Source organism: Sturnira hondurensis, unplaced genomic scaffold, assembly GCF_014824575.4.
Source record: "Sturnira hondurensis isolate 20B ecotype Veracruz unplaced genomic scaffold, ASM1482457v3 Scaffold0004089, whole genome shotgun sequence".
Taxonomy (NCBI): Eukaryota; Metazoa; Chordata; class Mammalia; order Chiroptera; family Phyllostomidae; genus Sturnira; species Sturnira hondurensis.
Genome location: NW_028076720.1, coordinates 394975 through 463407, shown reverse-complemented (window position 1 = coordinate 463407; position 68433 = coordinate 394975). Strand labels below are relative to the sequence as shown.

The 68433-nt window shown below is 51.2% G+C and overlaps 4 protein-coding genes, 1 long non-coding RNA gene and 1 pseudogene across 6 annotated transcripts; 3 read left to right on the top strand and 3 right to left on the bottom strand.

Annotated features, from left to right (window-relative positions):
- Positions 1-855: 855 nt before the first annotated feature.
- Positions 856-6216, top strand: PRSS22 (serine protease 22). The gene is made up of 6 exons (XM_037043446.1): positions 856-1176; positions 1929-1955; positions 2436-2607; positions 2860-3137; positions 4236-4393; positions 5012-6216. Exons 1-6 carry the CDS (start codon positions 1095-1097, stop codon positions 5255-5257), a joined length of 963 nt encoding a protein of 320 aa, XP_036899341.1. The 5' UTR covers positions 856-1094; the 3' UTR covers positions 5258-6216.
- A 16307-nt stretch (positions 6217-22523) lies between these two features.
- On the top strand, positions 22524-24485 carry LOC118985106 (uncharacterized). The gene is made up of 2 exons (XR_005066056.1): positions 22524-23986; positions 24241-24485. It is a non-coding gene; the product is annotated as an uncharacterized LOC118985106 (long non-coding RNA).
- ZG16B (zymogen granule protein 16B) lies at positions 24307-26581 on the bottom strand. Of its 2 annotated transcripts, XM_037043444.1 has the most exons (4): positions 26475-26581; positions 26301-26383; positions 25974-26079; positions 24307-24773 (listed from the first exon to the last, which is right to left on the bottom strand). In XM_037043444.1, the coding sequence occupies exons 2-4, from the start codon at positions 26353-26355 to the stop codon at positions 24431-24433; spliced, it is 504 nt and encodes a 167-aa protein (XP_036899339.1). In that variant the 5' UTR covers positions 26356-26383; positions 26475-26581; the 3' UTR covers positions 24307-24430. The 2 variants fall into 2 exon arrangements, with proteins under 2 accessions (XP_036899339.1, XP_036899340.1); XM_037043445.1 differs by lacking the exon at positions 26475-26581 and having other exon boundaries at positions 26301-26460.
- An 8484-nt stretch (positions 26582-35065) lies between these two features.
- Positions 35066-39600, bottom strand: LOC118985120 (testisin-like). Its single transcript, XM_037043453.1, has 6 exons — positions 39549-39600; positions 39421-39450; positions 38912-39077; positions 37973-38256; positions 35673-35827; positions 35066-35394 (listed from the first exon to the last, which is right to left on the bottom strand). The coding sequence occupies exons 1-6, from the start codon at positions 39598-39600 to the stop codon at positions 35140-35142; spliced, it is 942 nt and encodes a 313-aa protein (XP_036899348.1). The 3' UTR covers positions 35066-35139.
- Positions 39601-46805: 7205 nt separating this feature from the next.
- Positions 46806-67505, top strand: LOC118985119 (serine protease 41-like). Its single transcript, XM_037043452.1, has 6 exons — positions 46806-46851; positions 50460-50497; positions 55274-55437; positions 58666-58949; positions 66723-66877; positions 67251-67505. The coding sequence occupies exons 1-6, from the start codon at positions 46806-46808 to the stop codon at positions 67503-67505; spliced, it is 942 nt and encodes a 313-aa protein (XP_036899347.1).
- On the bottom strand, positions 62751-63522 carry LOC118985126 (14-3-3 protein zeta/delta-like; annotated as a pseudogene).
- Positions 67506-68433: the final 928 nt, after the last annotated feature.

The following is a 68433-nucleotide window of genomic DNA, read 5'->3' as shown; positions in this document are numbered from 1 at the left end:
ATTGAATGAAAGGAAAAAAAAGATACAGATCTGTTTCAGGGGAGAAAGAAGCCTGCTCCTCCTGCTTGGAGCGGGTCTGTCAAGAGTGTGGGACTGCGTCAGGGAAGACCTGGCCTCAGGGTGGGGTTCTCAGAATCAGGAGGGCAGATTCTGCAGGGGAAGTGGGGAGCAGGTGGGGCCCAACACCTGACGAGGCCTCCTCCAACAACTGCAGCTCAGAGGCCCTTTGACCCCATTGGGGTGGGGTGGGGGGGCTTCCAGGAACTCAGGAGTGAGATAGGGTGAGGGAGACCCGGTCGCCCAGCCCTTCCCAGGCAGCCTCATAAGTCATAGCCACGAGAGCACCTGGCTGGCCCCACCCACATGGGCTTCCTGGGAGTGAAGGTAAAGGGTGAGTAGGGTGAGTCCTTGGGCTCCTGAGTGGCAGGGCCCACAGGAAGGCGGCCCAGGACTGGCAGCCACTGGGGGGCCTGATTAATGGATCCCAGACTCCTGGGCTTGTCCAGGTCTCCCAGCTGAGTCAGGGCAGCTGGTCCCAGGGGGCAGTACCCTATGGAATCTCTGGGCAGCGCCCTTGCCAGCCCCCATCTCCCCAAAGCCCTGGGGCCTCTCCGATACTTCATACCTGAGCCTCCTGCTACTGAGGACTTAGGCCCTGGGTCTGAGTGCCTGCCCTTCCCCACCTGGACCCCCTTCCTTCAAGTTGTGAGGACCTTTCTCTGCACGCCCCCAACTCCTTAGTCAATGCCAAGGCCATAGTCCAGTTCCTCTTGACTGCCCTCCTAAGGCCAGATCCTGGGCCCGCAGCTGGAGCTTCAGATCAGAGCCTGAGTCCATTAGTCCTGTACCGAGGCAGGGGTCTCAGCTAGAGCCCCCCAGTTCCCGTTAAGGCTCATTTCCTCCTAGCAGCCCCACCCCCTCTGGTGACCTACAGCCCCGGGTGGCAGGGACTGAGCCACTCACTGGGGGGACTGGTCTGACGGCATTCCACCTCCCAGGATAAAAACTGGGGTGACCTGCAGGGAACCCTTCACACTCCTGCTGGCCAGCACAGAACAGCTCACTAGGCTGTGACCCTGCCCCTTCTTTCCGACATGCTTCTTTCCAGAACCCCCCGAGTCCTGGGTGGGGGCTGTCTTGGGATCTTAACCTCCCTGCTGCTTCTGGCTTCCACAGGTGAGTCCTCAGGACCTTGTGCCCCTCCCCGTCTCCTTCCCTTGCTCTCTGCCCCTCCAGGACCACTTCCTCCTCCCTCTCAACTCAGCTGCCTTCCTACCTGAATCCAGTCTCCTCCCTGGTGCTCTCTCCCCGCCAACCCCCTGTTGCCCCCTCCATGCCCGTCTCCCTCTCTCTCCTGCGATCTGACTGTGCCATGCCTCACTTTTCTCCACGGTCATGAGGATTAAATGAAACACTGGAGGTCCTAGGAGAGCTTGTATGCTTCCCATTTGGTGGTTCTTACTGATCAAACTCATCATTGTCTTCATCTTCCTCCCTCCTGTTTCTTCTGTCTTTTGGGGTAGCAGCTTCCAGGCCTTCGGCTTGGGGTGAGGGGTAAAGGGAGTCTTGGGTCACTGCTCGGGTTTGATGGAGGAAGCTCGAGAGGGTCAGGCGTGTGTCCACTCTCTGTGAAAGGCGTCCCAGGAGTTGGTTCCTTACCCCCCAAAAGGTGGGATGGATCCTGGGCACAAACTGGAGAAAGACAGGTAAGCCTCAGCTTATAACAACAGCATGAGGATTATGTCTGCCCTACCCAGGCTCCAGGAAATGCCCTACCCGGGCGCCCAGAGGGGCCTGGAATGAGACTGGAGAGGGGCACTGGGCATGGGGGGAGGGGTATCCTCTCCGCTGGACACTGGGGGACTTCTCTCCACTGGACACGGAAGGGCCTCTCCACTGGCCTGACCTTTTCCTTCTCTTGTCCTTAGCCATCCTTGGTGCTGCCAAGACACCTGGTGAGTAGAAGCTGTCCAGAGGGGAGGGGAATGGAGGAAACCCGAGGGGGAGGGCAGTGTCTGTGTGTCTGTCTGTGGGGCCAGGTCGGGAGGAGGCAGTGAGGCAAGAGTGGGGTTGAGCTAGAGAGCAGACAGGAAAGGAGGCCCAGAGGGCAGAACGGAGACTGGGACGTGGAGGAGAGAGAACCAAGTGCAGCCAGAGCCAAGAACGGCAAGTGGCCAAGAAGGGAAAAGGAGCAGTTGTGGGCAGTGTTAAACCGAGCGGGGCAGGGGGAGGCGAGGGGAGGCCAGCCAAAAGGGAGGGCAAAGAAAGGGCAGGCCAGAGAAGAAATGGCCAAGGACGGGGTACAGGCAGGATAGAAAGGCAGAGTGAGAGGCAATAGTGCACAGGCCTAAGTACTGGAGGTGGGTAAAGGGCAGGCAGAAGGGGAGGAGGACTATGCTGAGGGGATGAGAGAAAACTGGACCCCCTTCCGCCAGGGACCCCAGCCTGTGGGAAGCCCCAGCAGCTGAACCGGATTGTGGGCGGTGAAGACAGCGCAGATGCCCAGTGGCCCTGGGTTGTGAGCATCCAGAAGAATGGGACTCACCACTGTGCAGGCTCCCTGCTCACCAGCCGCTGGGTGGTCACCGCCGCCCACTGCTTCAAAGGGTATGACAGCCCATCTCTTCCACTTGAGTCCCCAGCTTTCTGCCCCACACCTGGGCTCCTCACACAGCTTTGGCTGCCAGGCCCTGGTCCATCTGGGGTCCCTCAGCAGTGACCCTACTCCTTCCCTCTTTTACCTTTCTTTTTGTTTCTTTTGCTTTTGTGGGGACTCGTCGTGTGTACTCTTCCCCTTTTAGCTCCTTTCTGGCCACCCGTGGTTCCTGGCTAACTCCCTCCCCTCCGCTCTCCTTCCAGCACTCTGAACAAGCCATCCCTGTACTCTGTGCTGCTGGGTGCCTGGCAGCTGGGGAATCCTGGCCCAAGGTCCCAGGAGGTGGGTATTGCCTGGGTGCATCCCCACCCTGTGTACTCCTGGAAGGAGGGTTCCCGTGCGGACATTGCGTTGGTGCGCCTCGAGCACTCCATCCAGTTTTCTGAGCGAATCCTTCCCATCTGCCTGCCTGATTTCTCTGTCCATCTCCATCCGAACACGGACTGCTGGATTGCAGGCTGGGGGACTGTCCATGATGGAGGTGAGCTTCTTCCCCACCAGGTGGTTGGGGATGGATAAGGACAGAGGATGGTGGGCACTCAGAAACAGAGGTGTCTTTGCAGCAAAGTGTAGAGGCCAAAGGCATAGCATGATAGAAACAGACAAAAAGATGGATTGCATCCAAAGATGTGATATCACAGAAGCCTAAGTGGATGATTTCAGGTCATTTCTAATTGAAAGTTACCTTTGGCTGTGTTCTGAGGCAGTAGGAGCCAAATCAAACGAAGCTATTAAGTGATCTATGAATGTCTGAAAGGAGGCATACGTGGGGGCAAGCTGAGTAAGATACTAAACCCTAAGATACCAAAGTGGGAACAGGTACCCCTGGTGGCAGCATGCTGTAATTGCAGGCAAAATGCCCAGGAGGTAATACAATCTCCCTAACTGCAAAATATAATTACAAACCAAGTTTGGAAGTTTGGAAAAAATCATCTAGAAACACAAAACACAGAGCAGACTAGATAAATTAAGAGGCAGTGAAGCAAAAAAAAAAAAAATGAGGGAGAGACTAAGAAAGGACAAAGTGTCAGAAAAATGGGACTGTATCCAGATTCCGAAAAATTTAAGAGAAATGACATCGTTTTGGGTATCTGGAGATCCCACTGACTGAGACTGCAGCCAGTCTCCCCAGGGCTCTTCTTAGGGGGTTCCGTGAGAACTGGCACTGGGGACTGGAGGATCGACAATGCCCTGCCTCCCAGGCTGTCAGCGAATTCTTCAAGTCCTCATGACATTCAACACTGAGTGCTCGTTTATTGATACCTCATCTGCAGCAGTGCCCATGCTAGATGAAGTAGTGCCTGGGACAGGACAAACTCGGAGCCTTGGTTCTAACCACTTGTGGGCATCAGAGATCTGGTTAACAATGCCAAGCTTCAAGCTGCGTGTTCATGCTCTGATTCAGCAGGCCCAGAGGTGGGGCCCGGAATATGGGTTTTCTGCAGCCTTCTTGGGAGAGCCTAACAGAGGTGATCCATTAGCCTTTGAGAAGCACTGCTGAAGGGAATGAACGGAAGAGGGAATTGAGGAGGCAACCAGGAGAGCTTCCGGCGCCTGACTCTCTCCTCCCTGCTCCCAGTGCCCCTGCCCCACCCTCAGACACTACAGAAGCTGAAGGTTCCCATCATCGACTCAGAAATCTGTGGTCGCCTGTACTGGCGGGGAGCTGGGCAAGGAGCCATCACCGAGGATATGTTGTGTGCTGGCTACCTAGAGGGGGAACGGGATGCCTGTCTGGTGAGCACCCCACCTCATTCCCAGCCCTGCCCCCCCTGAGCTTCCCGATGGTTGGTTGGGCCTCCCCCAGAATCAGCGGTGACCTGCAGTGCCCCTAGATGCCTGCAGAACAGGCCTCCACTGGGTTCAGTCATTCATCCATCTGTTCATACACCCAACATAACACTGAGCACCTCAGGTGTCCAGGTCCCATTCTCAGGAGGCTTGCACTGTCCTGAGGCGGGGATCCTACACCCTCCACCACAGCTCTGTTGCTGTGGTGGATGGCAGGAGAGTGTGCAGTCAATGCCTGGGCTCGGGTATTGGAAGACCTGCTTGCAATTCCTACTTGGCTGCCTCTGGTTGCCCGCTTGGGCAAGTCATTTCTTCTTTCCGAGCCTCAATTTTCCCATCTGTGAAACAAGTAACAGAACTCTCTGTCTCACCTGTGAGGAAGGAGGTCTCACACTGAGTGTTTGTCACCGGAAGTGAGTCCTGAAGGCATCCTACCTGGCCCTCCCTGCCTGGTTGTAGTTCGGGCGCTGCCTCCAGGATGGAGAAATGTCTCCCCCTTAACAAAGGCAACCGTTTACCACCCGCTGCGTTGCATGGATCCCTAACCTGCCCTCTTCTCCGTAGGGCGACTCTGGAGGCCCCCTGATGTGCCAGGTCGAGGGCACCTGGCTGCTGGAGGGCATCATCAGCTGGGGCGAGGGCTGCGCGGAGCGCAACCGACCGGGCGTCTACATCAGCCTGGCTTCCCACCGTTCCTGGGTGCAGAGGATCGTGCAAGGGGTTCAGTTCCGCGGACACTCTCAGGGGAGCGGGCCGTCGGGGTTAAGAATCCAGAGACACAGGGCGGCCCGGGGCGCCCCAGCAGCCTAAACACAGGCAGTTTCCTCAGTTGTAAATAAGCCATCTACCTCTGGAGGGCGCCCGCGTGCTGGCTCACGTCTTCCTCTGAGAGACCCCGCCCTCACTCTGCCACCCCGACCCCCGACTCAGGTTCCCCCACCCTGGGGCCGGGAGCGCCTCTGTGTATATACGTTCGTGATTTTTACAGTTATTTGTAAGCCTGACTGCACATTTTATTTATTCTCCCAAATTTCAATAAATTATTATCCAGGTCCTGTTTTTTCCCCTTGAACGGAGACATTGGGAAGCAGGGGTGCAGTTGGGGTTAAAATGGGGGCATCTAGGGTCCTGCCCACCTGAGATTCAACATCCTAACTCCAGACCTCTGTTTTGTCCTTCCCTGCAGAAGAGGACAAAATGTAGCTCTGCTACATAAAAGGCCCCCAAGGGCGTGGGGGCTGCAGGACCCTGCCTTTTGGGCTTTCAAACAGGGCTGGGTGGGAGAAACCACTCCCATGAGAGTGGGCTATCCCCGCCCCCCACCCCCGCCCCGTGCTCAGTGGCCCATCTGGATTTGAGCTGAGGCAGCTTTGCCTCCGAAGCCCCAGAAGCTGACTCACCAGTGACTCACAGCTGATTCTGTGAATCTTCCGGTGGATGAGGGAGCACAACAGTGAGACGGTAGGGTTCCAGGCCCTGCCTCATCTTGGATTTGAGTCACCTGCCTGCACCCACAGGGGTGGGGTGAGGGCAGTGTCCTAGGCCATAAGGAGATCCTGGCTTCCTGCCCTGCAGGGGACCTAGGTAGCACTCCTGTTCCCTTGGGATGGCCTTTCCCTCCCTTCGTTCTTCTGCAGCTAGGCCACTGGCCTCCGGAACCTGCCCCTCCTTTCCGCACAGCCCCCACATTCGGAACCAGTCCTAGTCCTCCTGGGCTTCGCTGAAATAGTTTACGCAAAAGAGATTCATTCTAAAGCAAAGTCAAGAAAACAACTAGNAGTGAGACCGTAGGGTTCCAGGCCCTGCCTCATCTTGGATTTGAGTCACCTGCCTGCACCCACAGGGGTGGGGTGAGGGCAATGTCCTAGGCCATAAGGAGATCCTGGCTTCCTGCCCTGCAGGGGACCTAGGTAGCACTCCTGTTCCCTTGGGATGGCCTTTCCCTCCCTTCGTTCTTCTGCAGCTAGGCCACTGGCCTCCGGAACCTGCCCCTCCTTTCCGCACAGCCCCCACATTCGGAACCAGTCCTAGTCCTCCTGGGCTTCGCTGAAATAGTTTACGCAAAAGAGATTCATTCTAAAGCAAAGTCAAGAAAACAACTAGACCCAGTCGCGCCCAAAGTGGGGTGTCTCCAACCAGAACCAGTCAGTGAAGTGAGCTTTTGACAGGGGGGTGTAGGTTTTTGTTTGTTGTTTAGTACCCTTTATTGGGGGTACTCTTCTAAAATATCTGTTCATGTTGTTTTGATTACCTTTAGGTTATTACCAGATCACAGTAAATGCTGTGGGGTTGGTTTTATGAAAATAAACAAATAAATGCTAAACTGGTCTCCTGCTCACCTGGAACCAGCCTAGGGAGTGAGTGGGTGGCTCAGCTGGGAGCTGAATCCCAGGGCCTCCCCTTTGTGACTCAGTCCCCTCTTTACCAGTCACTGTACCTCTACGGTCTCCTTGCCTTCCGTCGCCCTTTCTTCGGTTTCCCCTCCTGTCATGCAGGTTCTGCCTCTGCTCTTCGCTCCCCCACCTTCTATCACTAGGCACCCCTTCCTCCATTCCTTTTCCTTCTCCTGGGCTCCCTCCTCATCCTCTCTCTCCCTCGGTTCTTTCTTGCCTGTTTGTCTCCAACTCTCCTTCCCTCCCCTTCACAACACACATGAGCCCTTTTAAGTGGCATCCTGAGAGAAGCCCTTGAGAAAGGAATGCCTAGACACACCTGCCGGGGTAGAGAAGTTGCCCCATAAGTGGCCACAATGGTGGGCTTTCTCTGAGTTGGGCGAGCAGCCTCCAGGAAGCCCTGGAGCCCGAGGGCACCCTTCTGACCGTCTCAAAGAACTTGAGGGTCCGGGTGGGCCTGGGGAGGGCAGCCGGAACCTGGCTCCTCAGTTTGACAGGATTTCCAATGATTTCCCCTTCCCAATCAGGGTGAGGGGGTCCTGGAGGTGGAAATGGAGTCAGCCCAGCCCTGGCAGGGTCCACGCCAGGACCACAGAGGAGCCATTTGCTCCCTGGTTGGAGGTGGGCCCAGGAGCACACCCCAAATCTAGACCGCTCCCTGGGGAAGGCCTTGCTGCTTTGGTCCCACAAACACCACCTGCAGCTGGAGCTGCAGATGAGCCCTCGGGCCTGCCCAGCTGTCGTCTCCGGGGAAGTCTCCAGTGGGAACCGGGCCAATACGCCCATTCAGGCAGACGCCTCCGCTCACTGAACAGCCCTTTGTAGAGTCCTAACCTCCCCAAGGGCAGGGGTGGAGATGACAGCAGTGAAGGATGTCATTACACCAGGAACTGCCTTAGCTTCAGGCCTGGAGGCCTGGCTGTTGCTCCGTCACACAGTCTGCTCCTCCCTCAAACCTTGAACTGTTGGGGGGACTTTCCCTCCAAGGCCAGAACCTCTCAACTCTGTTCCACTCTGCATTCAGAACAAATGTGAAAAAGCACACATTTAACCCCGCAACATCCCTGTAGTGGGCAGGCTTCTCTGGTTGGCTAGGCAACACCCTTTCGCCTCCCTGTCCTTTGCTTCCTCCACCTCAGAGCCTGGAAAAGCTGAACACGGTTCCAGGATCTCCGGCTTGGTCCCAAGTGCCTATGGGGGTGTGTTGTCCAACACAATGGAAACAGTTGTCTGATGGTTTCTCGGGAAGACTGTTTTTCCTGATAAAAGGGGCATTATCCTTTCCCACCTTCTTCCTTCTTCTAGTCATGAATGCAAAGGAAGAAGCCAAACTCAAGTGGCTACGTGCTGTATGACTCCATTTATACGACATTGTGGGAAAGGCAAACCGTAGGAACAGAGGGCAGGTGGGTGGTTGCCAGGGGCTGGGATGAGGGGAAGGATTGACCACAAAGGGGCATGTGGGATATTTTTCTAGTGATGATTTTTCTAGTGAACTGTCTCTTTAACTTGATTTAGGTGTGGTTACATACTGAATTCATTTATCAAAACCTATAGGACCATTCACTAAAAATGGTGAATTTTACTGTATGTAAACTGCTTCTCCAAAAACCTGATTTTTACAAAAACCAACAATACAGAAATGTGGAGTCCTCCTTGACTCCTCTCTTTCTCTCATTCTCTAAATTCAAACCATCTGCAAACCCTATTCGTTCTACTCTACCTTCAAATTATGTCCCACTCTGGCCCTGGCTGGTGTAGCTCAGTGGATTGAGCGCGGGCCTCCGAACCACATCATTGCGGTTCGATTCCCAGTCAGGACACATGCCTGGGTTAGAGGCCTGGTTCCGGTTCCCAGCAGGGGACACACAACAGGCAACCATACATTGATGTTGCTCTCCCTCTCTCTTTCCCTTCCCCTCTAAAGATAAATAAAAATTATGTCCCACTCTGGCCACTTTGTCCCTTGCTGGCCCAAGCCACTCTCCTCTTTACCCTGGATTTCTAGAACAGCCCCTACCTGGTCCTCCTGCTTCTGCTGTCGCTCCCGCCAGTCCATTCTCAGCACAGCAGGCAGAGCGGTTCTCTTAAATCCTAAGTCGTAGCCTGTCATTCTTCTATTCAACACCCTCTGATGGCTGCTCATTTTACTCACAGGAAATGACATCACCTTTCTGGCCTCGCTTCTCACCTCTGCCCTCCTCGCTCCCTGAGCTCCAGCTGCGTTGGCTCCAGCTGTATTCTGGAACACAACAAGCATGCTCCTGCCTCAGGGCCTTTGCACTTGCAGTTTCCCCTTCCTCCATGCGACTGCGTGGCTCACTCCCTCACTTCCTACAGGCCTCACTCAAATATCACCATGTCACTCACCATCCTGTTTACAAGAGCAGTGTTCTCCTCCCCGCTTGCTTCTTTCCTTGCTTTCTCTTTTTCCAGGACAATGATTACTGTGTAACATATATTTTATTTGTTCTGTGTTTATTGCTTCCTCCCAAACACACATAGCTAGAAGATAAGCCTCTGTCCCTGTATTTGTCATATTCTGTTTTTACTGTTTACTAGACTCTCTCGCCCAAGAAATATTTTGAGTTTATTAGAGGTTAGATCTTTATCTCACCAACACTGGTGTAGTCAGTGTGCAGAAAAATGGCCTGGCCAAATAGCAAATGTTATATTTCATGAGTCAATGGTAAGAAGGATGACCCATTTCGTCTGTGCGGTGGACGATGCAGACAGATCTCGTTTGTTTCTCTAATGAATCACGCGAGCACCGCGCTCTCTCATTAGCAGGACTTCATTCTCTCTTCAGACTGCCCCGCTCCGTCCACGAATTGTCCGAGTCCTAGGTTTACTCGGTCCGAATAGACTAGTCCCGTGAGAACCGGAAAGTCCAATTTGGTTCTGTGGCTTGGGTCAAGATCGAGTGGCGATGCTGATGATCAGGGGCCCCCGCAGTCTGACAGACCCACCCCCAGCTCCTCTCCCGTGACCTGCTGATGCTGTTGCTCATCTAGGTCACTGCCAGCCCTGCCCTGGTGTCCTACATGTGGGACCTAAGGTCGGAGGTCTTAAAGGTCCCATTCACGGCCCAGTGATCATTTTCCAGAGCAGAGTGCCCGAGCGTCACGTCCAAAGGGCTTCTAGCTTCGGCCACAGGCTGTGCTGGATGCCTCAGATGCTTGTGTGCGCCCTGGCTCACGTGGGGCTTACTTCCTGTTAGTGGGCCCAGCGAACCATCCCGATTTACCAGGGAAGGACTAAGACCATCAAACCTCACTAAATTCGGATTTCATGACCGGTCTCTTAACTGTATTCGATTCAGCTATTTTATGCTCTTTTTTAATCTTCACCCAAGGACATGCTTATTGAGCAAGGGGAAGGGAGGGGAGAGAGGTGGGGAGAGAAACATAGATTCGAGGGAGAAATATCAATTTGTTGTCTCGAGCACACACCCTGCCTGGGGACCAAATCCACAGCCTAGGCGTGTGCCCGGACCAGAAATCGAACCCGCGACTTTTCAGTTTCCAGGATGATGTTCCAACCCTCTGAGCCACACTGGCTAGGGCTATTTTATACTTTATTTCCCGTTGGGTTTTACTCCCGTTTCTTGTGTTTTCCTCCTGTTGGTAGGTTTTGCACTCAGTCCTTTTAGTTGCTTTAAATTTCCCATGTGTGAGTAAGGTCTTTTAAATTTCCTGTTCGATGATAGGGGTTCCAGGAAATGCTACTGAGACTCACCTGGGCTGGCACTGTTTGTCACCAGGCCTATGTATGGTGGTACGTAGCCAAAAGGTACTGCATTGAGCCCTGGCTGGCGTAGCTCAGTGGATTGAGCGTGGGCTTGCGAACCAGACGATCGCGGTTCGATTCCCAGTTAGGGCACATGCCTGGGTTGCAGGCTGGTTCCTTGCAGGCTAACTCCCAGCAGGGGATGCACGAAAGGCAACCATACATTGATGTTTCTCTTCTTCTCTCCTTCCCCTCTAAAGATAAATAAATAAATAAAATCTTTAAAAAAAAAAAAAAGGTACTGCATTGAATCTGCATACCAGGAAGTAGTGGCCCTTTCACTGGGGACCCCCCACAAGGGTAAAGACAGAATTCCTTTTAGACTTGCTCCTTGGCCCTATTATAACTTACTTACACCGTCACTCAGATTTGCATGTCAGTGGGTCTCAGGTCAGCTCAGACCTTAACAGTCCACACACAAAAAAGGTCCTATCACCTCTTTTTTCTACCACAGTGGTGCTCACTAGTCTAATATTAGCACAACTGGGAGGGTCCTTACATGATTCAAATTAAGGTAAAATGAGGTCGTATGGATGGGCCCTAATCCAATATACCTGGTATCCTTTTAAAAAAACACAGTTTATTTATTTATTTTTAGACAGAGGGGAAGGGAGGGAGAAAGAGGAGGAGAGAAACATCAGTGTGTGGTTGCCTCTCGTGCGCCCCCCACTGGAGACCTGGCCCACAACCTAGGCATGTGCCCTGACTGGGAATCGAACTGGCGAGCCTTTGGTTCACAGGCAGGCACTCAGTCCATCAAACCACACCAGCCAGGGCTACCTGGTGTCCTTTTAAGAAGAAGAAATTTGGACACAGACGCGTGCTGGGCACCCAGGGAAGGTCCTGCAAGGACGCCACAGATGGTGGCCGTCTGCAAACCGAGGAGGGCAGCCTCGGAGAATCCAACCCACTGACACCTTGATCTCAGACTTCCAGCTGCCAGAACTATAAGAAAATAAATTCCTGTTGTTTAAACTTCCAGCCTCTGGTGTGTGTTATCATAGCCTGACTCTTCCTGAGCAGATCGACTGTAGTTTATTGAGAAAAATAGCTCTTCACCAGAGAAAGTGTACGAAGCACCGCCCCGGGCAGATTGACCTGGCGCGCCTCCTGCACACGTTCACCATTATGGTCCCTGCCTGTCTTCACGTGCTTGAGACGGTCTTGGGTGGTTCCTGCCCTGGTGTAGCTGCTAATGTTCTCATAAATGTCCAAAAAGCTGGACCCTATATTAGTCACCTCAGTAATGACCTAGCTAATCCAAGAGCCCCAGTTTCTGAAGCCCCATGATTTTTCATCTCTCGCCCCCTTGTATGGTCACCATGGCTACCATCTGGCCATTTTAGGCCTTCATCTCCCAGCTCTGGCCAGCGGTGACTCTACCACCTCCTACCCTCCATTCTGGTGACACAAGGCCAGTCCACAGGGACTCTGGGAACTGTTACCCACTTGGTGGCCAGCACCCCCTGGCAGAGTCTTAGAAGCAGGGACAGAGCCATGCCTGTGAGAGCCCGTTCAGCATTTTCATGAGGAGAGACGCACTGGGAATTCCTTGCAATAAACTCCCACAGCCTTACGAGATAAGGTGGTCCTGCTTTTAGTCCCGTTAGCCAATGAGGGCTGTTGGGGATGACCTGTGTCTCCCGTGTTTCTCTCCCTCCTTGGAGGCAACTGAAACATTTTACCGACTCTCCAGGTTCAAAGTCAAGAGCTGAGGACTGACGGGCATCGTCAGCCCCAGAGAGAGGGAGAGGATGGCTCATGGTCAGTGAACTTGTCAACTATGCAGCCTCTGCTGTTCCAGGGGCCAGACAAGCCTGGGCAGCTTCTGGGTTAAGCTTGAGAGGACTGAGACCAGACTGCTGCCCCAAAAGGCTTGTTGTCTCTTAAACACACCGAGGATGTCCTGGAATGGTTGTTCCTTTTCTCCATGGAGTTGTCTTCAGAGCTCTGCCCCCTGCTCCCCCTCCCATTCCCCTTCACCCTGCCTCATCCATGCCCCTCTGCCTTCACAGGGAGGGCCACTTCCTGGTTGGGCCTCGCTGGACCCAAAGGAACTCCGCATCCAGGTCCAGGTCCAGGTCCAGGTCCAGGTCGGGAGGTTTCCAAACTCTCTGCTTCCTTGTATTGTCCAATAACTTCTGCTCACTAATAACTTTCCTGTGTTATTTTGCTAATGAATTCTCTGGCTCTTTCTTCATAGTAACCCCATTCCAGAAAGCAGTGAGAAGGGGATGGTGATGGATTAAAACAAAAAGAAAACCCTCAATTTTTTTCTATTTGTGCCTAACCTTTTATTTGGCAAGTCTCCCTTGCATGAGCCCAAGACATCTCAGAAATCTCAATTCCTCCATCTCCCCAAATGACAACTGACCAGGGCCTCCACACCACGTAGCCCTGTGCCAGGACCCACTCTTGCCCAGATGCCGGTGCCTAGGCTGTGTGTCTCTCTGTGCGTATATTTGTGTGTGTGTGTGTGTCTTCCCTCAGATCCCATCCACATTTTCTGGCTGTAGACAGCCCAAACCACACCACCTCCCCCAGTGACGCTGCCTCAGCTCCCTCGCCTCCTCCCCAATGTCCCTCACTGCTGCCAACAGTGAGTTAGAAGGAAGGAGCCTGAACCAAGAGAAACTCACAGAAAGCGTTTTTCAGCCTGACCTTCACTGCAATACAAGCACAAGCCCCCTTTGTCTTCCCTTTCCCTGGCTCTGCCCACAGGTGGTATTTGTAGAGGATTTAGAAGATGGACAGTTGTGCTTATAAAACTCTACCCGAATCCAGCTGACTGCAACAAAGAGGTCCTCTTGGTGCCTGGGCGGGGGGAGTAGTGTGGGTCCTGGCACCTGGGAAAAGGCGTGGGGGTGGGGGTTGCTATACCACCTCCAGCAGCTCCTCTCAGCACCTGGCTTCCTGGCTCATCCTGACTGCCAGTGGAGTGTCTTTTAGGGGAACCCCCAGCAGCTGGCAGTCCATGCAGCCTGGTGAGCCTCTGTCAGGCCCTGGGATTAGTGACACAGCTCAAGGACAAGTCAGCAGCCGGGAGCCGCAGTCAGGAGGTGCACGCTCTAGTGTTGTGTAAGAAGAAGAAACAATTCATGGCCAACACACAGACGTCCCTTGTCGGGCCAAGCAGGTATCTGGATAAGGAAGTGATCATAATTTACTCAGTTGTTCCGGAAGGCTGATGGGCTGACTTCTGTCCAAAAGCCAGATGGTTTAGGAGCAAGAACTAAGGGCAGGATGAACGTTCCTTCCTCAGCTTGGACGGGGGCCTCCAGTCAGGCCCAGGCCTTATCTTGGAACTTGTAGTTAAATCATTGGGAAGGAATTCACAGGGGCGTGGCTGTTCTGCCAGAGGCACTGCGTGGCCCTGGGCCCTAGTTCCCCAGTCCCAAGCAGTGGAAAGAAACCTCTGGGAAACCCCTGTGTTATGTGAGCGCTAAAGTGATCGGGCACCTGGGGTGCAGGGACACTCAGGAAAGGATGATGGTGGGCACTGGGCTGACTCTTGAGCAGGAGGATGGTGGGATTTGGGTTTAAATTCTACAACTCCCTGGGTAAATTACTTAAACTCTCTCATCCTGGGTTTCCTCCTCTGTAAAAACAGAAGAGTAATACCCATCCCACAGGTGCTTATGAGGATTTGAAACCAGAAAAGATGCTGGTGTTTGTGCTGCCTGTCACTACCAAACCCAATAAGCAGAGACAGGGATTGAATCTCTATGGTGCTTTATTCAGATGGCTGGCAATCTGAGAAGATGGCGCATTCGCAGCCTAACAGGCTGTCTTCCCCTCTCTTTCCAGGACAAGGTTTTTATAGCAGGGAATAAACAAGGTATGGTGAGGGGTTTTGAGATTCAGGGAGGGTCAGGTAGAAAAAACTGCAATATTCCTGTCCTGGGCGGTTAGCCATTCCCAGGGGTGGGTGGTCGTCTGCTCTCCCTGGAACACAGTGGCCTGGTTGCCTCCACTTGTCCCCAGGTGGTGGTCTCCAGCAGTGCCCCAGGAGGTTGGCTGTTTTCTCAGGAGCCAGGGTGGGCCTTTGCTGTAGGATCTGAAACAAAAGCTTTAACATATGCATTACTTGCTAGACTTATAACTTTTTACCTGAAACTAAAAGTTTCCAAGTCTTGAGTCCCCTGTCAGGTTAAGTGAGGTAACAATTGTGAAACTATTGGGCATCAAGAGAGGCTGATGCAGGTGTAGGGTGAACAATGGAGTTCTGTCCATCCGTCCATGCATCCATTTCCTCATTCCAGGAAAAAGATCCAAATCACTGACTTCGTGGCACACATCACAAAACACTTCAGCAGAAACCAGTTTCCAAAAGCAGCACTCCGGAACCAGTCCCTTTTACTGCAGAATTTCTCATTATTGTCTCAACTGGTCCCCTCCTCCCCTCCCTCAGGTGTCTCAATCCTCAGCTTCAGCGGCCGCCAGAACACACCAGTCCGACCTCTCCGGCAGCTTCTCTCAGGTTCCAAGTCTCCTTCCGAAACGTTTCGTCCTGGACACCTCCTCTCATGCTCGGAGGAATTCTTCCATCCCTGAAGCCCACTTCAACCGCTGGGTGTTCTGTTTATCAAACTGAAACCCTTTTTTTATGTCTAAGTGCATTTTAAAAATTCTGGAATGAGAAACATTAAAATGTCAACAGCGAGTACCTCTGGGTAGGGACACTTCTTTTCAGTGTTGATCAATTTGCTAATTTCTTCGATATACATGAATGATTTGTTTTTAATTCTCACCCCAAGGATATGTTTATTGATTAAGAGAGAGAGAGAGAGAGAGAGAGAGAACATCGATGTGAGAGAGAAACCTTTATCAGTTGCCTTCTGCATGTGCCCCGACAAGGGACTGAACTACCACCGGGAACCCTTCAGTGTATGGGACAGCGCGCCAACCGACTGAGCCACCTGGCCAGGGCTAAATACATAACTTATTAATAGGAAAAGGAATATTTAAAAAGTATATTTCATAGAAGAGTTGATTTCAATTTCTATTTTCTCTTTCCCTGCTGCCAAAATGTTTTTTTCTATTTTGCCAACTTTGGAACTTGGAAATGTTTTTAAGTCATTAATCTAATGACTTTTACGTCAAGGTAGCAAGGACATTTTATACTTCAAGCAAGAAAATTAAGCCCTGGCTGGTGGCTCAGTTGGTTGGAGTGTTGTCCCTTACACCAAAAGTTGCGGGTTCGATTCCCAGTAAGGGCATATACCTAGGTTATGGGTTCAATCCCTGGTTGCAGCACTTACGAGAGGCAACCTGTCAATGTTTTTCTCTCTCTCTACCTTCCTTTCTCTCTAAAATTAATAAACATATCCTTAGGTGAGGATTTTTAAAAAATGTTTTCAAAAGAGAAAATGAAGGCCTCAGAGAAACTCCATCTTCTGCAGCACAAGAGACAATGCCACCCCTGGCCACACTGGTTTGCATTTCTGTGACTGGTGAGGCCGGTGGGTGAGTCCAGGCAGAAGTAAACAGTCGAAGTGGGAAGAGCCCACTGCTGGGCTGCCGGCCACTCACTAGGTCCTCTCTTCGACTGATGTTCCAACATAACAGCCAGAAGAAAGGAGTTCAGTATATAAAAAAAATCAAACAGCTAGACAAAATTTTGGGATGAGACTTCAGGAAGGAAGCTGTGTGAGTGGGCAGTATACACCTCATTATTTGAGAAAGATGAGAAAGACACTCATCATTAGTTCACGGGTGGCCCAAATGTAACTGACTGACAATGCCAAGTGTGGGCAAGGATGTGGAGCCACTGGGACACTCCCACGTTGCTGGTGGGAATACAACTGGTGCTTTGGAAGCGACTTGGCAGTTTCTTACCAACTTGAACAGATACTTACCCTGTGAGTCATCACCAGGTGCTCCCCTCAATATTTACCAAAGGGGAATGAAAACTTACATCTATACAAAAATTCGTGTACAAATGTTCATAGAAGCTTTATTCATAGTGGCCCGAAATAAACAAACCAAATATTCATCAGCCGGTAAGCGGGTGCATTAAATGAAGTATAAATTAAATGAAATGCTACTTAGCAATACAAAAGGAACACATTACTGAGCCCTGGCTGGTGTAGCTCAGTGGATTGAGCGCGGGCCTGCGAACCAGACGATCGCGGTTCGATTCCCAGTCAGGGCACATGCTTAGGTTGTAGGCCAGTTTCCGGCAGGGGCCAGTTCCCTGCAGGGGATGCACGAGAAGCAACCATACATTGATGTTTCTTTCCTCTCTCCTTCCCTTCCCCTCTAAAAAGATAAATAAATAAAATATTTTAAAAAAAAGGAACACATTACTGAAATACAAGTAACAGGTAATCTCAAAATCATAATATTGAATGAAAAAACCTAACACAAAAGACTATAGAGCGTATAATTTTCTTTTTATGAAATTTTCAAAAAGGCAAAACTAATTCATAGCGACAAGAAGCAGACAGATTACCTGGAACTGAATTTGAGAGGGAACTGAGTGCCAAGGGACACCAAGGGACCTTAGTGGGGTGACAGTCACTTTCTGCATTTTGAGTGTGTTGTTACATAGGTGTACACATTTGTCAAAAGTCATAAAACTGTACTATTATCATAGATGCATTTTATTATATGTAAATTATGCTTCAATAAAGCTGATTAAAAATATAGAAAAAAATCAGAAAGAATACAGTTGAATAACAAAATTCTCCATAGGATCACTTCAGGAGAAGTAGGCAAAACCATAAGGTTGGGAGGCCTGGTCCAAGTGGGTGCTCCATCAGTGGGCATTACTGGGAGTTCTTGGACCCAGCAATGGAAGAGATCTTTTAAGCAGGGAATCTAAAAAGAGCTTAAGCAAATTCACCCAAATGCAGGAAGGACAGGGGGCTTGTCTCAAGCATTCTGTGCGGCCGGCCTTCTGCCCTGGGCAGTTGCTTCTCTGTCTCTGATCTCGTGGACGTCATCTCAAGCAAGTCCTGTCCACTTTTTTCCTCCTCTGCAGGCCCAGGACTCTGCACGCTTCCCTTGGTTTTGGACCATCCTTCACCTCCGTTGGTCAGTTCTCCTTAACCCTCATTGGCTCTTCCGGTATTCCATGGGCTTGATCTGTGCTGTGGGACTCACTTTTCTGAGAGCCTGTGGACAGGAATACAAATACTGAGCAACAAGGACACCCCGAATGGACTCCCTGCCAAGAGCGGGCAGTCTGAGGCCCCGCTGGTGGTGGATGTGGCTGCCGGCTGGAAGGGAAAGGGAAGTGGAATTTGACCCACCTGGAGACCGAGTGGGGGAGCAGGGATGAGCTTGGGAAACAGTTTCTTCCAGGGCGGGCTGCAGACTTTGGGGGGCCCAGTGTAAAATGAAAATGTGAGGCCCCCACCCCGGCCAGGTAGCTAAGTTGGCTGGAGCATCATCCTGGTGCCCTGGGGTTGCGGGTTTGATCCCTGGTTGGGGCAGGCACAAGAGTCAACCAATGGGTGCGTAAATGGGTAGACAGCAGGTCGATGTTTCTCTTTGTCTCTAAAAAATCAATTAATACAAATTTTTTTAAAAGAAAGAAAACGTGAGTCCCACTGATCAAAATGTATGATGAATTTCAGGATAGTGACGCACAGCACCTGACTAGGCGGGGCCTGTCTGAGCAGCCACACAGGTCGCCCAGGGTGACACAGCCCTGGACTCCGTCTTCTCATTAAGCCCTGAAATCTGTAGAAAAGAAGGTTCCCCTCAGTTCCCTTCACACCACCTCCAGGGGTTGCAGGACCCCTCACTGCCATGTCCAATGCTAACCATGTCGGCTGACAAAGTCATGGCATGGGGACTATGACTTCACAGAAGCGTGTTCCGGCCTGGCGGACGTGGTGTGAATGGATACGTGGTGTCCATTTTAAGCTTGCTGTCTCTTGGTATTCTAACCTTTACCTTTCTGCAAATTTGGAATCTCCTAGAAATGCTGACCATTCTCAGAGCTGAACAGCAGCTAAGTCAGGCTGAGAACAATATCACCTTGGCCTTTCTCCAAAATAACACCTCCTCTGACGCCCCAAAGGAGGAAGGGCCCACAGTGTCCAGTGAATTCAGGGGAAATAACACCTCCTTCTCTGACCTGATTAAGCAACTGCAGGATAAGATGATATCAGCTAGTAGGGGGCCTGGAATACCCAAGGCAGCCCCCCTTAAGTAAGTCCTGAGGCAAATCCCCTTTAATGAAATAGCCCCTGAATGTCTAAAGTTGTTAGAATAACAGCCCCTCCTTTACCTTGAATAAGAATATATATCAATTAGAATTAGACAGGTAAAGAAACAGGAGAAGCTGGTTAGCTACTACAAACTAAGCATGTAGAAACAGTTACCAAGGAGTTAGAGTCCATAGTACATAAAAAAATATTTTAGACAGAAAGATAGATAGCTAAGTCAGACATCACATAGGCTTATGAGTTTCCTAACCTCTGCTCGGTCTAGCGTACCTTGTGCCCCATGACAAACTCTGAGAACTTCAATAAACAATAAGACATTCAAACTCTATACACAGAGCTATTTCAAATTGTCTGATTAATGGTTTTCCTGGTCAAAACAACTTTTGTTTAACATAACTGAAACTATGGAAATTATTGTACTTTCCCTGGGTACCTTTGTATTGATTTTTTCTGCTTAACTGTCATGCTAGGCACCTGTAAATGTTCATCACTACCAAAAATGAAAATATAAAAACCTGCTTGTACTTGCAATAAACGGAACAGAGCTTCACTGTCCTTTGAGGCATGTCGTCGTCTGTTACCCATCGCCGACGCCTTACCCACCTTTCAGGAATCCCTGGACCCTGCTGCGGCCGGACCATGGCACCTCACACCTGACCTCTCTTCCCCAGAGCCTCCCCTGAAGTTATCTCAAAGTCTGTCACTCCTGACCCCAAGGCCCAAGTCCTGGGGCACCGCCTCAAAGCCACGCTGTTGTTCCTGACCCTCGGTCTTCTCCAGTCCTACCTGCAGCGCCCAGGGGAAGACTCTGCCCCTCCCTTTCCTTAACTACCCAGCACAAAACCCTGGCCTCCACGCCTGCTGAAGGCAGAGCTGGACCAGACATTTGCAGATGTGGTCCCTGGCCCCGGGACTGTCCTGCCCCTCACTTCCTGCCCCACTCCCCCTGATATGCATCTGCCTTCAGAGATGCAAGGCTCCCACTTCTACGTAAGGGGAGAATAGCAGAGGGAGACCCAGGGGGTCAGGATCTTCATGCGGATGAGGGATCCATAAAGGGCTGAGTAAGACTTGGGTCATCGGGCTGACGAGTGTCAGGATGGGAATGTCTGAAGGATCCCTTTTCTGGGGTGTTCCTGGTCCCTTAACACCCCTGGTTGTGTGCAACAGAGGCTTCATCACGTGCGGTTCTGTTTCCCCGGTCTGTCCCTTGCTCTGTCCTAGAGCCACAGTCGCCCCTGACTGGCTCTGTCCTGACTGTTCCCACCAGTAGCCTCTCCTCTCACAGCGCCCAAAGTGTCTTCGGTTAGAGTTGCCAAATTCAGCAAATCAAAATACAGTAGGCCCCATTAAATATAAGTTTCAGATACACACAATTTTTTAGTATAAATATGCCCTATTGAGAATTTGGGATATGCTTATGCTATAAAAAAGGAATATTTGGGACATAGTTATACTTTTAAAAAATACAATGTCTGATATATACTTATACAAAACATTATTCATTGTGAATCTGAAATTCAAATTTAACTGAGTGTCCTGCATTTTATCTAGCATTCCTATTTGGGATATGTCTTGGAGTGTGAGAGCAGGAAGAGCTGATTTAGAAAGTCTAGGGCCTGGCTGAAAGGTCATTCAGGCCATGGCCCCATCTTTCGCTGTGCTCGGTTCATCAGTTTTCAGCCCCTTGGTGGACAGGCTGTTCCACGGCCCCTCTATCCACATGTGACACCATATGAAAACCTGACTTGCCCATCACTGACTCTGAGAATGGCTGGCTCAACTTGGGTCAAGATCCCCCTGGGAGCCATAGGGCTCAGGTGAAGGTGTGGGTCCAAAGAGCTCAGCGTAGCGGCCTCGGCCTCACTCTGGGTGGGTATGGAGGGGGCCACAGGAGGAAGACCTCACTCAGAAAGCTGCCACACACTCTTAGAGAGTGTCTCGCGCCTGGACTGCAGGAGGCCACTGCTGTCAGTTCCCCCCTTTGGCCTCTACCCCAGCTAGCTTGCAGCTGTCCACTGGACCCACTAAGACACACAGGAATAGACTGGGAGGCAGCTGGGGAACACCTGACCACAGTTGTGGGTCTCATGCCCACACTCTCCGCAAGACTATTTGGGGACTGAGGAGGAGGGGTGTGTTGCAAAAAAAGCTCCGAAATTTTTGGAGTGCCCGTGATCACTGGTCTGGATATCAGGTGAGCAAAAAGCACCTGTCCAGGAGACAGAAGTGCACGTAATGAATCGGAGAAGCCCCGGCGGGAAGCCCTGGAGCTGGAGGGTTGCTGTGAAAGGGAAAGAACTGGCCATTCTCACTAGATAAACCAGGCACCAGTCCAGCTCAGAAACTAGGCAGGTGACAGGAAGACTTCCTAGCTGTGGGGCTGGCCGAGCTGGGAGCAGGTGTGGCGCTGGACCCGGCCAGTGAGTCAGCCTCCTTCCCAGATTCTAGCTGAGGTTTGGGGGCATCAGAGCCGGTGGTACAGAGCCCGGATCGGTCCGGCACAGCAATTTATGCTGTGGGCAGGCGAGCGCATCGCAGTGGTGGCCCGCAGAGCGCGCTTGCGCTTCTGCATCCAGCACCTGCGCTGAAGCACCACCAGGGGGCAACAGGCTGCCTTTGGATATCCACTCTCCCGCCGCCGCCGGGCAGCAACTCCTGTCAGCCAAGGGCCAGCACTCTTGCCTCTCTGGGATCGGCTTCAAGTGGCGTTGCGTCCTGAAGAAGTCGTCCGCTCAGGTGTCCACCACGGTGACCAAGAAGTTGACGACCGCTGCGGGGAAAGTGTGCCAGCCGGGCCTCCCGAGGGTTCTGGGTCCCACCGCAGGCAGCATCCTCGCTGCCAGGTGCGCTGGCTAACCTGGCAGGACTGGGGAGGAGGTGACTCCGACGAGCACCAACCCGCATGGCCAGGGCGACCCCGAGTGTCCGTGTTGAATACAGGGTTCTGCACATGCGTGAGCCCCTGTTGTCCTTGTCACCAAAGAGAGTGGGCTTGGGATCCCCCAAGCTCCCACACCAGGGTTCTGGCCCTGGACTCGGGCACTATGCAAGGACTGCACCCTGAGAACAGGTGGGGCGTCTCAATCAACACCTGACTCCGCAGTGCCAGGCACAGCTTGGCAGGGAGGACGCGCTGGGTTTGCTGCTGGAACTCAGCAAATAAGAATTCCTTATTGGAATTCTTCCCCCAGGAATGGAGGAATTCCTGAGAACCGTTTCACCAATAAGAAGTGGGTGACCGACTGTGCTTCAGAATTAGTCTGAGCCGGTGCCGTTCACTGTCTGCTTCTCACCCCCTCTTCTTCCTCCCCTCCCTCCTCCTTTCCCACTGTCCTCACCCTCCTCCTCTCATCCTATCTGATCCCTATCACAAGGTAAGGGCTGCTATGCAGGCTTTTCAAGTCGACATCGTCCCGTTTCTGACCATCCCTGTTGCCACTCCAGGAGGTGTTAGGGAGCAGCGTCCCCTTCCCCCTCCATTTGCAGTTGTCAGCCCCAAGGAAGGTAAGCCCCTGTGAAAGAGGTCAAGAGTCCCTGTAGTTTCAAAAACAGGTTTCCCTTTTTGCAAGCCAAGGGCAAGGGCAAGCCAAGGGCAAGAAATCAGTTTCTCAGCAGCACTGGCCCCCAAGCATGGCAGAGCAGGACAAAGTGGGGAGGGGCGGGGAGGATTCTCCACGACCTGGGAAGACAGGGGCTCCTGCAGAGCTGCCTCAGATACACTCGCCAAAATTTTCCTATGCATAGTCTATAAATGCCCATGCTTTTATTATTGACACATTAAAAGACAAGCCTGAAAACACCATGATTTTGAAGTAGTGATGAGTGTATAGTTCAAGATATCTGGGACAAACGTAATTAATATGACAAGGTCCCAGGCACTGTTGATGAGGTGAACAAAGTCACTTTCGTTCCTGAAGGGAAAACAAAATTTCAGTGAAACACAGTAAGGAGGTACTGCATTTTTCCCACTATAAGGCACACTTGCCACCCCAAACTTGGGGGGATGGGGGTGCATCTTATAGTCCGGTTGAAGCTTACCTGGCTAGTAAATGTAGTTTACATATATACTGATTGGTGAAATATGATGTTATTTATGTTATTAAATATTTTACCACATTTTTTTCCTTCAAAAATCCCCCCACCCATTTTCTGCCTCTAAAACCTAGGTGCACCTTGTGATCTGGTATGTCTTATAGTCCTAAAGATATGGTCATTTTTTTCATATCCAAGTTCATGGATTCCCTGAATTTTTTCCACAGACTCTAGGTTAAGAGCCACAAAGTCATCTCAACCAGCATTTAAAATTAAAATCAAAGCAGAGAAAAATCACATCAGCTCTATCTCACACCGGGAGATGAGAATTGGTTGGGAAGTCTTTGCCTTGGCCTGTGGTTCTGAGCCCAGACCTTGCAGCCACACTGACACGAGTTGGACCTTTTCCTGCCGTGTACTGCTGGGCGACCTAGATCCAGCCACTGTGTTCTCTGTGCCTCAGTTTTTTCCTTTTGCAAATGGTGGTGGTGGAGGTCTGGCCTTACAGGCTGCTGTGAGCAGGGAGTTCTGGTGAGATGGTGCCTGGCACTTGGCACCATCGCCGTTTGGCTGTCGCAGTGTGATGGATGTGTGTGTACTTTGTGTCGCAACATAAAATGTTTCTTCCTGTGGATCAGGGTCCAAAGTGTTTGGAAGCCTCATCCCTGGAGGATCCTGGGACTCAGACCTTGGCAAGAGCTCACATAGGATCCAAGGCTTGGGAAAGAGAATGCAAAGAACATGCAAGGTCTGGGGTCTGCATTAGTTTCCCATTGCTGTTATAATAATTTACCAAACTTCAAGGAGCACTGTTCTTTTCTACTTCTGCCCGCCCCTCTTTGCCTGTGTTGATCTCTGTGCCTGGAATGACCTCCTCCCCTCTGTTTCCACAGTTCTCACTCAGTCTTTAGGACTTAGCTCAGACATTGCCTCACCCAGGAAGGCTTCCGCGAAGCAGCCTGCCACCACACCTTTGGGAAAGTGCCTGTGCGTGAAACCCTGCATGTTTCCATATCAGCTCAGAAGCCACAACCAACTGCCACCATCTGGTCTGCTTCTGCAATCACCCTGCATGGGGTGCCCTCCAGCAGAACACCTGGATTCTTCCCTACACCCCCAGAGGCCAGGAGAACCTGGCCTGGGTGAGATCTGGGCAAATGTGTGCAGAGCGAGTGAATGAGCGAGTGAGTGACGGATGAGCGGCTTCCCTGAGGCCCCTTGTGCGCTCAGAGAAGCCTGGAACTGAGCCTGGGCCAGCAGAGGCCAGCTAGGTGGGCTGGGGTGAGGGCAGCACCCTTGGAGACCAGAAACCTCCACGATTGTGAAGTCGGCCCCGGGTCAGTCTTGCATCCTCAGGGAATGGAGTGTCAGACCTCACTCTTGTCTCACCCTGCAGCTCCATTCACTGAGTCTCAATCCAGAGGCCAAGTCCCCGACAATCTCACCCAAGAACGATGCACGGTTCCTGCAGAAGCTTTATTTATTGGATTCTGATTCAGTGCCTGATGTGGCTGTTCTGGAGCCACCACCAGTCTGACGGCCTCAGCAGGATGATCCACGCCCCCATCCCTGAGGTTCAGGAGCCCTCAACTTCTTGTTTGGTTTTGTGGTGCTTCCGTGGACACCTGTACTCGAGGATAACCCCAATTAAAACCGATGCCCGTGATGCCAAGGAACTGATACTGGCCGAAGAGTCCTGTGACCACGTTTCCAGGCTGGTCGGGGTAGACGACGAAGCTGCGGCCGTCGTCCTTCCCGAAAGTGGCCCAGCGCCCAAAGTCGGTGTATATGATCAGATGCCGGAGGTAAATCTTATGCGAGCCGTACACCCCTATAATGTGTTCGCCCGGCCACAGGATGAATTCCTGGGAATTTCCACCTGAGACGCCGAACGCTTCACTCCAGGAGGATCCATATCTCACCTGGATACTGAGAAAGTGGGAGATTTGAACACTCCGGATCCAGGCTGACTCGCCATTCTCCAGGTCCTCTACCCCCCACACCACTCCTGCCCTCAGCCCCTGTGGGAGACCGGCCCTGTCACTGAGGCATAGGTCCTTGCACACAGGGCTTGGCGTTCCCGAGCCAGACACGCTGTTCTCAAGGCCCCGTACTGCTGCTTTTGGAAGTGGTCTGGGGCTTGTTACCCAGCCTCTGCTGGCCTCAGTTTCCTCATCTGCAGAGTGGGAGATTATTGGAAGTGGGAGCTGAGCTCATGCGTAGAGAGCTCTGCGCAGTGCCAGGTCCCCATGGTCCTGAAGCGGTGCCAGCTGTCGCCCTTGCTCAGAGCAGGAGAGCTGCTCTCCAGCCAAGCTTGGCTTTTCTGAGCCCAAGTCACGCCAACAGATCAGGTCACAGGCCTGAGACGCAGGTGACTTCTCAAACTCACCTGGAGGAATTCCACTAGCTTTGCTCACCTGAGCTCGCCTGTGTCCTTCCTCCCACCTTGGTGCCTATCTCAGAGCCTCCTGCTCTACCGCCCCTGCCTGTGCTCTGCCCCCTTTGGTACCCGCCGCTTTGCCCTATTTCTCCTCCCCATCCCGGTCCCGGGGCTCCTTTAAGTGCAGATCAAAGACTCGCCCCAGACTTTGGGCAGGGACACTGCCCTACCGTTAGGGAAATGGCCCTGGGCTTTCTGCCTCTACACACTTCTGGCCACGGTCCACTCTGACCCTCGCTTCCTTTCCTCCTTGACCCTAACCTTCTCCCTGGTTTTTCCATAAGGCATTCTCAGACTGAAAGGCTGTTTTTGATTGAGTTGAATCTGGGTTGAAAGGAGAAAGTAGGGAGAAGCATCATCTATTGTCTTCTTTAGACCAACCCAGAACGCAATGTCTGGACTTCCAGGTGGAGACCGGAAGAAGCGGGGCTGGTTTGCAGGAGAGGGGGAGGGGGGAGAGGGGGAGAGGGGGAGAGGGGGAGAGGGGGTAGCTGCAGGAAAGGAGTGGATGGAAGGGTGGTGGCTGGCGGCTCCCTGGCTCCGGGGACTCAATGGGCCTCCGAGAGCCAGCAGGAACCCAGTTAAGATGTTGGAGAAGAGGTGCTAAGCCCCCTTCCCCAAGTCCCCAAGACTGTGTGTGGTGTGAGTTGGGACACAGTGATAGGACTTCACGCCCTGCTCCTACTCACCTCTTAAATATGCCTATAAGGCTTATAGACACCCGAATCCCAGTTATATCATTTTCATAGTCTGGGGCGGTACCGAAATTCCAGCCTCCTCCACTCCCAAACATCTCTAGATGGACGAAAAAATGAGTTAGGGGAGAGAGAAAAAGTAACATGGTAATAAGTTATCTTTGAGCAGAACTGGACAAAGCCCCGTCAGGCAGATGAAACAGTTGTGAAACTAGAGTCAGTCAAGGGCGGGGCCCAGACCCTGGGGTGACTTTGTTGGAGGAGGTGAGGGTAGCCACCGGGGGGATGGGTGGGGGGGGAGGCAGACCCCGCTAGACTTACGTCCTGCCCAGCAGGTGGTGCTCCAGAGGACGGCGAGGGTCAGCCACCGCAGCATGATTTCTGGCTGGTGAGTCCCGAGGCTCCTGGAGAGAGGGGACAGCCCACTGGGCTCTCAGAGAGGGGCCCTGCCTGACCTTGCCAGGCCCCTTCCATGGGAGGGCAGCACTGACCTACCTGGTCAGAAAAGTCTTGTCACTCAATGCTGGCACCCTCTACTCGGCCTTTTATACCCTCCCAGGGCCCTGTGGGCCCCCATCCAGAAGGAAGGAGTGGAAGCCACCATGGGACAGAAAAAGGAGCTGGTCAGTGAGGGCTCTTCCTGGGGGAATCCCCAGAGCCATCCTGGGGGAGGCTCCCGGACATGCTCTTTGTCGTCTTGGCCTCTGGTCCTACACAAACAAAGCAGGACTGTGGCAGAAATTTTGCTGTCGTCTCTGAGTCTCTCTTCTCAGCACCTGGACGAGATCTTGACTTCAAAGGTGGGGAGAGTCTGCCGAGAGCTCTTCCCTGGGATGGCCAGACAGGATGCAACCGCGTGGGGGCTGCAGGTGAAGGCCCACAGAGGGCCCGAGGGGCCCAGGGCTCCTGCCTTGTGCACAGTTGGGCTCAGCACCTCAATCAGGTCTGGACAGAGCCTGGTGTCCCCTGGACCCTCAGGAGCCCAGGTCAAGCTCCCCACAAACCCCCAGAGAGCTGGAGTGGATGACACAGTTCTGTGTGTCTTGCACAAGGCAGAAGAGGTACTCCAGGCACCGGCCCTCTAGGGTCTCTCACTTGGAATCTGTCTGCAATTTTTTGTCTGCGCCAAGTCTGGGAGCAGCTGGGGATGGACCTGCCTTAGTGGGATGTCAGGTGCCCAACAGCACAGGTGCCATGACAGAAGGCACAGAGGCTTGGGGACAGGTGAGCTTCCAGGCCAGTCCTCTGAGGGCGCCTGAGGCTAGGCCAAGGGGTCAGACTGTATCTGGACGGAACAGGGTCTCCTTAAAGTTCTGGGGCCCCTGCTGGTGCCGCAAGTCCAGGCTTTCCGTGAGGCGCTGCAGCTAAGGCTGTCCGCGGGGCCTCCTGACTCTTTTGAAAGAACCACGGGATCACGGTCATCAAGACAGGTAGGGGCTGCTCGTGGGCCTGGGTGCTGGAGCCAGACCAGGTCCAAATCCTGTCTTCCGTTCTTACTTGTCACATGATTTGGGGAGGTCATGTCACCTCTGTGCACCTCGATTGTTTTGTTTGATATATGTGGGTAACAGTGGAAGCTACTCACAGGATATTATGGGAATTCAACAAGATGCTTCTCCAGCTGAGGGCCTGAAAACCGACCACTTGACGCCACATGGGCAGGTGTACAAGGTTTTGCTTTGCGGCTTCCTTCTTCGCAGCACAGATTAGAAATAGCAGACTTCTACTTCTGGAGGTGACCGGTTGAATAAATGACGGTGTTGCCTACACGACAGGATATCTACACCGGTGTGAAGAGGGACCGGAGCACTCCTGCTGCGCTGACACGTTGCCCGAGGACACCGGCCACCAGGTCACACGGGAAAACAGAACGGGCTCGTGTGTGCGCAGAGAGACTTGCTCAGGGAGCGGGGCCTCCCCGGGCTCTGAAAACGCGGGTTTCATTGGGATGACGGTCAGGGAGGGCTGCGGGGCAGGGTGGAGGCCCTGTTCAGCTGGCACCTAATGGATTACCTATGCCAGGGCCCTAGGACAGGGGTCGGCCACTGTGGCTTGTAGCCGAATCCGGCCATCTGCCTGGTTCTGCACAGCCTGTGAGCGAAGAACACTCTTTCCATGTTTAAATGGTTAGCAAAAATTCTCAAGAAGAATAGCATCTTGTGACCCATGGACATTCTGGAACATTTCAGTGCCGTCAACTGTCAAAGGAGTGTCATCAGCACACAGCGCCACCCACCCATTTGCATGTAGCTGGGGCCCTTGGAACAACAGGCACAGATGAGTCCTTGCAACAAAGAGTTTCAGACTTAGAAAACCTAGGCCCGGTCTTTCACCCACACATTCGGGGGACCCTGGGGATCCCTGTGTTTCCTGCTTTGGAACAGTCACAGCCCTGTCCATGGTACTGGCCACATGCGGTTTTGGGGAGAAGTGGGGGGTTCCATTTAACAACCACCCTTTCGGGGAGGCCAGTGCAGAGAGGGGCTCTATCCTGAAAACTGCGCCCTGGCCCTGGACTGGTCCCCCCCAGAGAGGATCCCTGGGGCTCAGGCCCTCACATGCCAGGCCCCAGGCACCTCCTGCGAGGAGGAGGCAGAAGAGGCTCAAGATCTCACAGGCACAGCTCTGGCAGCAGAGGCTGGAAGCCTCACGAAGGGGCTTGTGTCGAAGTCCGAGGGAACTCTTGGGAATTCTGATGCCGACTCAGGTGTCTTCTTCCCAGCAACAGGCGGCAGGGTTTGGTGCCCAGAGAAGGGTCTGTCTGGATCCAGGAAGCACTACCTGGGGGGCAGTTGGAGGAAGAGACAGTTTCTGGCCTGAACAAAGAGGGAATGACAGAAGCTGCTTGAAAGCACGCATGAGGCACATTTTCATAGAGCCATGAGCGTTGTTATGACAGATGAGCCAGCGCACACACAGTCACGCAGATGCACCCTACACACACAGTCTTGCCCACTACTCCTATGTGTAGGAGCTTGCACACTCCTCACATATGCATGCCTACACTCATGCACACCTGTGTAGGTGGCCCTGATCCTGGAGGAGACCCACCCTCTTCTCCCCCCTGGCCCAGTGCTGGCCCTGAGTCTGAGAAAGACTCAACACAGGCCCTTTGTCCCTCAGGATCAGGGCTCCTGATCCCATGAGAGGATTTACTGGGCATTCACAAGGCCATAATCCCCTGTGTGGGTGTGTCCCAGAGCTCACTCTGCCAGGAGCCCAGAACAATGGGGCCTTCTCTTAACAGGGCTGGCTTCCCTCGTCTCCTGCCTTCTGAGTGTGGGGGCTTAAACAACAGGCAATATCCCACCTGAGGTCTCCATCCCCCACCCCCAGCCCCACCGAGGTCCAACCCCCACCTGCCTCCTTGCTTCAAGAGGCTGTACCACATCATCCCCTTGTTGTTTTCTAGAGTTTGGAGGTGTCTTGGAGAAACGGCCCCTGCCCTGCCCCACACCCCAGCCGCCTTTCCGTCTGCCTGTCCTCGAATCTGCCTTTCCAAACAGATTTCTGGAACAACATTCAAACAAAACGATGTTTACTTCCAGACCATGGGGTTTAGGACATTTTTCTACTTTTTTTCTCCATTCTTTTTCATATTGCTTCCATTTTTTTTACAAGACTGTATCGATTTTACCAAGACTGTAATTACCTTTTTAAAAACTGAAATGTCCCCTGGCTGGACGGCTCAGTTGGTTGGAGTGCCATCCCACACCTCGAAAGTTTGCGGGTTTGATTCCTGGTCAAGGCGCATACCTAGGTTTCAGGTTTGACCCCAGTCGGGGTGTGTATGAGAGCCAACCATTTGGTTTCTCTCTCACATCGACATCTCTCTCTCTCTCTCATCAATAAAGGTATCCTTGGGTGGGGATTTAAAAAACCTGAAATGCACTTTTTAACCTACAAGTTCACAAAGGGTACAGAAGTGGAAGTCCTCAGTGCCGGGAACACTTTGGGAAATGGGTCTCTCTTATTTGCTAGGGGAGTGTGCTGGGAACCTTCTCGTGGCTTAAAAACCTTAAAAACATGCAGTCTATTTTACTTAAGCATTACCCCCATAGGAGAGTTATCCTGAGGACTAGTTAGAAAGATGCACCAAGATTTATAAGCAAAGATTTGCATGGAGTTATTGTTTTTAATGACATTTTCAACAACCCAAATGTCTAACACCAAGAGATGGCTCAAAAGTTTGATTCCACACTGGCTGGTGTAGCTCAGTGGATTGAGCACGGGCTGTGAACCAGAGGGTCACAGTTTGATTCCCAGTCAGGGCACACGCCTGGGTTGTGGGCCCTGTCCCCTTTCCCTGTCTCTAAAAAAATAAATAAATAATATAAAATATATTTTTTAAGTTTGGTTCTGGTGATTTTCAAATATACTTTTGATGCTCCTTTCTAACCAGAATGCAGCACTTTTACAATTACCAGATGATAAAAGTACTGCAGATTTATAACTTTTATAAAGTTATTTTTACTTTACAAAAAAGTCTGATTCTAAAGTGACAGAACTGTTTCTCCCACTCTGTCTCTCTCTCTCTCTCAATTGATTCTAGAAAGAGGGGAAGGGAGGGGGACAGAGAAGGAGAGAAGCACTGATGTGAGAAAGAAACATCAATCAGTTGCCTCTTGCATGTGCCCCGACTGGGGGCTGAACCCACAACCCAGGCATGTGCCCTGACTGGGAATCGAACCTGCAACCTTTTGGTTTTTAGGCCGTCACCCAACCAACTGAGACACACCAGCCAGGGCTCTCCCCTTATCTTAAACAGTTGTCCAGGGCAGCTGCATGATCAGACTAAGAAAGACAAGGTGTGTGCAAACTCTATTTCAAGTCAAATACAATCCACTTCTCACATTAAAACAAAAACGAGCTTCTTTTTCAGGTAGATGGTCTGGGTACGAGGCTTTGGGCCTAGTCGTAGACCTCTCCAGGAGGTGGAGAAAAAGGGAGACATTAGTGAAGAAGGACTCTGAAGAGCAAGGCTGCTCAGCCTGGAGACCGAGAATGTGTGTGATGGGAACCAGGAGGCAGGGGGCAGGGTCATCACGACATAGATTGTAAATAAGCATTGCTTCGGTCACCTTAAGTTAGCTGCATTTTCACATATTTGCTTTATTTAGTAAACATCCAATGAGGACGCAGAACTCGGTTCCACTTCCTAACCCAGAGATGAGCGCCAGGACCCTAGGCAGTGCGATCTCAGCTCACTAGCGCCCCCTCTTGTTGGATGGGGCACATGACAGGGACAGGTGCTGAAAGGGATGCGGTTTTTACCGTAGAAGACTCCACCTGAGAAGATGGAGGATGTCTGATGCAGGGTCCTACAAGAAAGAGGGACCAAGGAAGTCGTCAAGATCAAGCTTGGCCCTAGGGACCATGGGGCAGCATCTCACAAGTCCGTTATGAACTTCCTCCAAAACCAGGGTTCCGTGGTGAAGTAAGTTTGTGGAATATTTCCTCTTACAGATGCCTGATGCATTGTAGTATATCAGAGTCACCAGAAAGTCCCGCAAGAAAAAACCCAATTTGCCCTGGCCAGTGTAGCTCAGTGGATTGAGTGTGGGCTGTGAATCAAAGGGTTGCTGGTTCAATTCCGAGTCAGGGCACATGCCTGGGTTGCAGGCCAGTTCCCAGCAGGGGACTCACGAGAGGGAACCATACATTGATATTCCTCTCCTTCTCTCCTTCCTTTCCCCTCTATAGATAAATAAATAAAATCTTTTTAAAAAGAGAAAAAAATCTAACCTTTTCAAAAGCCTGTGATCATAGAATTCTTTTACAAATAAAGACCACTAATATATCTTGTAAATAATGTCCCATGAAACATGGAACTTGGAAATAATGTTTCATTGAAACCACTGCCGAAGACACTCCGTGGGTGAGGGGGAGGGCCAGGCTGTCCCAGCACCAGTCTGGGGAAGGGGGAGTAAGATGGTCCGCCATCTGGGCGCTGTGTTCACACTGGGGCCGCAGGAGATGGGAGCCCTCCTCCTCACTCAGCCCTGCCGGTTGGGCTCAGACGACGGTAATGGCGACAGCAGCTCGCACACGCATAGTGCTCATTCTGTGCCGGTATAGACCTAAGTGTGCACTGATGTATTAACTCATTTCTTTCTCACAACAGGGTGGGGACACATTTTTGGATATGGAAAACTAAGTTGAACTCTCATTCATTGCTGGGGGAAACACAAAATTGGTACAGCCACTTTGGAAGACAGATGTGTCTCCCAGGCTGCTATACAGTTTGGGACATGTCTAAATCCAAATAATGCCCACAGGGCCACCCACTGGGTCTTCCTATAGCCCGAGAGAGCTGTTTCTTCAGATAGGAGCCCTAGAGTAAAAAGGGATGGACTCACTTGTCTCTGAGGGTCCCTGGAGGCAGATGCTGAGAGGGATCAGGTGTGAAGGAGGGAGGCCCATGGTAGGTGGGGCTGGCCGGGCAGCTGCTGCAGCCCACTTCTCCTTTGGGGGTGGGGGTGGGGCCGAAGTGAACTATAGAAGGGTCCAGGGAATTGCACCTGGAGCAGGAAGCAGCCAGGCCAAGGGCAGCATCATCCTCATTCTCTTTGCACCAGGTGGTGTCTCCTGTTCTGGCTGAACCCAGGGGCTCATCAGTGTTGCCTCGGGAACTTCCTCCCATGGCTGGCAGGGGTTGCTGTCCAAAATTGCAGAGTAGCCTCAGAGGGGCAGAGCCCTGTGCTCCCAAGTGTCTGGAAATCGCTCCCTACCATGAGGGTCAGGAGAGATGAGACCTTCAGAGGCCATCACGAACTTTGTCCAAGGGGCACCCCAGGAGTCCTCCTAGAGCCAGAAGCAGCCCCCCTGCCCCATGCTGCTCAGCAGAGGGCCTCAGAGAACCTACCCACCCAGGTCATCTCCCCTTTCCCAGTTAGGTCAGCTCTGCGGCCAGCCTGCCCTAGGAACCTAGAGGAAAGGTAAGGTATGAATATTTCTTGATTCGGTTCATTTATTTGTGGACTGGCTGTTGTCCTGATGAGGAGGTGGTGTTACTGCAGGCAGGCCAGGAGGCCCAGATCTGTCTGGAGCCATGAGCTCCCTCACTCCGGAGCCATGAGCTCCAGGAAGAGGGAATTACACTTCCCACCCCACCTCCACAGCAAGGCCTGCATTGGGCCTGGGGCTCCTATTCTGGGTCCCATGTCCCCACAGGCCCTGGGCAGCCCGGTCAGCTGTCCTGCTCTCCTTCCTAAGCCATGCCTTGGGTGCCTTCACCCAATGCTACCACTGGGCTGGGCCTGTCTTCCTGGTGTTGACTCAGGTGCTCTTGGCCCCAGCCCCTGCTGTTCCCACAGGCTCCAGGACCAGGCCAGGACTCAGGCTCCAGTGCCACTTCCTGGGAAGGGATCAGAGCACCTGAGGGCTCAGTCTGAGCACATAGGGCTGGTTACATGACTGGGTCCTGCTGCCCATCTCCCAGGACCTTCCACCTCCCTTCTGCTTCCTAACCCCAAGGGCTTATTCTGGCCCCATGGGGAGCTTCCCAGTTTCCCCAGGATACTGAGGATCTTTAACACGAATGCCCCCACACCCAAGGTAGGGGAGTGTGGTCACTCAGGACCACTGGGCAGGCAGGTGAAGATTCTCATTCCCACATGCCAGGGAGTTGTGTGTTGTCATGTGAACGCCACTAGGGGGCTCACCTTCTCCACCCTTCTCCTGTCCTCAAGTTCTCTATGAACCCAAAGCCCTCTTCCACTCCTACCTCCAATCAAGTCCCCGTTGCCTGGTGGGTCTGATGGGAGGTCTCCAAGACGGAATAGGCCAGCCTGGTCATTTCACGTACTGCTTCATTTGGACCTCGAGTCCGTTGCATAGTCCTGACTCCCTCACCGCTAGCATTTCTGATTGTCTTTTTCCTTGCAATTTACTGTTAATGCTATTTCTTGAATCTATTCCATGTCACAGCTTGAAGCCTGATGACTTACTGTTCTGATTGCTTTCTGGTCATGCCACACTGTCACCGTCAATCTCTTTTCAGGTTCCCCTGGATAGGTTTCACTTTTTTTGTATTCGGAATCTGTAATTTTCTGAGTTTTCACACTGGACTTGCAGGAATGCAGGCTTACGTAATGTATTTCTTTTCTATTGCTGCTGTAGCAAATCACCACACACTTAGTGGCCTAAAACAACGTAAATTTACTGTCTTACAGTCTGTGGGCTAGAACTCTGCCAGGTATCTATCTCACTGAGCTGCAGTGAGAGCAGGGTTGCGCTCCCTTCTGGAGGCTTTAGAGAGCCCAGTGCCTCACCACCGTCTTCAGCTCCTAGAGGCCGCCTTCAGTCCTTGGCTTGTGGCCCTTCCTCTGTGTTTAAAGCCAGTGGTGGTGGGCTGTGTCCTTGTCATACACATCATTCCCCTTCTGACTCCTCTTTGTCCAGTTTTAAGGACACTTGTGGTTATATGGGACTCACCTGGGTAATCCAGGAAAACCTCTCCATCCCAAGCCCGTGATTTAATCATGCTGACTGAATCCCCTGGGGATCAGAAGCCTCCATACCCAGTATCCTCATCTTCCAGGGCCACCATGCTGGGGCACATTCCCTGTGGTTTCTCAGAGGGCCCCAGAGGGACTCTCTGGTACCCACACGGTAACCTCCTCTTTTGGGCAAATTTCACCAGGTTCTTCTCTCTCTGCCTTGGTTTCCCCGCTCCTGACCAGGGCTTCTTGGTATCACCTCACAAATAAACCACCTGCACCCCAGTCCTACTCCCAGGTCAGCCTCTTGGGGACCACAGTAAGACCAGAGCACCTGGCACCTGTGTGATGGGGCCACCAGCATGGGCACTTAGGGGCCAAGGGCATTTCTGCCACAGCACCCCCACTCCAGTCTTCCTAGTCCCCAGAGCCCCTGATGCTACTGCTAATGTCCTTCACCAATGATCTTTCTGACTGAACAACCTGAGAGGGTTCTGATGTTTGCAACCCAAACCTGTAATAGTACAGATGGGTGCAGAGAGATTTAGGAGTTTAGGACCGGTCTTGCAGTGGAAGGGACACGGATAACCACGAGGGTGTCCAGGAAGCCACCTGAATTCACAGAACGTTCTCTGAGGCACTCACTAGAACATGCACACGTGTTTATTTGCAATAGGACAGAAAGAGCCTGGGCCTGATGCAGCAGGGGGCCCTGACTCTCACGAGCTCTGCTGGGCTCCGGACAGCTGCAGGAACGGGGTGCTCCAGAGGGGGAAGCACAGGAGCAGCAGCCAGGGATCTGGCCTGTGAATGCTGCTGTGGGCAATCAGCATCCGAATCCAGTCGAAGTGTGAACTGACGTTGGTGTAGACACCGGGCCGGTTGGGCCTACCACAGCCCACTCCCCAGCTCACGATCCCAACCTGATACCACAGCCCTTTCCTCTCGCAGGCCAAGGGTCCGCCTGAGTCACCCTGGGGAGCAGAATGAGTGACCAGGGCCTGGGGTGGGGAAGAAAGGCTAGGAACGCAGGAAAGGCTATGGAGCTGGGCGGGCTGGGTGCAAATCCTCCCCCTCCCCCACAGGAAGTGACCAAGTTTCTGCATCTGCAAAGTGGGGCTATAGTCTGTATCCCGCCCCCGACTGGGTTGCCATGAGAACCAAATGATACAGGGGGCTCTCAGGTCTGGGGCCGAGCTGGTGAGAGGCTAGGACTCAGAAGGCCTTGATTGGGGTGGGGAGGGACACTCACGAAGCAGGAGTCCTTGCCGCCTTGAGGATCACCAGCGCAAACCATGTCTCCCCAGATGTTATGGCGGAAAGAAGACTGTGAGAAGAGGTAGTTACACATGGTGGTGTTTATGATGCCAACTTGCACTTCCTGGAGGATGTAAGGAGCCGGCAGCTCTACGTAGGAGTTGAGGGAACAGAGAAAAAATAGTACCTTGAGCCTCTCTTCTGCCATCTGGTTGGGAGGAATGACAGGTTATGGGGCGGGGATGGGAGGTTGTAGGGGGATGGGGGAGTAGAGGAGCAGGGGAGCCAAGTCCCGGGGGTACCGAGAGTGCCTTGATGCATCCTCTGCTCTACCCCGGCACCCAGCACATCTTGGGTGATGAGCAATATCACAGAAGGACCCAGTGTCTGGACAGGCTGTTACAACTCCTGCTTAAGACTCCATTTCCCTGTATGCAGCAGGCAGATGACAGTCCCTGCCAGAGCCAGTAACAAAAGGCTAATGCAGCTAAAATGGTTTAGGATTATTACACTTCAGGGCCTGAGCCAAGAGCTTTCCTGTGCACTCTTGGTGCTCCACAGCGCCCCCAGGAGGTAGCTCAATCATGACCGACTTTCAACTAAGGAAAGGCGCACCCAGGAAATGCCAGAGCCTGACAGGAACCCAGGTCTATCCAGGTTCGAAGTCCCAGCCAGGACCACCACTTCATCCCGCAGAGCACGGTAACCAGGATAACCATGTCAGTAGAGTTTCTTCTCTGCCAGCAAACCCGGTGTAGGAATGCTTGTAAACCTCAGAACCACCCTGTGAGGTGGGAACAGCAATTACTCCATTTTACAGGTGAGGAAGCTGAGACACAGATGCAGTGCTTGCTCAAGGTTTTCCAGCTAGTATATGGTAGAGCTAAGGTTTAGACCAGGCAGGGGGCCTCCAGAAGTCACCAGCCATGTGTGAGGATGAGGGTGACCTCCGGTCAGCCTTGGGCCTAGGAGTGAAGGAGCAGAGTCTGCCTGCTGGGCCTCCCAGCTCACACCTGTGCAGCCCTTCACCCAGGGAGGTCTGCCTCAGGGGCATTTTATTCAGCCCCTTCCAGGGGAAAGGAAAGGACCCCAGCTCTAGAGGGAAACAGGTCTAGTGTCGACTCCTCTGTCCCCTCTGCCAGTTCCAGAGGTGTGACCACCACAGGGACACATCACTCTCGGGCCAGCGAGCCCTGGCTTCTCCACTGAGTCCTGAGGCTGTGGGCGGTTGCACACCCTTGTCAGCTTCCTCATTTGTAAATTTGGTGTAAAACTGTCCCCAGCCTCCTGTGCAGCTAAGCTCCTGAAGGCAGATAGAGGGTCCCCTGCTCACTCCTGAGTCCCGAGAGCCTAGAACAGTGCCAGGCACAGCGTGCAGATGGCAGCTCCCTCTGTTACTGTCACCATTGTTGAGGGTGAAGCAGGAATGGGCCAGGCAAGGGAGCAGTTCAAGAGGCAGTCCAGATGGGAGGCTGTGCCTCCCCCACCCCTGGGACACCTCGGAGGAGGCTGTGCCTGGTGGTTTCAGGGGATTCGTGGTGAGAGATAAGCAGGTGGCAACTAATGCTGCCTCAAGGCTCTCCTGCAGAGCCAAGGCTGGAGAATGGCTTGAAATTTTGAGGACAGAGAAATGGGCCCAGCTCTCCAGGAGAGCAGGCCAAGGGGATAGGTAAAAAAGGTAAGGAGGAGCCAGAGTGGGGAGGTGGGATGGCTGGGGGAGAAGGGAGCACCAGGATGAGACCTTTCTGACAGGCTCCCCCCACACCCCTCACATCCCCCACACCCCCCACACCTCCGAGGCTGGGCGAACAGCCTGGGCCAAGCTGACCTCCCTCTCCCCACTGGTTTCTGGCTCAGAGTCTCGAGGGTAGAGAGAACTGAGTGTTGGTACAGAAAGTCCTGCCCTGCCTTGACCGGTGTGGCTCAGTTGGTTGGAGCATCATCCCATCTGAAAAGTTTCGGGTTCAATTCTCGGTCAGGGAACACGCCTAGGTTGTGGGTTCAGTCTCCAGCTGAGGCATGTATGAGAGGTAACTGATTGATGTTTCTCTCATACCGATGTTTTTGTCCTGCTCTCTAGCATGTCTTCAGGTAAGGATTCCAAAAATGTCTCCAGAAAGTCCTAGCCTTTCAGGGCGAGCAGGAGGGAGAACAGAACACTGAGCAGGCCCTGCAGGGTACCCAGCTGTGCACAGACCAGGGCTGGGGCTGTTGGGCTGATGCAGCTGGAACAGGGGGTGGAGGGTCACTCTCATGCTCCCCTGTTCCAGACCCACTGCCTGTCCCCAGCCTCACCCTCATCTTCTTGGATGTCCCCCCAGCCGGTCACCCAGCAGTCAGTCTGGTTCTCGAATTCAACGGAAGAGGCCAGGACACAGATGGGCTGGATGAACTTATTGTAGGTGACAGAGGAGGACAGCCTCAGCAGGGCGATGTCGTAGGCTGAAGCCCCCAGGTACTTGGGGCTGAAAATGATCTCGTCCACTCCATAACGGTTGTAGTAGGCCTGCAGGTTCCAGATGGACGGCACAGCAGACAGCTCACCAAACTGGACTGTCCACTCAAAGGGGTCACTGTTCCTGGCAGAGAGGGGAGAGCAGTCCAGAGGCCTCATTGGAGGGTGAGCCGCCCGAGCACAGCTGGGGCCTGCTCCCCAGGGTGGTGAGAGCCAGAGGCCACAGCCAAAGTCCCAGACCTCGGGCATTTTGGGGGGTGGGGTAGGGCAAAAGGGTGCTTTCCTTCTGTGGTCTGATCTGACCAGTCACTCAGCCAGCCTGTTACCTCTCAGGGCTGTCTTAGAAAAAAAGAAGCAGAGGAGCAGGGGCCAAAGTGGGGCACTCAGCAGGGCAGGGTCAAAACAGCTACAGGAGCTACTGCTGCCCCCTGGCGGGCTCTGCCCAACACGCACCCACCTCAGCCCATTCCCACCAGCCGCACATCTCCCCAGGGAGGGAGGCAGGGTGAAGAAGGTGAAGGCTAGTTGTGCCATTTACTGAGAGGAGAACAGGAAAGAGAAAAGACCAAGACACACAAATATGCACGGGGGTGTTCTAGAAGACTCTTCTGGAGAGAACTGAACAATGTTCCTTGCAGGGGCACATGGGCAGCTCCCATGGGTGTGACCTGCTGCTGCGGGGCCTGGGACTCGGAGAGTGCGAGGGTCACGGTTGGTGTACAAAATGCGTGGTGCAGACCCAGGGTTGCAGTTCAGCGGGCCGCCACCCCCGGACTCACTGTTCAAAGCAGTGCGCTGCGGAGAGCACCCAGCGCCGGTTGAGCAGGCTCCCTCCGCAGGTGTGGGAACCCCACAGGCGCAAGCTGCCCTGCCATGGCCAGCGCCCACGATCTGCGTCCTTTCCGCCCACCACACGCGACCCGATGGCCCGCTGGCCACATGGCCCTGGGATGGACAGACCGACATAGGGCTGAGCTATAGGAGACACACGCATCTGCCCACCCTCACCCACCTGGGACCTCGAGGGAAAAGGAGTTGCCCAGGAAACCGCGTGCATCTCGGGGTCAGGCAGCCAAGGAAGAAAGGACGCTGGGGGACCCTTCCAACATAGTCTGCAAGCGTCCGCCCCTCCCCCCCCCACACCCCCGCCCCGCCAGGGGCCCATCAGTTACATGCGAGCAATGACGAATTCTCGAAACCTGGGGTGAGAGAAATGAAAAGATGAGTTGTCCTTTGCACACTAGCCCAGGTGTACTGAACAGGCAAGCTCGCGTCTTGGGCGCCTTACCCGGAAACAGCACGTCGTGATCCGGCCACCCTGCGGGAGAGAGGAGAAGGCGAGCTCCGCTCATTCTCCTTGGGCCCCATCCTGCCCCCATCACCCCTAGGTCAGCCAGCAGCTCCAGCCTGACTCACCCAGCATCTCGAGTTCCACTGGTACCAACAGCTGCACCAGCAGCAGCGCCATGATTGGAGCGCCCATGGCCTCCTCTCCCGCCGCCTAGCGCCCCCTCTGCTTCTGCCAGCCCCAGGGCCAGGCTGGGGCGCCCCCTGGGGAAGACGCGAACCCTGGTCGCCATCTTCTCCTAGCTTGACCTCTCTGGGTCCAACGGCTTTGGGGAATATCAAACCTCACAGCAACCCCAGCTTTGAGTTTCTGCTGGGGCTGGGTCCCAGCTACACCCCTTGATATCACCCGGGATCCAATGCACCTAAACAATGCCTTTCTTCTCTCAACCCTGGGATCCTGACTGCCCCCTTTCCTACGCCCCCCTCCTTCTCGGAAGGAACGAGGACCTGGCCCACAGCCAGAACTCCCGTGAAAATACTCTAACAAGTCCTCACCGAGTGCCCATCGGGAGCTAGGACTGTTCTGCAGACCCAGAAAGGGAAGATCCCTCACAAGACTTTCTTGGGGAAATGATGGCCTTGGGCCTTGTCCCTACCTGAGGAGGCAGCCAGGCTAGTCCTGGTCTGAGCAGGCTGCCCCCTGGTGGCTGGCCTCAGCCCCTCTTATCAGCATCCTTGGGTTAAATCATGAAAGTTGAAGCGTCTTTCAAGTACTTACTTTCCAGGGGTTCTGGGGGAAAGGAAATCACCAAAGTGGGAGAGACATACACCACTAGGTTGTCCATCCCAGTGCCTCTGTGACCAGGGACTTTCTGATTGGGGATCCCAGGAAAGCTGTGCCTGCTTGGTGGCTCTGTGTATCCTGAACACCCCCAGGGATGTTGTGGAATCCACCATGATGAGTTACCCAGCATTGGCTTCTGGGAGTCCCTCCAAGCAGGGACTTGCATCAAGAGCTGCACTAGCAGCGTGCCCTTACCAGAGCACCCATGGACTCCAAGGTAGGGGCTGTAAAGGGTGGATGGCCCTTGGCATGCTGCCTGGGAGGAGGAGATGAGAGCTGTTGAAGGGTCTGAGCACTCCACTCAGTCATGAATGGGAGCGTCTGGCTTAGGTTGAGGGGTTGGGGGTGTCTTGGGACAGAGGCTGAAGCTCCCACCCAATGGGTCTCAACCTGCCCTTTCCTCCCCCTTTCTGGTCTGCCCCATGAAGTGACCCACAGGGTCCCTGTTCACAAATCCAGTTTACCTCTTCTTGGAGTCCCAGCCTTGTGCTCCACCCTCCAGGCAGTTCCCAGGTTCCCCTGGAGAGATGATTTAGAGAAAGAGGAAGACAGATGGAGAACAAGTTCAGCATGGCCCGAGCCTTTGTCGTTCATGTCCGGTGTGATGTGGATCCACTGCCAGCCTTACCCCCTACTCCAGGGCCAAGGTCTTCCCATGACACTGACATTGAACCTCCCCTAGGCCTGCTCATGACCCTGGTGTTGACCCCTGGTTCTGAGCCCAGAACCTCCCAGATGTGTTGCTCTGTCACACACCAAGTCTAGGGACAGAGCTTCAGGGGAGAGTGGACTCCAACAAGCCCTGTGGCTTGCAGCCCTCATTTTTCCTGACTGAAAAGTGGAGATGATAGCCTTGACTGGCGTGGCTCAGTTAGTTGAGTGTCGCCCCACAAAGCAAAAGGTCACCGGTCCAATTCCTGGTCATGGCATGTGCCTGAGTTGTGGGTTTGGGTCTCTAGTCTGGGTGCATACAAGAGGCAACTGATTGATGTTTCTCTCTCACATCAATGTTTCTCTCTCTCTCTTTTTCCCTCCCTTTCCCTCTATCCAAAACTAAATAAATAAAATATTTCTTTTTTATTTTTAAGTAGATTTTATTGATTATGCTTAAAAAGTTATCCCATTTTTTCTTCCTTTTCTCCCCCTCCAGCCTACACTCCCACACCCATCAGCATGCCCCCGCTCTTAGCTCATATTCATGGCTCATACACATAAATTCTTTGGCTTCTCCATTTCCTATACTATTCTTAACCTCCCCCTGTCTGTTTTGTACCTACCATTTATGCTTCTTTTTGCCTGTACTTTTTCCCCATTCTTCTTTCTTCCCCCTCCCCACTAAAAACCCTCCATGTGACCTCCATTTCTGTGATTCTGTTCCTCTTCTAGTTGTTTGCTTAGTTTGTTTTTTGTTTTTAATTTTTATAGGTTCAGTTGTTGATATTTGTGAGTTTGTTTTCATTTTACTGTTCCTAGTTTTGATCTTCTTTTTCTAAGTCCCCTTAACATTCCATATAGTAAGGGCTTGGTGATGATGAACTCCATTTTTGTTTTAAAGGTTTTATTTATTTATTTTTAGAGAGGGGGGGGGGAGAGAGGGAGAGAAACATTAATGTGTGATTGCCTCTCGCATGCCTCCTACTGGGGACCCGGCCTGCAACCCAAACATGTGGCCTGACTGGGAATAGAACTGGTGACGCTTTCATTCACAGGCTGGCACTCAACCCACTAGGCCACACCAGCCAGAGCGACAATGAACTCCTTTAACTTGACTTTGCTGGGAGGTACTTTATCTGCCCTTCCATTCTAAATGATAGCTTTGCTGGATAGAGTAATATGGGATGTAGGTTCTTGCCTTTCATGACTTTGAATACTTCTTTCCAGCTCCTTCTTACCTGCAAGGTTTCTTTTGAGAAATCAGCTGATAGTCTTATGGGAACTCCTTTGTAGGTAACGCTCACCCTTTCTCTTGCTGCTTTTAAGATTCTCTCCTTTAATCTTGGATAATGTAATTATGATGTGTCTTGGTGTGTTTCTCCTTGGATCCAACTTGTTTGGGACTCTGAGCTTCCTGGACTTCCTGAAAGTCTATTTCCTTTGCCAGATTGGGGGAGTTTTCCTTCATTATTTTATTCAAATAAGTTTTCAATTTCTTGCTCTTCATCTTCTCCTTCTGGCACCCCTATGATTCAGATGTTGAAACATTTAAAGTTGTCCCAGATGTTCCTAAGACTCTCCTCATTGTTTTGAATTCTTGTTTCTTCATTCAGTTCTGGTTGAATGTTTATTTCTTCTTTCTGTTCCAAATCATTGATTTGAGTCCTGGTTTCCTTCCCTTCACTGTTGGTTCCCTGCATATTTTTCTTTATTTCACTTTGCAGAGCCTTCACATCTTTCTCTATTTTGCATTTGCACTCAGTCATTTCTGTGAGCATCCTGATTATCAGTGTTTTGAACTCTGCATTTGATAGGTTGGCTATCTCTTCATCGCTTAGTTCTTTTTCTAGAGTTTTGATCTGTTCTTTCATTTGGGCTATATTTCTTTGTTTTGGTTCACCTGTTATGTTGTAAGTGGTGGAGCCTTAGGTATTCACCAGGGTGAGTGACCCACTGCTTTGTGGTTCTGTATGGGAGGGAGGGGTCAGAGAGGGAACAATGCCACTGGCTCGGCTTTCACCTCACTTTCTGTCACTTCCCCTGCTACCAACAAGCAAAGTGGGCCCTTCTGGTGCTGATTCCCAGGTGGGTGGGTTTGTGTACGATCTAGGACCTTGTGGGTCTCTCCAACAAACTCTCCTGTGAGGGTGGGAGTTTATTCTGCCACTGCACACCCCCCCCCCCCCGATTTTTAGTCATTGGTTTTGAGGCTTTATTTCCCTACACTGGAACCCTGGGTTGAATGGTCTGTCTCACTCCCCAGTTGTTTCTCCCTGTTTATCTGCACTCAAATATGGGACCACCCAGTCCACCAGCTGCCACCTTGCCCACCTGGTCCATCACTTTGCCATGCATTCTTTTCTCCCTGGCTGCCCATCTCTGTCCCTTTTACTGGTCTGGATGAAGATTTCTTCTTATAACCTTGGTCGTGAGACTTCCATACAGCTCAACTTTTTGGCAGTTCTGCCTCTTTTTTGTTTATAAATTTGTTGTCTTTCTTTTGGTTATGTGAGGAAGCAAAGTGTATCTTGGTGGGATGTCCTAAATCTTTATTTTTTGTTCTTTTTTTGAAGATGTTATTTATTTATTTTTAGAGAGAGGGGAAAGGAAGGAGAAAGAGAAGGAGAGAAACATCAATGTGTGGTTGCCTCTCACATGCCCCCCACTGGGGACCTGGCCCACAACCCAAGGCATATGCCCTGACTGGGAATGGAAGTGGCAACCCTTTGGGTCACAGGCCCGTGCTCCCTCTACTGAGCTATGCCAGCCAGGGCTCAAATATTTCTTTTTTAAATGAAGATAATAGTAACGTGCACCTCTCAGGGTGCTGGGAGATCCTTTCACACACATCGCTCCAGCCTCTGAGGCGTTAGGAGGATGCCTGCAGGATGTATGATCCTCTGCTAGATCGTCTTTATTGCCTTTCACACAGACTTGCCTGCAAAGGGACTAATCCAGCACTGAGGGCTGGAAACCTCAGTTCCAAGAGTCCCAGAAACCCCCAAAGGAATCCCTGAGCCTGGGTGCATACTGGGACTCAGCCTTGGGTGCTGGGCTAGAAGCAGGGAACACTAGGCTGTGTTCCTGGGGGTGGGGTGTTCCCCAGGCTGGTAGGGAGGGTGAGAGGGCAGCTTAGTGCCTGTGAGGGATACATGAGAGATCTGAAGAGGGAGAGATGTAGGGGTACTAGAACGGGGGGCTTTCCGAGGGGAATGGGCCAGAGAAGTTCCCTGGGGAACAAAGGATTCACTGGATGGTGGAAGGCAGCTTTCTGGGAGGGTTTGGGGAGGGGTCCCTGTGAGAAGCTGCATACTGCATTCTGGTGTGGGGTAGAGAGAGGGCATGGGTTTGAAACGTGGGGACTGAGGTCTCAGGGCTGAGCTGCATGTTTAGGCAATCCCCAGGGAGACAAGGCTGTCTCCATTGGCCCCAGAAACAATAGGCAGTAAAAAAGATTCCAGCAAAGCTTGGAGAAAACCTTCTGTCATCTGGGGCTGAGCTCCAGACTGTGCTGAAAACCCATGTGGTGTATGCACCGAATTGGTGTAAACAAACACCTGGCCTCTCTGGGAGGCCAAGGTCAGACCCCAAGCTTACTGCCCCTGCCTGGGTCCACAGATCAGGGCAACTCTGGAGTCACCCTGGAGAGAAAGAAGAAGTCCAGGAGTGTAGGGCCAGAGGTCTGGACGCCCAAGCCCAGCTGCCTTCCTCACCCAGGAGGAAATTAAGGTTCACAGGACTCTCTCCAGGCCCACCAACCTTCCTTCAGAACTGCCGGCCAGTTCTAGTGGACAGAGCATCGGTGGTTTGGATGTTTCTGGAAAGCAGCAGGATTGGCTGGATGGGAATTGGAGATGAAATCTCTTGGGGGCGGGACAAACAGTGCGATGGGAACACCCTATGTTCTGCATTTTCAAAACAGGGCTCGGAGGGTTACACCTGCATCACTTAATAGCACTGTCGGCTTCATTTTGGTGAAAAGTCTGATTGAGATGAAACAGCAGTAAGAGGCAATGGCACATAAAGTGTGTTTTACTTATAAAAAAAGACAAGGAGCGACAAGACCAACCCAGGTCAGGAAGTGACCAGCTCCTTAGGAAAATCAGTTCAATGCCTCCAAGTGTTATTTTCAGAAAGAAAAAATAAACTTCTGGCCCCCAAGGAAAACCTCCAGGGGGAGAGATACGTCCCAATGTGCTTCATCACACTTGCAGATATTCGTGTTCTGATGATATTTATATGGTAGTTGAAAGGGAGACAGGGTTCAGAAATATTTTTTTTCTTTTTGAATCGACACTTTTATTTAAAAAAAAAAAGATTGCCCTCATCTTGGGGCTCCCAAAGCCGGTGCTTGCTTGTCCTTCAAGTGTCCTTCTGGTCCCTCTTAAAGCCAGCTCACAGTGTGTCCTCCAGGCTGATGGCATCGTGGCTGGGGCTGACGGAATTCTCACTGTAGGTGTCGCAGGTCTGGGTGTTAATGAGGGGCAGCTGAAGCTCCTTCTGGGTGAGAAATGGAGGTAGCGTTGGGGTGGGGAGCAGAGAGCAGAATTTAGGGGGGACGCGATGGCTTCTGGTGCTTGGCTGGCGTGCCCACTCCTTGATGGACCAATGATGAGAAGTCATTTCTGTGTGTCGCTCCTCTGCTCCCCAAGGATCAGGAGCCTGTGTTTCTGCTCAGGGAGCCCCAGTGAACACGCTAGGGTGGCAAAGTGAGCCAGGAAGACACGTTCTCTCCCTCCCCAAAGCCGGGCCTCCACACAGAGATGTGGTGGGCCCCTCTGCTCCCCCCTCAGTGCCCAGGCAGGGGAGTGGGATGGGCACACAGTACGGGGCCAGGCAAGAGCTGGGACCTGGTTTCAGAGCCTGGCTCTGTCTGCGGACTGTGGTCGAGTCACTTCTACCGAATGACCTTAGTCTTCTTGGCTTTCCAAGGGTAGGGTCAAAAGTGGGTTAAATAGTGCCCTTCGAAACTTCATGTCCACCTGGAACCTCAGAATGTGACCTTATTTGGAAATAGAGGCTTCACAGATGTTATTAGTTAGGATGAGGTCAGACTGGATTAGGCCGAGAGTGCCCTTGTAACTGACAGAAGAGGAGACACGGGGAGACATACATGGAGATGGCCACGTGAAGACAGAGGCCGAGAGTGGAGTGACGCAGCCACCAACCAAGGAGCCACCAGCAGCTGGAAGAGGCAGGAAGGAGCCTTCCCTACAGCTTCCAAAGGGAGGCCCACCAGCGCCTTGATTTCAGGTCTCTGGCCTCAAGAACTGGGAGAGAATGAATGCCTGTTTTTGTTTCAATTTCTTAAGATTTTATTTATTTATTTTTAGGGAGAGAGGAAGGGAGAGAGAGAGAGAGAGAGAGAGATACATCGACATGTGAGAGAAATATCCATTGGTTGCCTCTCTCACGCCCCCCGCCAGAGGCCCGGACCACAGCCCAGGCCTGTGTCTCACTGGAATCAAACCCATGGGTTTCTGGGATGACACCCAACCCACTAAGCCACACCAATCAGGACGAATTCCTGTCGTTTTAAGCCACTCGGTCTGTTGCCATTTGCTATGGTGGCCCTAGGACACTAATCTGTGGTGATATTTATTACAAAACATAACGGTGACGATGACCTGACGATGATGACCACAACGGTGATAGTTGCTGATAAATGTTAAGAACTCACTCTTGCTCAGCCCTGCTAGAAATGCCTAAAGTACATGGTTCCGAGTAACCCTCACACGGACCCCCTGAGGGTCAAATCTCCGATGGCTGGAGGAGGAAACCACAGCCAGTGAGGCCGGTGGAGGGCACTCAGCCAGGGTGAGCCCAGGCAGTCAGCTTCTGACCCAGCCCCACGTGGACAGGGGTGGTGGGTGAGTTCTGCAAACATGGAGATGGCTCAAGCACTAGCCCATCAGAACAGTCTGGGCCCAGGTGGGACCAATGTCCCAGAACCCTCTGCGGGGCCTGGCGTCTATCCTTTGGTTATTGGGTGCTGGGAGGATGGACTGGGGAGCCAAATGTGGGGTCTGGGGTGGTGGGTTGCTTTTGTATCAGCTAGGGCCATGCCACTGAGTGCAGGTTCCGTGTCTGGCTTGAGTGGTGGCAGGGGCAGCTGGCTCTAGGGAGCGTGTCAGGACAAGCCTCCACTGAGTCATGCCCTACCACCACGCTGACATCTATTCTGGGCATCCTTATGTAGATTCATGTTGATGTTCCCCCCAGCCAGTGACCCAGCTGTAGGTGCCATGACCCAGCGGGTCGGGGTTTTGGGGAGGCAGACTGGGAGGATGAGGTCCCGGAAGGTGACTGGGGAGGTCAGCTGCACTAGGGCAATGTCGCTCACTTCTGTGCACCTCCATGTGGCTCGGGTGTGTGGTGAACTGGGCCATGATTAGAAGTTCCCCAGGCTTATCAGCCTGGGATAGGGGAAGATGGTGCTCAGCAGCACGAAATAGGCAGACAGCGGCTGGTTACTGGGGGCAGGTATTCAGGGTGTTTTGCGACTGTGCCCAGGTTCCATGGGCGAGGGCTAAGGACAATCTTGATTTGAGGGTCATAACATTACAAATGGATATTTTTGCGAGCTGAGCACATGCCAGCAATGACAATGTTTAATCCACAAGCGACCCTGCAAGGTGCCCAGGTCTGTTTGTTGGGAGGTGGAGCCACCTGTCCAAACGCTGCCCGGATGGTAAGCAGTGGGCTCAAGGCCTCGGATTTTCAAGGGACATCGTGCCATGGGAGCTTTTGGTTGCTGGGAAACAAATACTTTTTTGGGAGGGCCAGTGCTGAGTGCCGGTGCCTTCTCCCCAGCTGTCTTTCCAGTGCCCAGCCTGGGGACTGGGGGGAATCCTTTGTAGATAAGTGAGACCTTAGGTGGACACAACCCTGGCCTGACTCCTGCCCAGGCTCCTGTTCAAATGGGGAAGGGAGGGCGTCAGGTGTCGGGGTTAAGCGCAGGTCCCAGCTGGCCCTGGCTCAGATTCTCACTGGTCGAACCAGAGGGCTGCAGTCAGCACCCAGTTCTTGGTGATCACAGAGTCCCCACATACACGCTGTCCGTAATCCCTCGGGCTGACCTGCCAAGGCCCTGAGCCCAGCTGGGAATCCTGCCCCCAAATGATGGGGCCTGATGTGGGTGGGCTAGGTTAAATGAGGTCTCCTTTGCACTCCCCTCACCCTATAGACCTACCCTCGTTTATCCCTGCCCCTTGTGAGCTGACAACTTATCCCCTCTGATGCAGGACCCTCTCTTTACGGGAAGACTTATGATCCTGGGGGAAGGTGCACAGCAGCTGAGTTGAGGGAGCTGGGACCTGGGGACCTGGGGACCTGGATTGCTCAGCCCAGCTTGGTGAGGAGAAGGAAGGTCAGGCCAGATGGGCTAGGGCTCTTGGGGAGGTTCTGAGTGCAGCACAGTGCACGCAATACAAAATGCCCTGACAGTGGGATTTTGGTGGAAGCCATGAAAGCTCTGGGTCTGGGGGAGTGGATACCAGCCCCCAATATCCAGTTCCTTGGAGGATCTGCCCAAGCACAGAGCTATCAGGGGTGGGGTTGGGATTATAGACCACTCTTTATCTGTCCCCCAAAATCCAGGCTTTCTCTCTTTCAGTGCCTGCCTACTTACCCCAATATTTGTCCTACCCGAGTCCAGGTTTATCGCTCTGGTATTTGTTGGGGAGAGTTTGAATGGAAGAGCTTTGGGGCTTCCTTGAAGGATTTGCAGGAGGAAGAACGGGATGACCGTGTGGGCCAGCTGCATGGCACCTTCCGGCCACCCACCACTTCCGGGGTGGCGCTCTGGGTCAGAGTCCTCAGACACACTCAGGAGGGGGAAGATGACTGCGGTTGCAGCCCAGGTTTCCGGGCTTGCTGTGGGGTGGGGCTGCACCTCTGCTTTGAGTCCTCAGGCCTCCGGGCCTTACTCCTGGGCACAGGGACCCTGGCCTCTTCCACATCCTTGGCAAGACCCTTGGGCTTTCCCTCCCCTGCTCTGACCCTGGCATCGCAGCCCCAGCATCTTCCACCACCTATGGCACACTCCCTGTGTGCTCACACTTTGCCGGCCAGGCCACGTGCCTCCTGCCTGATTTCCCAGGGGCTGTTACGATCCCTCTCTGACAGCAGAGGGACAGAGACTCTGAAGGTTGAGTGACTCATTCAAAGCCCGACAGGTGGCAAAACCAGGTGAATCTACGTGGTGCTGTGTGTGGCGCCCAGAGTCTCTGGGCACCCTGGGAGGGGGCGAGGAGTGGGGGAGTAGAACCGCAGGCTCATCCCACTTTGCCCCCTCGACCATCCCTTTTCAACCCAGGGCTCTTGAGCACTGAGGTGGGGCCAGGCCAGCCAGATCCTGAGGGAACCTTTACTCAAGCAGGTAGAGCAGCTGGAGGAGGCCAGGGATTCTCAAACTGAGCAGATGACACCCCAGTGACACCCTACTCTGACCACAAATGGCAAGCACCTTGATGTTCCTCGTCCCTGCCTTGGCCTACAGCTGACACCCTGGCCCTCTTGGTCAGGGGCCTTCCAGAGGTTGTGGCCAGAGTGGAGAGCTGACCAGCCTTGGACACTGGGGGGGGAAGGACAGAAGTGAGAGACTTCTCTTAATTCCTAAGATTTTTCCGCTTGTCCAAAGCACCCATCCTTTCAGTTCCGCCTCCCTGCCCCGTCAACCTGGCCTCTGGGCAGCTGCCCCTCCAAGGGGCTCATCACCTCTGGGCGAGGCTCGGCAGGTCTCAGCAGCCCCAGATGCCGATTTGGGCCAAACTCGTGCTCGGTGACTGATCTGGTGCTGTTGCTTTTCCCTGCTGCCTGATCTCTTGATTTCTGAGAGAAAAAAAAAAAACCACATTAATTTATTTGTTTCTGAGTATTTAGAACAGTTTTGCACTTCATGTATTTTAAAACACTATCGACGGGTTATATGTTTCAAGGTTCATGCCTCCAACATCTTTTCGGTGGCTTGTAACTTTTATCAGTGTAAAGTATCCCTACATTTCACTGGATTAGCCTGGGATTCTCTTTTACCTGAGATTGTCCGATATATGATAACACACAGCCACTTTCATATTGTTTGCAATTTCCTTATTAATATATTTTTTGGATCAAAACAAAATGAAAAGAAAACACTTATCATACTAGAGGGGCAAGTCCCTAGTTGGGACTCAAGCCTGAGCCCAGAGGGTTCTTGGCTTTGGGCAGGAAGGAATTCAAGACAGAGCCGGACAAAAGATTAAAGTAGAAAAGCAGGTTTCATTGAGCAGGGAGGACAGGCAAGAAGAGCCACTCCACAGAGTGACAGACTGTCCTCCTGAGAGAAGGCGGAGGGACCCCAACCATCTCCGGAGGTTGAGCTTGTATCTGTTTGGAGTTGCTGTGAAAAATGGGTGGTATGGGGAAACAGAGAGTGGAGAGAAGTGTTAGGTTAACTTCAAGGTGTATTTTGTGGCCTGTTTTCTCTCTATGGTGTAGACAAACAATACAGTACAACAGGTGGCCATTCAGCAACCTTTGCGGGAGTCCTCTCTGCACAGAGGCTCTCAGTGGGCAGCTCGCTTCTTTGGTCAGCGGAGTTCTGTGTCCGGCAGCCCATAGCAGGCCCCCGATTTCACTTTGGCTTCAGGTGATTTATGCCCGTCTCCTGTATTACTTAGAAATTACAAAAAAATGAAATTTCTTATTACTTGCTCTTATTGGATATACTTGCTAGAATACTTGTAAAGTGGTAAACTAATTCCATTAACATTATTATCGAGTTTTGCGAGTGCAAAAAAGATATTAGGTTTTACTAATATCTTATGGGAACAAAGGCACATCCTGCCTGCTTGGGATTGTGTTTGAGAACTTCTAGATTATCAGAATTATGTAAGAGCCAGCACATTTAATAGTAAGTCTGATTTAAAGACATCACAACAGCCCTTAGCATCATCACTAGTAAGTATCTTAGAACTCACCCCATTCGATCATCTTTTTTGGTGCTCACAGGTATCAGGTCACCTGCTAAATGTGACTGAGGAGATAAAATATTCAAAGCCCAGGTGCCATGCATGGTCCAAATGCTCCTTTCTCTCTGCTCCCCCCAAATTCACATGCTGACATCTTAAACCCCAGAGCAGTGGTGTTCAGAGGTGGAGCCTTAGGGAGGTGATTTGGACCCAAGCCCAGAACCCCAGAATGGGATGGGTGCCCTTAAAAAACAGACCCCAGTGAGCCCCTCTCCCCTCTGCCATGTGAGGACACAGAGACAAGGCAACAGCTATGAACCGGGAGGAGGGCCCTCCCCGGACGCGAGCTGGCTGGCACCTTAACCTCAGAATCCCAGCCTGGGAACGTGAGGAATAAATGCCTGTGGTTGATAAGCCCCTCACTTTGTGCTATTTTGTTGTAGCCCAAATGAACTAGGACGACCAGCAAAGCCTTTGATCTGGAGATGTTTTTCCCACGTGTATGCCTTACAGTCTCTGTTTCTGCTGCTGTTCCATCGGAATATACAGAGTGGAGGAGATCATTTTTTTCTTCAGACTTAGGTAATCTAGGATAGTTCATGGCTGTAGACTGACATCTGGAGCACATGGGACCAACGCCCAGCACAACGCCTTCCCAGTGACCTGCTGCCAGGTGTTGGAGAGCCTGGCCTGGTCTGTCTTTCCTCCACCCTTATTTTACCTAAAACACTTTTCATCAGGAACATTTAAAAATACACAAAGGTGTAGACGAGGAAAAAGAACACCCGATATCTGTAGCTCAGCTTAAATAATTGCCACTATAAAACCAATCTGTATTATTAAATTTCTTGGGATGACACTGATTAATAAACTTACATAGGTTTCGAGTTTAAAATTCTATAATGCATCACTTGTATATTTCATTGTGAATTTATCATCCAAAGTCAAATCTTCTATCAGCATTTATTCAACCCCCTTTACTCTTTACTACTCTCCCCACCCCCTCTGGTAACCAGAGCTAAGAGCAGGGGCATGCTGATGGGCGTGGGAGTGTAGGCTGGAGGGGGAGAAAGGGAAGAAAAAATGGGATAACTTTTTAAGCATAATCAATAAAATCTACTTAAAAATGAAAAAGAAATATTTTATTTATTTAGTTTTGGATAGAGGGAAAGGGAGGGAAAAAGGGAGAGAGAGAAACATTGATGTGAGAGAGAAACATCAATCAGTTGCCTCTTGTATGCACCCAGACTAGAGACCCAAACCCACAACTCAGGCACATGCCACGACCAGGAATTGGACTGGTGACCTTTTGCTTTGTGGGGCAACACTCAACTAACTGAGCCACGCCAGTCAAGGCTATCATCTCCACTTTTCAGTCAGGAAAAATGAGGGCTGCAAGCCACAGGGCTTGTTGGAGTCCACTCTCCCCTGAAGCTCTGTCCTTAGACTTGGTGTGTGACAGAGCAACACATCTGGGAGGTTCTGGGCTCAGAACCAGGGGTCAACCCCAGGGTCATGAGCAGGCCTAGGGGAGGTTCAATGTCAGTGTCATGGGAAGACCTTGGCCCTGGAGTGGGGGGTAAGGCTGGCAGTGGATCCACATCACACCGGACATGAACAACAAAGGCTCGGGCCATGCTGAACTTGCTCTCCATCTGTCTTCCTCTTTCTCTAAATCATCTCTCCAGGGGAACCTGGGAACTGCCTGGAGGGTGGAGCACAGGGCTGGGACCCCAAGCAGAGGTAAACTGGATTTGTGAACAGGGACCCTGTGGGTCACTTCATGGGGCAGACCAGAAAGGGGGAGGAAAGGGCAGGTTGAGACCCATTGGGTGGGAGCTTCAGCCTCTGTCCCAAGACACCCCCAACCCCTCAACCTAAGCCAGACGCTCCCATTCATGACTGAGTGGAGTGCTCAGACCCTTCAACAGCTCTCACCTCCTCCTCCCAGGCAGCATGCCAAGGGCCATCCACCCTTTACAGCCCCTACCTTGGAGTCCATGGGTGCTCTGGTAAGGGCACGCTGCTAGTGCAGCTCTTGATGCAAGTCCCTGCTTGGAGGGACTCCCAGAAGCCAATGCTGGGTAACTCATCATGGTGGATTCCACAACATCCCTGGGGGTGTTCAGGATACACAGAGCCACCAAGCAGGCACAGCTTTCCTGGGATCCTGCCACGGTCTGGCCGCAGCTTATCTAAGGGTCCCTCAGGTGAGAGTAGGCGTCAGCGCTGGGTAACAGGCAACTACACAGCTCAAAGGCAGGTGAAGCACTGTTCCGTTTATTGTAAGTACAAGCAGGTTTTTATATTTTCATTTCTGATAGTGATTAACATTACAGGTGCATAGCATGATCAGTTAAGCAGAAAAAATCAATACAAAGGTAACTAGGAAAAGTATGAAAGTTCCCATAGTTTCAGTTATGTTAAACAAAAGTTATTTTGACCAGGAAAACCATTAATCAGACAATTTGAAATAGTCCTCTGTATACAGTTTGAATGTCTTATTGTTTATTAAAGTTCTCAGAAATTGTCATGGGCAACAGGTATGCTTAGACCGAGCAGAGGTTAGGAAATTCATTATAAGCCTTTGTAATATCTAACTTAGCTATCTATCTTGCTGTCTAAAATGTTTTTTGCATGCTGTGGACTCTAACTCCTTGGTACTTGTTTCTAAGTGCTTAGTTTGTAATAGCTAACCAGCTTCTTCTGTTTTTATGCCTGTCTAATTCTAACTGATATATATTCCTATTCAAGGTAAAGGAGGGGCTGTTACTCTAACAACTCTTTGACAATCAGGGGCTATTTTCTAAAGGGGTTTTTGCTATTCTATGAGGCAAAAATATGTATTCTGTGGGAATACATATTTTCCCTGAACTGTTCTTTCTTAGGTGGCTTTCACAGGAACAAATAAGTAAAGTACGATGCCTTAATTCAGCCAGGGTGATATTGCTTAGGACTTGAGCCAACTGTTGTTTTTTCTCTGAGAGTGGTCATTAATTCTAGGAGATTCCAAATTATCAGAAGTGCAAAGGTTAGAATACTAAGAAACAGTAAGAATAAAAGCAACACCATATATCCACTAATGCCACGTCCGTCCTGCTGGAAAATGCTTCTGTGAAGCCGACATCTCCAAGTCGTGACTGAGTCAACCGACATGGTTAGAAAACGCTTCTGTGAAGCCTTTGTCCCCAAGCCGTGACTGTGTCAGCCGACCTGGTTAGCACTGGACATGGCAGGATCCCCAATCAGAAAGTCCCTGGTCACAGAGGCACTGGGATGGACAACCTAGTGGTGTATGTCTCTCCCACTTTGGTGATTTCCTTTCCCCCAGAACCCCTGGAAAGTAAGTACTTGAAAGACGCTTCAACTTTCATGATTTAACCCAAGGATGCTGATAAGAGGGGCTGAGGCCAGCCACCAGGGGGCAGCCTGCTCAGACCAGGACTAGCCTGGCTGCCTCCTCAGGTAGGGACAAGGCCCAAGGCCATCATTTCCCCAAGGAAGTCTTGTGAGGGATCTTCCCTTTCTGGGTCTGCAGAACAGTCCTAGCTCCCGATGGGCACTCGGTGAGGACTTGTTAGAGTATTTTCACGGGAGTTCTGGCTGTGGGCCAGGTCCTCGTTCCTTCCGAGAAGGAGGGGGGCGTAGGAAAGGGGGCAGTCAGGATCCCAGGGTTGAGAGAAGAAAGGCATTGTTTAGGTGCACTGGATCCCGGGTGATATCAAGGGGTGTAGCTGGGACCCAGCCCCAGCAGAAACTCAAAGCTGGGGTTGCTGTGAGGTTTGATATTCCCCAAAGCCGTTGGACCCAGAGAGGTCAAGCTAGGAGAAGATGGCGACCAGGGTTCGAGTCTTCCCCAGGGGGCGCCCCAGCCTGGCCCTGGGGCTGGCAGAAGCAGAGGGGGCGCCAGGCGGCGGGAGAGGAGACCATGGGCGCTCCAATCATGGCGCTGCTGCTGGTGCAGCTGTTGGTACCAGTGGAACTCGAGATGCTGGGTGAGCTCAGGTGGTAACTAGGGGTGACCAGGGTAGGATGGGAGCATGGAAACTGAGGGGAGTTCATCTTCTTTCCTCACTTCAGGCTTGCAGGATCAGGACCAGCTGCTTCCAGGTAAGGTGCCCACGAATGCGTTTCCCCGACTCAGGGCACCTAGGCCTAAGCACAAAATGCACTCTATCTTTTCATCTCTCCCGCTCTAGGTTTCGAGAACTTGTCCTGGCTTACAGGTAAATGATGGGCCTCCGGGGGAGGGGCGGACACAGACCTCGTGGGGAGGTTCCCCAACATCCCCTTCTCCATGGACTGCACGACCCCAGGACACCCGCGGTTTCCCCGGGGCTGAGGGTGGGCAGGCGTGCCTGTCTTCTGCAGCTCAGCTCCATGTCCATCTGTCCACCCCAGAGCCTGGCGGACACCAGAACATCTACCCGCGCGTAGTGGGCGGAAAAGACTCGGTCCTCGGGCGCTGGCCCTGGCAGGTCAGCCTGCGCTTTCAGAAAGGCCACGCCTGCGGAGGGAGCCTGCTCAACCGGCGCTGGGTGCTCTCCGCAGCGCATTGCTTTGTAAAGTAAGTCTGGCGGCTGCATGCGATGGCCTGTGGACCGGGCCCTTGGGTCTGCACCGCCCGTGTCTTACACGAATGTGACTGACTCTCGTGTTATCCTGAGCCCCAGGCCCCAGAGCAGCTGGCCCCGCCCATTGGAGCTTGTGCAGGACAGTGAAGGCTGACGTCAAAGCCCAGGTTAAGTGCCGGCAAGGCCATGCTTGACTGCTTGCGTCTGCAAAGCAGGACAGGCCAGCAGCTGATGACAGCCAGAACCCAAGGGGGATTGGGAGAGAAATAGATAACCCCAAGCTTCAGCTGAATGCTGCTGTAACTTTTGCAGAAGACATGTTTATCGTTTAGATAGCCTGGGAATGGAACAATCTTTGCCCGAAGCATTGCCCTAAGTCTGCAAAACTGCCTTGAGCTTTTTGTAAGCAACCCCTATAATGCGGAGACCATGTTCAGGGTCATTGTTTCTCCATCCAAGGACAATGCTGCACCTGGCTCCCGCTTTTTTTTTTTTTTTTCCTAAATGCAGGAGATGTTATGCTAGGCGAGTTAGCTGGAGCTCCCCTCAGACTTGTTGGCAGACTAAGGAAAAAAAAACAGAGTAGGCCCTGGGTGGCATAGCTCAGTGGATTGAGCATGGGCCTGCCAACCACACGATCACAGTTCGATTCCCAGTCAGGGGCTATGTCTGGGTTTCGGGCCAGTTCCCAGCAGGGGACTCACGCGAGGCAACTGTACACTGATATTTCTCTCCTTCTCTCCTTCCCTTCCTCTCTAAAGATAAATAAATAAAATCTAAAAAAAACCCAGTAAAATTAAAATCACAAGCACAAGTCCCCCCACATTCCGTGTGGTGTGTTTTAATAGATTGAATAGATTAAAACCTTTTAACTCAGATAGTAACTCTCGAGCTACTTGGTCAGGGTTTATAATAGGGTCTCTGGCTTCTTGTATATTCCTAATCTTTTGATTCAAGTGAATTAAATCTAGGCTTATATTGCCATTATGCCATACTCCTAGCAGGTGTGCTTGGCCCTCTCCCAATTCCATTGACTGCTATTATAACGAGGTGGAGTGACACATATGTATTGGTATGTTGCATGACACTGCAGCTGTGTCCAAACTGAATAGCTTGCATTTGATCTCCTAGACCTATTACTACAGCTTCTAGAGCATTAAGCTTAGTTTCTAGCTTAACATCAATTGCACTTTGAGTATTTAAAGCAACAGAAGTGTCATGGGCTACACTATTAATGAATTCAGCATTTTGGATACTTTGAGCAAGCGCAGTAGCAGCTGTGACTGCCGATGCAAGGACTGTGACAAGGGTAGTAATTCTGGCCACAATAAGGCTGAGCATACATTTAGGGCGACTCAAGGCCTTATGTAATTCTTCAAGCGCTTGGAGGCCAGCATTTGCACACCAAGGTCCAGGGACGTTCACTGGACATGTAATTTCATTAACAGTTCCCTCATCTGGAAACTAAGGGCAAGTCTGCTGGACAAAGTCCAGGAACTGCTCTAATTGAGAGCCACACACCTTGGTTCCCCTGGCTGGAAGCATAGATTTGAGCATTTGCACATAAAGCCACCTCTTGGTGGAGCCTGCATTCCCCACGCTTTACACCTGGCTAAAACTTAATGTGCTCCTTACCTTACTTCAAGACTTGCGATGCACCCTCAGGAGCCTCTCCTTGCCTGGATGAAGGAGTACCCCCGACACACCACCCACCCCACCACTCCCCCATTCAGGTCCCTGTTTGGGCGCCACCTGCCACAACCAACGTGGGGTGGAAGTCTGTAAGTGGGGATGACAGGAGGTTAAGAAAAACAACACAACACAGGTTAAGGAAAAACGGGCCAGGTGGAGCATTGTCCTCAGATGGAGAAACAATGACCCTGAACATGGTCTCCGCATTATAGGGGTTGCTTACGAAAAGCTCAAGGAAGGCTTGCACACCTAGGGCAATATTTCGGGCAAAGATTGTTCCGTTCCCAGGCTATCTAAACGATTAACGTGTCTTCTGCAAAAGTTACAGCAGCATTCAGCTGAAGCTTGGGGTTATCTATTTCCCTCCCAATCCCCTTGGGTTCTGGCTGTCATCAGCTGCTGGCCTGTCCTGCTTTGCAGACGCAAGCTGTCAAGCACGGCCTTGATGGCACTTAGCCCAAGCTTTGACATGGGCAAAGGCAGGTGAAAAATTGCAGGATGGTATACTGCTGAGGGGTTGGCGCAAATGCCCATTTTTACTTTCACTTTGTGGGCTCTCACTGGTGACGCTCTTGGTCCACAGAAGGAGGAACTGAAAGTAATCTATAGCAGATACTTTGGCATCAAGAGTGGAAGGATACACCTCCCTCCGGCCCAAACCACTGCTGCCTCCACCAGCACCCCTGGCCGATTTGTGATGATGAGCCCCTTTCGCCAGATTATGCTAGGGAACTGGAGGAGGAGGCTCCAAGGGCGGAGAGGCAGAGAGAGGAGGATGCTTCTGAGGAGGAGGGAGATGATGATTTTCCAGACCCTGAAGATTCCCATATGCAGGGACTAATGCGCCAACTTTTGGTGCTGCCTGTGAAGGACAAGGGCCTCTTTGTCATCAGCCTTCACTGCCCTCCACAGGAGTTCCCCAAGTGCCCCTGCAGTGAACTTTGTTCAGTTTTTTTTGCAGAAGTGTCTTCCAGAACATGCCCGTGCACATTTGTGTTTCTTTTCTTTTCTCTTTCCTGTTCTCTTCTCAGTAAATGGCACAAGTAGCCTTCACCTTCTTCACCCTGCCTCCCTGGGGAGATGTACCCCAGGTGGGAGGAATGGGCTGAGGTGGGTGCCTGTTGGGCAGAGCCCGCCAGGGGGCAGCAGTAGCTCCTGTAGCTGTTTTGACCCTGCCCTGCTGAGTGTCCCACTTTGGCCCCTGTTCTTCTGCTCATCATTTTTTTAGGTTGGCTCAGAGAGGTAACAGGCTGGCTGAGTGACTGGCCAGATCAGACCACAAAGGGAGGCACCCTCCTGCTCTGCCCCGACACCCCAAATGCCCAGGTTCTGGGGTTTTGGTTGCAGCCTTCTAAGCTCTCACCATTTCTTCACTGTACTCCTTGTCCCATAAGAAGAACTGTTCATGGTGTCCAGGATGAGCCCTAGTAGCTCCCTGGGCTGTCTCCCCTCAGGACGTGGGCCCCAGGGATGCTCAGGTGGCCTGCACTTTGCTAAGGATGCCTAACTCCTCTCTCTTCCCCTGCCAGGCACAGGGATCCCTCAAATTGGGTGGTCCAGTTTGGTGAGCAATCTTCCAGGCCATCTCTTTGGAACTTGCGGGCCTTCTACCATCGTTACAAGGTGCAGGACATTATTATGTACCCTGATTTCGAGGGGTCTTCATTCAACGACATTGCCCTGCTGAGGCTGACTTCCTCTGTCACCTACAATAAGTACATCCAGCCCATCTGTGTGATGGACTCCTCCTTTGAGTTCCAGAACCGGAGTAATTGCTGGGTGACTGGCTGGGGGCACATCCGGGAGAATAACGGTGAGGCTGGGGACAGACGGATGGGTAAGAGGGAGACATTATCCTCCTTTCCACCCACTTGAGCCCCCGCCTTGGTTTTTGTGCATTTGGTCCCCTCTGTGGGCCTGATCAGCATTCTCTCTCCACCTGCTGTCAACTCCTGCTCCCCCTGAAAGGGCAGTACTTTCTGCGCCCACACTCAGTTCCCTGTCCTCCCCAGAGACTGTGAGCCAGAAACCAGCATGGAGGGGGCTAGCTGCCCCCCAGGCTGCATTCCCCAACCTGCAGGGGTCTGGGGATTCTGGGGGTGGACTTTTCAGAAAGGCTGCAGGCATTGGTTTGTTGTGTTGTTTTTATCGTTGTTTTTAATGCTACCCCGAGGGTAACTTTATTGGTTTTTAGAATGAGAGGAAGGGAAAGAGAGAGAAACATCAACGTGAGAAGCATCTTTTAGTTGCCTCTTGTACGCGCCCCAACCGGGGATCCAACCTGTAGCCTTTTGGTGTACAGGACAACATTCAAACCAATTGAGCCGCCCACCCAGAGCTGGTTTTTGTTATAATTGAGATTTAATTCACAAACCATAAAATTCCCTGTTTTAAAGTATATACAATTCAGTGAGTTTTTGTATATTCATCACCACCATCTAAATGCAGAACATTTTCATCATTTCAAAATGACATTCTATAACCATTAAGTAGTAATTCTCCATCACCTCCTCCCTCCAGCCCTTAACAACCACTAATCAGCTTTTTACCTCTATGAACTTACCTATTCTGGATATTTGATGGAAATGGAATCATACAATATGTGACATTTTGTGTCTGGCTTCTTTTGCTGAGCATAATGTTTCCTTTGAGTACATTTTATTGATTGTGCTATTATTGTTGTCCCAATTTTTCTCCCCTTCCTCCCCCTCCAGCCTGCACCCCTCCCTCCCAGCAGCATTCCCCCCCACCTTAGTTCATGTTCATGGGTCATACATATAAATTCTTTGGCTTCTCCATTTCCTATACTATTCTTAATTTCCCCCTGTCTATTTTATATCTACCATTTATGCTTCTCATTTCCTGTACCTTTTCCCCCCATTTTCCTCCCTCCCCCTCCCCACTGATAACCCTCCATGTGATCTCCTTTTCTGTGAGATCAGATCTCCATTTCTCCATTGTGATTCTGTCCTGTTCTAGTTGTTTGCTTGATTGTCTTTGTTTTTTATTTTTTATAGGTTCAGTTGTTGATAGTTGTGAGTTTGTTGTCATTTTATTATTCCTAGTTTTGATCTTCTTTTTCTTAGATAAGTCCCTTTAACATTTCATGTAATAAGAGCTTGGTGATGATGAACTCCTTGAATTTGACCTTATCTGAGATGTACTTTATCTGTTCTTCCATTCTAAATGAAAGCTTTGCTGGATAGAGCAATCTTGGATGTAGATCCTTGCCTTTCATGACTTGGAATACTTCTTTCCAGCTCCTTCTTGCCTGTAAGGTCTCTTTTGAGAAATCAGCTGACTGTCTGATGGGAACTCCTTTGTAGGTAACTGCCTCCTTATCTCTTGCTGCTTCTAGGATTCTCTCCATCATTTTAATCTTGGGTAATGTAATTATGATATGCCTTAGTGTGTTGCTTCTTGGTTCCACCTTCTTTGGGACTCTCTAAGCTTCTTGGATTTCCTGGAAGTCTATTTCCTTTGACAGATTGGGAAGTTCTCCTTTCTTATTTGTTAAAAAAAACTTTTCCACTTGTTGCTCTTCCTCTTCTCTGGTACCCCTGTAATTCGGATGTTGGAATGTTTAAAGATGTCCTGAAGGTTCCTAAGCCTCTCATTTTTTTGAGTTCTTGTTTCTTCATTCTTTTCTGGTTGGATGTTTCGTTCTTCCTTCTGGTCCATTCCATTGATATGAGTCCCAGTTTCCTTTCCATCACTATTGGTTTCCTGTGCATTTCCCTTCATTTCAATTAGTTTAGCCTTCATATGTTCCTCTAATTTGTGACTATAATCAATCAGTTCTGTGAGCATCCTGATCACCAGTGTTTTGAACTGTGCATCTGAGAGGTTCACTATTTCTTTTTCACTTAGAGTTATCGGCTCTGGGGCTTTGAGTTCTTCTTGAGCCATATTTTGGACTGTTCGTGCCTGTTACGTATGAGGAGTGGAACCCTAGGTGTTCACCAGGGCGGGGCAACTCAGTCACTGGGTTGTGACACTGTATGTGGGGGCGGGGTCAGTGGCGGTCTCCTCTGCCACCTCCCGCTGCAGGGGCCAAGTGGTCCATCCCTCTGCGCGCGAATGTGCGACCATGGTCAGCCTACTGCCTTACGCTCTCACTGGGTTCGCCGCTGGGGTCTGCTCAATCCACCTCACTGCTCACTCCTCTGCTGGTTTATCAGTCCTATTGAACGGTTCGTTGTTGTCGGACTTCCGTATAGTTCAATTTTCTGTTCTTTGGCTGTGTCTTTGTTTACTAAACCTTTGTTGTATTCAAACTTGGTTGTGGGAGAAGGCACAGTGTTTCCACCTGCCTCCATCTTGGTGGAAGTGAGTTGCCTAAGATATTTAAATAAAAATAAAATGAGGGTAAGGTAACAAAAATAATGAAAGCAAACAGCAGGTAACTTTTACAAGTTATGAATGTGAACTGTTTCTGCCCTTATCTGGAGTAAGTTGGGCCACAACTAAAGGAACTCTTCTGCAGGTATAGCCAGAAGTATGCACATTGAGACTGAGTATTCTGCAGATACACACATGGTTCAGCAGGTACTATCCATGGGACATCCGTTTCCACAACAGCCCTCTAAGCACCCCCAACAACTACACCTGTGACTGGAACCAACTACCCTATTATTCCCCACCGGAACAAACCAATATTAGCCAGGGGCATTCAACCTTTTGGCGTTCCTAGGCCACACTGGAATAAGAAGAGTTGTCTTGGGCCACACATTAAATCCACAAACACTAATGAAAACTGATGAGTAAAAAAAGGCTTAAAAAGCCCTGGCTGGTGTGGCCCAATGGATTGAGCGTGCGTTGCTAACCAAGGGGTCGCCAGTTTGATTCCCAGTTGGGGCACATGCCTGGGTTGCTGGCCAGGTCCCCAGTAGGGGCCATGTAAGAGGCAACCACACACTGATGTTTCCCTCCCTCCCTTCCCCTCTCTCTAAAAATAAATAAATAAATAAAGCCTTTTTAAAAGGGGTTTTAAATTTACGATTTTGTGTTGGGCTGCATTCATAGTCTTCCTGGGCCACATGTGGTCCATGGGCTGAGGGTTGGACACCCCTGAAGGCAATTTTCTTTGCTTAGACATGAAAGCAATTTCAGCACTGGCCCTTGTGAGGCCACAATGTACCAAAAGTACTATGCCAAACATTCATAACTTGTATAAAAATTCTTCATCCCCATATTGGCCACCTCAAGGTGAAAATATAACTCCCTACATATTAACTAGCTCTACTTTCCTAATATTAAACATAAAAACCACATGGGAAATATAGAAATTCAAACAGAAGTAACACACACCTGTCATAAATCATAAACAAGCCCTGGCTGGTGTAGCTCAGTGGATTGAGCACGGGCCTGTGAACCACAGGATCACAGTTCAATTCCCAGTCAGGGCACATGCCTGGGTTGATCCCAGCAGGGGACTCACGAGAGGCAACCATACATTGATGTTTCTCTCCTCTCCTTCCTTTCCTCTCTAAAGATAGATAAATAAAATCTTTAAAAAGAAATCATAAACAAAAAGCTATTTGTGGGACAGCATGGGTGACAAATGGTCAAGTGTGTAAACATTAGAATAGCCAGACAAAAGTTTGAAGGCCAGTCAATTTTCTCCTTCTTCTGCTTCAGCTTCATTTCCTTGGGTGTCCAATGTCCACGATGTCAAGTTGTCTCTCAGTAACTGTGTTATCAGTGTGCTATCTTTGTATGAGTCTTTACTTAGTGTATCAACTTTGGCAACAGCTTCAGCAAAAGCTGTCTTTGCAAAAGACTCCCAGGCTCTCTCCTGGGAGTTCAGAATCTCATAATAGAACACAGAGAAGTTAATGACCAGACTTGATCTGATAGGGTGTGTTAGTTGCATTTCCTTTTGCTGATTTCAAAAGCTTCTTGGTATGCTTGCTGTGACTGATCCACAATCTCTTTCTTGTCATCCTCAACACCAGCTTCAGCCAGGTAATGGTAGTAGTCTCCTAGACTTTACTCTCTGCTTGTGAATCATTGGGGATGAAGAACTTTTCCAAGAGAGACAGTGCATCATTACAGATATCTCTTAGCTTGGTCTCAATTTTCTCTGTATTCTCAAGCCATCTGCTGTTTTTTTCTCAGTACCTTCTGTCTTTTGCTCAATATTCAAGACCACTCTCCAAGATATGGGCTCCTACAACACTTTTATAAGCAACTGAGAGAAGATTCCTTTCATCATTGGATAATTCTGCTCCTTGCTCAGTTACTGCCATCATGCAGGCTGCCATGTCATTGTATCGCTCAGCCTGCTAGACCAGCTTGGCCTTCTTCACCAGTTCATTTTTATCCATAACTGGATGTTCTGTGTCCAAAGTGGGTGGCGGTGGATTGATAGGGGCTCATTAGTCTCTGGGCAGTGAGGCTGAGACGCTACAATTTGACACTTTTATCAATTCATATTCTTTGCTTTGACTCTTATAACAAGTTTTTTTTTAAGATTTCCTTATTTTTAGAGGAGGAGGGAGAAAGAGGGAAAGAAACATCAATGTGTGGTTGCCTCTCACCTACTCCCTGTTAGGGAGCTGGTCTGCAACCCAGGCATTTGCCCTGACTCGGAATCAAACTGGCAGCCCTTTGGTTCGCAGGCCGGCACTCAATCCACTGAGCAACACCAGCCAGGGCTCTCTTGTAACAAGTTTTGACTGGAAATCTATTTTATCTGACAGTGTAGCAACATTAGCTCTTTTTTGGTTACTATTTGCATGGAATCTCATTACCCAACCTTTTGTTTTCAACCTATGTGTGCCCTTGGACCTAAAATGATTATGTTGTAGGCCCTGGCCAGGTAGCTCAATTGGCTGGAGCATCAATCCAACGTGCCAAGGTTGAGGGTTTGATCCCAGGTAGTTGGATCCCGTGTTTTTAATCTATTCTCCAATCTCTGACTTTTAATTGGACTGCTTAATCCATGTACATTAAAATTATTCACCAATAAAGATGGACTTGCTTCTACTATTATTCTGTTTGTTTTCTATGTCTTGTCATATCTTTGTATTTTATATCTATGTCATATATTTTTATTTTTTAAAGATTTGATTTATTTACTTTCAGAGAGAGGAGAGGTAGGGAGAAAGAGGAGGAGAGAAACATCAGTGTGTGAGAGACACATCAATTGGTTGCCTCTCACACACCCCCAACTGGGGACCCAGCCCACAGCCCAGGCTTGTGCCCTGACTGGGAAAGGAACCTGCGACCAGCCAGCATTCAATCCACTGAGCCATACCAGCCAAGGCCATTTTTGTTTCTTATTTCCTCCTTTTGTGTTTCATTTTTTATTAGTGTACTGTATTGATTCCCTTCTCATTTCCTGTTCTGTATACTTTTTAGTTATTTTCCTAGTGGCTGTGCTGGGAATTACAAATTAACAACTTAAATTTATAACAATCTATTTTGAATTAATATCAACTTAGCTTCAAGAGTAAACAAAAACTCTGTTTTTATACAGCTCTATTCTTCCCCTTTAATTTGTTATTGTCACAATGTACCATTTTATATGTTGTATGACCATTAACAGAGATTTGTAATTATTATTATGTGGGCAGAGCCCCCATCCCAGCCACCACGGAGGAGAATAAGTCTACCAAGACATGATCTGCTTGGGGAGGAAAAGTGGCTGATCTCTCAAAGGAGAAGGGCCAGGACCCTGTTCCTCAATGGGCTTTTATTGGATTCAGTTTGCACAGGAATATGGGTAAAGCTCATCAATCATTGTCAGGCAGTAAGGATCAAACAATAGATAACATTCAAAGAACTATGAGGGCTTATTCTGAGTCAGGGTCAGTTAGCTAAAGGGCTATACAACTTTGGGAAACAAACTCATTTCATGCTTTGACCCTTATCAGAAAACTGAGGGCATTCTTAGCAAAGCAGGTTTCACAGGATTTTATTCATTCTTTCTTAGGCCTGGTCGCCCCGGGGGAACCTGCTCTTTCCAGCACAGAGCCGCACCCACCTCCAGCATTGTTTCAGGCTAAAGTCGAGCAGAAGTAAGGCAGCCAAGAGATTAGGAAACTTCTTGCAGACAGAATGAGGACTCAGGCTATGTCAAAGCTGAGGGGTGAGAGTCCATCACCCCCTTTTTCTATAGCCCCCCAAGTCCTCCCCTGAGGGCTCCTTTGTGACCATGTCGGTCTTAGGTCATCCCTCCCTTGAGGAATCTTACCTGTCATTGGCTAATCAGTCATCCGCCTGGGGCCAAGGGACAGGGCCAGCAACCGTACCAGGGGGATAAGTTTTGTCTCCTTAGTGGCTTATGGTCTCAGGTCTCAAGGTCTCTCACTTAGCCTTAGCCATGGGGGAGGGGAGGTTATAACTTCTGAAACCAGCCAGCGCAGTTCCCAACATGATTATACATTTGTCTTTCTAATTATATAGGAAAAAATAAGTTCTAAACCAAAACTATAATAATACTGGCTTCTGTATGTGCCTGTGTAGTTTCCTGTACCAGTGTTCTTTATTCCTTCTGGTGGGTTTTAGTTACTGGTTAGTGTCCTTCATTTCAGCCTGAAGGGATCCCTGTCCCCCTCCTCACAGGGCAGGTCTGCTAGTGGTGAGCCCTCTCAGCATTTGCTTATCTGGAAATTTCTTAACCTCTCCTTCATTTTTTGAAGGATAGGCTTGCCTGATATAAAATTTTTGGTTAATTGTTTTATTCTGTCCGCACTCTAAGTATGTCATCCTACTGTCTCCTGGCCTCTAGAGTGTTTGAAAGTCATTCGGCTGTTAATCTTGTAGAAGATCACTTCTACAGATTGTGTGGCTTCTCTCTTACTGTGTACAGTATTCTCCCTTTGTCTTTTGCCATTTTGATGAGTATGTATCTCAGTGTGGATCTCCTTGTGTCTATCCCACCTGGAACTTGTTCAGAGTATATAGATTCTGGACTGTGTAGATTCCTATCTTTCATCAAATTTAGAAAGTTTTTGGCCTGGATCCTGCAGCAATAGTATATTAAACATAAATGATTTCAGCTGCATTAGCCCCTCCTCTTATCCATGCTGAGGTTTCTCGGCATTGGCTTGGGCAAAGGCTGTCATCTGCATGCCACAGCTAGGAAAACCGAGTCTCAGGGAGGTGCTGTAACAGTCTGTCCAGCCAATGAGCACATCTGCGGTATTGCTCATACCCGTGATGTGCTGGGTGCTGGGCTAAAGCAGAGGACTCACCAGGAACACTAAGTAACCTGCCCTGACTGCTGTGACTCAGTGGGTCAAGGGTTGTGCCTCAAACTGAAAGTACGCCAGTTTCATTCCCGGTCAGGGCACGTGCCTGGGTTGTGGGCCAGGTCCCCATTGGGGGCGTGCAAGAGGCAAGTGATCACTGTTTCTCTTATACATCGTGGTTTCTCTCCCTCTCTTCCCCCTTCCTTCCCCTCTCTCTAAAAATAAAGAAATAAAATCTTTTTAAAAATTGAAAAAACAACAACAATGGCCCAGGCACTTTGGGTGCCCCGGGGACCTTTACCCCCACAGCCCATGTCATTCCTCCCAACCATGGTGAAAAGAGGCTCAGGATGCTCTCTCTCTTTGTCCCCTCAACTTCCATGCAGGGCTGCCACCTCCCTACACCCTCCAGGAAGTACAGGTCTCCATCATAAACAACTCCAGGTGTAACTACCTATTCCAACAGTCCAATTTCTTCTATAGAATCAGGGATGACATGATTTGTGCTGGCTCCGAGGATGGCAGCCGCGACACCTGCAAAGTGAGTACCCCTGTCGCAGCCAAGACCTTTCTAGACCCAGGCACCACTCGTCCCCTCCCAACCTTGGGCCTAGGAGCGACCCCCTTGACCAACCCACCCTTGGCGTTGATTAATGAGAAAATGATTGCAGCCCTTACTTACCCCTCCTGTAAAAGCTTCTCATTTTACATTGATTGTACCTTCTTTGATCCTCATGTAAAATCCGGTGGGTAGAGACTGTTGCCCCACTTTGCAGATGCAGAAACTGAGGCTTGGTGACTTACAGGTGGGGAGTAGGATTTGTACCCAGTTTGCAGAGCTCCATAGCCCTGGGACCTCTTCACTGGCCCCTCCTGCCCCTTGCCACGCCCTGCTCACCCATTTCACTCCCCAGGGTGACTCAGGCGGACCCTTGATCTGTGAAAAGAATGGACTGTGGATTCAGATTGGAATCGTGAGCTGGGGAGTGGGCTGTGGTAGGCCCAATCGGCCCGGTGTCTACACCAACGTCAGTAGGTACTTCGGCTGGATCCAGAGGCTCATGGCCGACAGCGCACCCAGGCGAGACCCGTTCCCACTGCAGCTGCTCCTCCCTCTGCTCTGGGCTGCCCCGCTGGTGCAGCTAGCCTGCACACAGCTGAGCCTGTGAGGGTGCAATAATTACCACAGCACTGGACACACTCACCCGGGGCTGTGGACACCCCAGTGGCAGGACTGCCTGCTGGATCAGTCTCTGGTGCCCTTTGGTTTCCTTTGCTAATAAACACGTGTGCATGTTTTAGTTGATTCTTTGCAGAGTTTTGTGGACTTGGGTAGCTTCCTGGACACCCTCGTGGCCATCCATGTCCTGTCCACCCCCAAACCATTCCCAAACTCCTAAATCTTTCTCTGTTTACCAGCACTATACAGATTTTGGTTGCACACAACAGAACCCTTTCAGGATAATTCAATCAGACAATTTACATTAGTAGCACCAGGGGCTCTGGGGACTAAGGAGATTGGAGTGGGGATGCTGTGAAGGGAACACCCCTGACACCCCAATGCTTATGTCAGTGGCCCCATCACACAGATGTCAGGTGCTCCTGATCTTAGCCACAGTCCTCCAAAGGCTGACATGGGACCAGGACCGGTATGCAGGGGGTTTATTTGGGAGGCCATACCAAGAAGCCCCACTGGGGTGGGGACACTGGGGCAGAAGAGGAAGAACTCGGTGATGGTTGCCGAATGATGAGGTTACTGTGTGGACCAGCGGGGCACAATCCTGCTGGGGCCCTCTGAGAATCCATGGGGAACACACCTGCATCGGACTCCCATAGGACAAGGATGCTGGGGGTGGGCACTTCTCTCCTGATCCCCACAGGTTGAGGGATGCCCTGGGGTCATGGGTGCTCCAAGTTGAAGCAGGCCCCAGTGAGGACACCAGCACCTGAGGAACTGCTGCAGCACCATGAGGTGGCCTGGTGGACAGGGTACACATCAAGTGTATCTGGCTCCTCACTGGTGTCCCAGAACCCAGCCTGAGCGTGACCAGGGATCAGGCCAGCAGGGCACTCAGGGGTACCTTGGAACTGCTCAGG

What these genes read in the sequence shown, in the direction of transcription:
- ZG16B (XM_037043444.1), bottom strand. Translation starts at nt 26,355, where the DNA reads ATGCTGCGGTGGCTGACCCTCGCCGTCCTCTGGAGCACCACCTGCTGG. An exon ending in CACCACCTGCTGGGCAGGAC is followed by an intron (nt 26,080 to 26,300) that starts GTAAGTCTAGCG and finishes TCGTCCATCTAG; the next exon opens with AGATGTTTGGGAGTGGAGGA. An exon ending in CTTATAGGCATATTTAAGAG is followed by an intron (nt 24,774 to 25,973) that starts GTGAGTAGGAGC and finishes CCACTTTCTCAG; the next exon opens with TATCCAGGTGAGATATGGAT.
- LOC118985119 (XM_037043452.1), top strand. Translation starts at nt 46,806, where the DNA reads ATGGAGATGGCTCAAGCACTAGCCCATCAGAACAGTCTGGGCCCAG. An exon ending in GCAGCGCATTGCTTTGTAAA is followed by an intron (nt 55,438 to 58,665) that starts GTAAGTCTGGCG and finishes TTCCCCTGCCAG; the next exon opens with GCACAGGGATCCCTCAAATT. An exon ending in GCACATCCGGGAGAATAACG is followed by an intron (nt 58,950 to 66,722) that starts GTGAGGCTGGGG and finishes ACTTCCATGCAG; the next exon opens with GGCTGCCACCTCCCTACACC.
- LOC118985120 (XM_037043453.1), bottom strand. Translation starts at nt 39,600, where the DNA reads ATGGCGCTGCTGCTGGTGCAGCTGTTGGTACCAGTGGAACTCGAGATG. An exon ending in AGTGGAACTCGAGATGCTGG is followed by an intron (nt 39,451 to 39,548) that starts GTGAGTCAGGCT and finishes TCTCTCCCGCAG; the next exon opens with GGTGGCCGGATCACGACGTG. An exon ending in GCGGCAAGGACTCCTGCTTC is followed by an intron (nt 35,395 to 35,672) that starts GTGAGTGTCCCT and finishes TCTGCTCCCCAG; the next exon opens with GGTGACTCAGGCGGACCCTT.
- PRSS22 (XM_037043446.1), top strand. Translation starts at nt 1,095, where the DNA reads ATGCTTCTTTCCAGAACCCCCCGAGTCCTGGGTGGGGGCTGTCTTGGG. An exon ending in GCTGCTTCTGGCTTCCACAG is followed by an intron (nt 1,177 to 1,928) that starts GTGAGTCCTCAG and finishes TCTTGTCCTTAG; the next exon opens with CCATCCTTGGTGCTGCCAAG. An exon ending in GGGGACTGTCCATGATGGAG is followed by an intron (nt 3,138 to 4,235) that starts GTGAGCTTCTTC and finishes CCCTGCTCCCAG; the next exon opens with TGCCCCTGCCCCACCCTCAG.